Raw genomic sequence first — 72089 nt, 5'->3', positions numbered from 1 at the left:
ACCCCATGCCCGAAATTGCTTCTCCTCTCTCTCTAGGTGCTCATTCTCCCTAGATCTGCGCTTTCCATGCCTTTTCCAACACCCCACGCAAAGTTTATTCGCTAAACCCTCCTTGTTTACTCCATTTTGAACCGATTGAAATTTGATTTCGGTGCTTTTTCTTGGAGTTTCACCTTTTAAGGCTTATTCCCCTCTAATTTCTCTTGGGTTTTGTACCTTTTCTCGGGCTTTGACTTTTTCCTCCACTTTCTCTCTCTTAGGGTTAACTTTTTCTAAGTTTGCCCTTTTTTCTCCATTTTTGACCACTTTCTCATCTTCTTTCCAGATGGCAGACGACATACCTCATGACGGAGCTCCCCCAGAGATCCCACCCCAGTTGTCCCCAGAGATGGAGGCGGAGCCTGAGCCTGAGCCAGTGCTACTACCACCCAGGATTCGACCCTTTAATCCGACGACATATCATCCTCAGACGCATGTGCTACCCCCGAGAGGTATCAGGCACTTCAGAGCATTTGCGCGACGCATACCGGAGGACCTCTTGCTACGGGAGCCAGACTCTCATTTGTCTTATGACACCACCGAGGTATACACTATATTCTCATGTTTTCTTCAGTATACATTGCATTTCTTGCTTTAACCGTGTTCCTTACTTCAACTGTAATGTTTACACTGTATTTATTGCATTTCTTGCCATAATCACACTCTTGCACTGTATTTCTTACACTGCCTTTCCATCTGCCTGTTCTCATATCACTGCATATCATTGTTTTGATCATAGGAGGACTCCTGTGATATCAAGGGATACGGAGCCACGTCTGCGAGGGACTGGTATATAGAGCTTCCTGTCGGTGTCCATTACATCATCGACAAGGTTGGCTTCGACCTATTCTGCATGGGGCTGTCGCGCCATATCGTAAGTCATCCACTTCTGGGTGCGTTAGTGGAGCAGTGGTGGGATGCCACAAACTTCTTCCACTTCTCTGCTACTGAGGAGATGACGATAACTCCCTATGACTTCGCCATGCTCACGGGCGTAGAAGCAGGGGGTCATCGGATCCCTTACAAAATGGACATGGGCGAGTGGGAAGCCGCTTGGCTACACCTGCTAGGAGCACGTCCACCTCTTTTTTGACCGAAGACGGTACGATATAGCTGGTTCGCCGAGCATTTCCGAGGGAGAGAGCCAGAGACCCCAAAAGAGACCGAGCATTACGCCCGAGGCTTCTTGATGTTCCTGTTCGACACCACCTTGTTTGCGAACAGGTGGAACACTGAAGGGTTATATCTCCTGAGTGCTCTGGTGGACTTATCTCAGGTCCGGTTTTATGATTGGGGCGGTGCTAGCCTAGCCACATTGTACGGCTACATGAGCTCGACATCCCGCAGGAGTGGAGACAAAGTTAGAGGCTACTGGCGAGCCTGGAATGCACGCTTTATATTTCTGTTTTACATTTTCTACCCGCCATTTCTGTGCTTTCTGCTTTGCACTTTTTGTACCCTATATACTGCATTGTTTACACCTATATATTGCGCTCTCTGCACTGCACATTCTACATCCTCTGTATCTATATCTGTACTTGTATTTTCTCTATACTGTACTACCCATTCTGCATCTGTACTTTCTATACATTGTACACACATTCTGCTTGCTGCATTTTGTATCTATACTTTCTGTATACTTACTGCTTTCTTTTCCTTGCAGCTATGGGTATATGAATATTTCCCGACCCTTACCCCAGAATCAGAGGTAGAGATGCCTCCTATTGTACCATACTCTCACCGGTATGACGGGAGACTCCTGCGGAGGACTCGGGAGACCTTCGCATTCTTCCGTCGGTACTTCGATACAGTGACTGCCGTAGAGGTAACTCAAAACACACAGTTGTTTTTACTTTGCTTCAGCTCTTATTCATATTGCAACTAAACAATCTGTGCATTTTCTGTTTGCAGATTGCTTGGCAGCCTTGGGCGACGATGCCGGATGGAGTCTGGGACCAATATGCCGAAGCTCGAGGGGGTTTTCCGTTTTCGACTTCTACTCGAGGGCCCAATTTCTGAGCCTGGTTTCTAAGCGAGCGTTTCATCCTCCAAACCTCGCGTTTACCGCAGCCGGTAGTTCCCATACTGCCCCCACCATCCATGAAGGCTACAGAGAGTCTCTCATCCCAGGAGATTATTCAGTTTACCGAGGGCTTGGACGCCGACTACTTCCTTAGGGAGAGAGATTATGCAACATTTATCCAAACACATTTGATGCCTCCCTTGACGGGTGCTTGTGCTTGCGCAGGTAGAGCAGCAAATGCCCCTTCGACAAGTAGGACCCGGGGGACGAGGACCAGGGCCAAAGGGGTTCCTTCAACTATACAGACTACTGGTTGGCCAGAGATCCCGACCACGCTAACATGCTGGAGGTCGACTGGGACGTCGTATCAGATTCTGATTGAGCCAACAGAGGCCAAGCATAGATACGTCCGAGCTTACGATGCACCCCCAGTATGTACCACATTTTTTTCAGTTTTCCCATTCTCTTTCTGATATTTGTTCCTTTCGAATACTAATCATTCTCAATACATTCGTAGGCACCCCCGGGGTACACTGAGGGACTGCTCGAGCTAGTAGCCTCGTTCAAGAGCATGATTCTGATTAGGGAGGCACTACTCAGTCTCCATGGCATTCAGCTATTCTTCCCTTACTTTCTGCCCACATTTCAGCGTGTTCCACACTATTGTGCATTGCATTCTGACTGAAGCATTGATACTCATCTCATGGTATGCATTTTGCCCCTTATCACATCACATTGCTATGCTACACTGACATACTGTACTATACCTACACTATATCTGGCTCGTCGCATTCCATCATTTTCATCATACTGTATCAACTATTCATTATATCTAATACGCCAATACTATATTTTTTCAAGTTCCAGCCTTACGGAGAACACTAGCGACGGCGGTGCCTACACCATCACCACCTCCTCCAGCAGCAAAGGGAAGAGAGAGATAGCCCCCAGCGCATAGCCGAGAGGGACGTCGTGGTCGAGGCCGGAGGAGCCCTTTAGAGCCAGTGTTGAGTAATGACGATGCCGAGACCAATGGCTCTAAAGAGGCAGTGAGTCTACAGTCTGAGTCCTCTGAGAGTGGAGATAACGATGACTCTAGATCTGATAGTAGAGGTGATGCTGAGCCGGGGTCCGAGGCAGAGAGCAGCGACGATTCCGGTTCTGGTTCGGCATCTAAGTCAGACAACGGTGCAGATGGCGACAGCTTTGAGTCCCTGCCCAGGAAAAGGACAAAAAAGGCCTCTCGAACATGAGATAGCTGGCATTGATTTTCTGTATTTTTGCTTAGTTTCCTTTTTGTTAGTAGTGTTAGCACATTGTATAGCATTAGAGAGGTTTTATTTGCTTTAAAAACTTGTACTGCACTTTTGTAAAAAGACAACCATGATCGGAATAAAAACTAGCTTTTCTTTGAAAAAGTGTTATATTTTGCATCATGAGCACCATTTAGCACGGAATGGAGATTGAATTTGATATTGAAAACCGAATACTTGTATTGCCACAATAGTCTTAATCACGTAACGAACCGACCAACAACTGAAATTCTAAACACAAGATACAACTCGATAATCGAAATAGCAACAACTCGATAAACAAAACAAAACAACTCAAACACAACTTAACAGGCTTGCTAAAACTAAAAAGGACTCAAAACAAGACCTTATAATGCATAAAGAATGAGAACAAAACACATGCTTCCAGCATTCTCAGCACACAGGGGGACAGCAGGACAGACAAGATAGTTGCCGGCCACTTGAAGGGCTTGCCGGCCACATGCCGGCCATGGATGAAGTGTGCCGGCCATCAATGCACAAAGCCTCAAGATTGTTAACAACTGGCTTCCACTCACTGCCTTATCCTCTACAAAAGGTTTGGACCTCATAGTTTCTTCATTTCAGTTGCAAATTCTTCACAAATGGAGCCATTTCTTGCCCAAAAACTCTCAAATTAGATTACAACTTTGGATGGCTCAGAAAAGGTGAATTTTAAGGATTTCGACATAAACGCACTATTCCCGCTAAGCCATTCTCCACTTTGTTTTCCATTCCTTCATGCCACGACTAGGTGTTGGAACCCAATTACGTATGTCTTTTGCTTCGGGGGACAAGAGATATGCCCAACGATAAAATAATTTCAAGTGCTAATGGAGTCCTAGGGCGATAAGGAAATCTTGCCTCAGCCTCATTTTGGTCACATCCAAGCTTTCGGACAGATATGTGTGTAGACTGCCCGAACTTCCTCCGCGCACCCCCCTTTCGGAGAGGGCGCAGATTTGGATTCATAGCTACTACAGTTCAGACTCCTGTCACGGTTCTGAATCTAATCTCACAAAGTGCAATGTAAGACTGATAAATCACCAAAGAGTCCAAATCCGGAAAATCATTTTGGAAAACTGATTTTAATCAAAAATTGCCAAATATGGACTGCTTTGCCAGATTACAAAGTCGCCACCTAAATATTTTATTTTGGAGAAATTTAGAAAACCCTGACTCGTACCAAAGGCCACGTGTCCGTCATCACCAAAGTTGCCTCGGCTTGGGAACTTGGGTACGAGAGGGGAAGGTCCTAAAATGAGCACCCCTGCTTGCCCAATCAAAGGATCGGCATCTACTAAACATTATATGTTGTTTTGAAAACACATGTGTTCTTGTTTCGGTTATTAGCTTAACTTATTATGTGATGCGCACAGCATACAAGTATAGACTCAATCGCGAGAATTGGAACGAAACAACTCATGTTTGTTTTCGAAAATGGTTTGAAAGTGCTATTCGCAAGTAGGCTAAAGCGTGGATTTTTCACTCTCAAGTGGGCTTGAAAACATGATTTTGGCACTCCACAAAATGGGCTTAAAACTCACATTTGACGAATTGTTCCAATTCAAGTAATGAAGCCTTCACCCACAGGCATTCATGCAGTTATAGCAATTAAGCAAATAGCCTCATGAAAGCTTGCTATCATGGCAACACTCACACTCATGCAAGGATGCTAAAGCGTAACACTTACAGTGTACTCCGAGCTAAAACAGAAAACTAATTAGAAATCATGCATGATCCTAACTATGTTGAAAATGCCTAATGCAACACATGCAAAAATGCAATTAAATAGGCTCGGCTATCTAAGTTGGCATATGAATGCAACACTTGATAACATGCTTTGAAACACGTATTCAAGTAAGTATTGAAATACAATGCAGTTTGAATGATGCGCTGAGTCCGGTGCATGCAAGACAAATGTATGATGCACGCATGCAAGCATAAGGTACGCTAATCAAAATATGCCCTAAACTAACCATCGTAAGTAGATAAGTAAAAAGGAGAAAAGAGTGGGGGTTGGAAAACATGCACATACACACGCACCCTTATTACAACATTTGCCCTCTTGACGGAGGGTCCGAATGAATTAGCTAAGCTAATCTAGGCTAAGCTAACTAACCAATCTAATTAAGCTAATTAGATTAATTATTACATAACAATATGAATAACTAGTAAACTACTTACTAATTATTACAACACTTAATTAATTAACAACCTAATTAATTAAATTACTAATTTAAGCTAACTAACAAGTAAAGCTAACTACAAATCAAACTGCCTCAGCTCAGTTCCAAGAGGTTAAAGATGCATGCTCAGTTGGCGTTTGCTCGGAAATCCATTACCATGTTGTCAATTGCCTCTGTTTACACTTGCCTTGGTCTCTGAAAATTGTGCCAACCTCCAGATTGCCTTTACTTCAACACAGGGATCTGCTGGTGAGCTGCCAGCCAGAAATGCCAGCCAAAAAAAGTGGTTGCAAGCCACTAAAACTGGCCGGTCAGCAGTTTTACTGGTCGGTCGGCTAGTAAAATTGGTGGTCAGCTAGTTGCTTCTCCAGGCTTCTGGTTTTGTTGCAACAGAGAACAATAGAGGCATAACAATGTATTTGCAAGACAATGTGTGTACTACCACACTCCTTATCATGTCTCAAGCACAAAGGAGCATGGCACTTGGCTCTCAAGCCACCAACCAAGCACCTCAATGCATGGTGGACGAGGACCAAGCTTGCACCATGTTTATGAATGCACAAACAACACACAACAGAGCCTCCACCCTATTATGCTTGATCAAGAGTGTTAGCGACCAAGAAACGCAACACGTTTCATCACTTTGAGTATGAAACGTGCCACATTCCTTGTGTTGGGATTAACATCCGATCCAAACACAATGCAATGCAAACAACATGCTCATCTTTCAATGCTAAAGTGGCATGCACACGACTCCATCATGTAAGCAATGCATGTAAGACATGTTAAGGGCCAAGAGCACTAAAGCTAATGAAGTGTATTACACATGAGGCATGCACTATCAATCTTAAATGGTCAAACCAGCTATGGACAGACCTTATGCATGCCAAAATAGTGGCCAAAATGCTTTAAAATGATAGCATGGAAGCCAAGAAAATGATGTGCATGCATTGGCTCATTAACAAGGCATGAAGCACAACTCTTAAGCACAATTAAAGAGTGATATACATGAGAGCATGATAGAGGTATAAGCACTGAAATTACATGTCAAATGATGACATATCATGCGAACATCGCAAGTATAGCATGCTAGAAGGCTTAAAGCATTAAAGCTAGCGAAGTACACAACACTAGGGCTATGCAATACACTGCAAAAACAACCAAACCAGCCCAAAACAGAGCTATATCATGCCTAAACAATAGCCTAAATATGTTGAAATTAAGGCATAGAACACAAGGAAAGCATGCTCATTTGATGGCCCACAAACAAGGAATGAAGACTCAACTCTCAAACACAATGAAAGAGTGATATATGTGAGAGTGAGACAATGATATATGCTCTGAATTTACATGCCAAATGATGCCATATCATGCAAACATCATAAATAAGGCATGTTAGGGGCTTCAAAACACAAGACTAGCAAGGCCAACTATACTATAGCTATACAAAGCATGAACCACATGGCCAAAACTATTCAAAACAATCCTAAAGCATGCTAAATCAAAGCCAAAACATGCTGGAGTGGAGCATACACATGCTAGAATGAGAGGCATGAAGCATGAAGCATGAAGTATGTTAGGCCAACAAGTAGGATTGCACTACAAGCATAAGATGTAAGAAACCAATGACCAAACTAACCAAAAACAGAGTTATGGCAGGTCCAAAAAGTCATAAAAACATGCTTGGACTAAGCTTCAAAAGGGAGAAACACATGCTCATATATTAGGCCACCAATACTAGCAAACAAGAATACAAGGAGAGGAGATCACCCTCTCCTATTTTTGACCACAAGAATAACTTTTTACCACTAAAATTCCTCTGAGTGTCAGTGGTTAAAAGGCCAAGAAAAGAGTGATTCAAAAGCTTAGAGGGGTGGCTCAAGAGGCTTAACAAGCCAAAAAGCAAAAGAGGTGAACCACCCCCCTAACCACACAAGGCTCAAACCAATATTTTAAAGCCTTAAAAATAGAGTTATTAAGAGGCTAAAACCAACCTTAAAGCAGCATGCAAAGGCGACAAAGCTCTTAATCAAAACAAAGCTTAAAATGGACAAGTGTCTTACCCTTGAAGAACAACAACAAGACAGCAACTTCAGCAACAATTCTGAGCCAAAACCAAGTCTAAGACCTCAAAACAAGCTCCAAGGAACCTCAGCTCCAAAGTGAAGGTGTTTGAGTAGGTGTTTGTGTGCAAAAGTGTGAAGAAACAACACTTCTAAACACAATAGCACAATATATATATATATATATATAGAGAGAGAGAGAGAGAGAGTAAGAATTCTAGAGAGAAAGAGAGAGATTTTAGCTCTGAAAAATCTGAACCCTCAAATAGGGGGAGGAAGCTCCCCTTATATAGGCAATGCAAGCCAAAAGGCTTGCTCAATCCCTCCATACACATATATGGAGAATGAGTTCAGTGAGCCACAGTTGGCTCAAAAGATCTGAAAATATCTAAAAATGAGAAAAATTGGCTGCCAACCAGTTAAGTGGCCAGTCGGCCACTTCAACTAGCTGGCCGACCATTCCAACTAGCTGGCAAAGAGAAAAAGTGGCTGGCAACTGCCAAAAGTGGCCAGCAAGGCCCCACTCTCCTTCAGCCAAGAGGCATCAAGGTTTGGCCTAAAAATAAGGCCAAAACACAGAGGGTTTAGAGGCTTAAAGACAAGGCGCTCAGCCAAGACCTTCGGATACTCGAAACAAGCACAAACATGCGCAATCATCACGTGCACAAACGATGACGTCTAAGTCTTAGGGTCGGTCAAAAATGGGGTGTCTATAGTGTGGGCTTACTCTACACGAGGCGCAATCCTTGGTTCACAATGGAGAGCTGGATATTCCTAGTCTAATTCATCGATTTTCTGCCGTTGGCGACCGCGGTGATCTTTTTTGGCAGGATTTTCAGTAACACGGCCTTTGTTTGTGCATGTTAGCTCATTTCCTTCTTGCCCCCAGTTTCGTAGGGTCTAGAATTTGACTAGTTGAAGTGTCACAAGGTTTGAAAGAAGGCAAGAATTGCATTGGCTTGGTGTCAGCCAATACTTTGACAGGCTTAGACGCCTGGCGAGAGACTAGCAAATTCGCAGGGAGTCCACTACTTCTTCAGGTAATGTTTCCCACCCTTTCTTATATGTACTTCTCACATCACTCAGCACTCATGCTCTGTTTTTTTCTCAAAGCCCTTTTCGCACTTTTTCTCTCAACATACATCTCTCTATTCTTTAATCTCTCTTTTCTTTCATCCCTTCGCAAGTGTGGCTAATGGACAAGCTAAAAGTAGTCGACTTTTGCCCCGCGTACTCAGCTCGAGCATACTTTTTCCATCAACAGCTAGTGGATTTCCCAAATGAGGGATGGTGGTGCCATTGGATGTGCAGCAGGTTTGCTGCTGACATTGCTTGGCATTGTCCCTGGCTTAACCTGACCGAAATGAGCTACAGCATGACTCGACAACCTGGCATTCAATTGATCAGCCTGATACATTGTGTATTCTAATTTTCATTCCAGTTCAAGAGTCAATTTGGACATGATCAGACTTGCCCAGAGGAGGGGGTAGAGTACCCGGTTTCATTCCCTATCCGACGTTCACACTTGGCTAGATACCTCACTGCTCGGAGGACAAGAGAGCTTTTGGCTCCTGTCCCTAGTTTCAACTGCACACTTTCTGGAGAGTGCTTGACTTGGCTTGAAGATGAGGCGCAATCCGGGCCCATTTTAGCATCAGAAGCTTCCACAAGCACAAGCGGGGGACATACGAGCACCTGACTCATCTATGCCCCCAGTTTATTGCTTTGATCTTTACTTTTCAAGTTTTATAAATGTAATAAAAGCAACTTTGATTTGTATCGAGTGTTGGAGAACTTTGTATTGAAATTAAAGTTGTGAGCACTGAAAATTTTCCTTTTGGTCCAAAAATGGTCTAAGTTGTAAATGGTAAAATTTGAGTAAAAATCAACTTTTATCAAAAAATTTCAAAACTATTTTCGATAAGGATCACAACTTGACACGCGCGGAATCTATCCTCGAGATGTACAACCCCGAATCCAAAGATCACAAATTGCCCCTTGACTGAATAGCACTGCTCAACAATGTAACCAGTTCTCAGAGAGGACCACAACCAAATATTCAAATAAAGAACGGACAAAGATGACCTGATCAAACACATGGACAGGACAGTTGAGTTGGAGATGTTTACAGCCGAACTTCATGATAAAGTTGCCTACATATCCCAAAGATGGAAATTAGGCCTCACGTAGTTCGATTCGGATTCACTCGAGTATTAACGCTCTCCTTTTGCGCTCTAACTTTTGTCAAGGCCGCTCTTTAGGGTTTTCAACCTTGCGAGCTCAGTTTTTATTTTTTCTAATTTTTTGTGCTCTAACTTTTGCCTAGGTCGCCCTTCCGGATTTTCGGCCTAGTGAGCCTCTCAGGGATAATATTTCTTCAACTTGTCTATGTTAATCGGTTGGGAAAATTCTAGGCCATCCAGGTCCATGAGAATAACAGTTCCACCCGACCAGATAGTTTTGATGATGTAAGGACCAGTCCAATTGGGTCTAAACTTGTCCCTAGGGTAATAGATGGGAGCTCAGTTGTCTTTCAGTACCAAATCTCCTTCCTTGAGATTTCGGGACTTAACCTTCTTATTAAAAGTCCTGGCAATCCTGCGTTGATGACCCTGAACATGGTACAGTGCTTTCAGCCTTCTCCTATCAAACAACATCAATTCTTCGAACCTGCTCTGCTGCCAGTCTGCCTCTACTATTTGACACTCATCTATAACTCGCAGCAACGGAACTTCTATTTTAATTGACAGAACAGCTTCCATCCCATAAACAAGAGAGTAATGAGTCGCCCCTGTAGATGTGTGAATTGAAGTCCTATATCCCAGAGTGCAAATGGCAATTTGTCTGGCCAGTCCCTGTAGGTCTCAACCATCTTTTGCATAATATGCTTGATGCTCTTGTTGGCGGCCTCAACAGTTCCGTTAGTTTGCGGCCAGTATATAGATGACTTAAGGAAAGTCACATTGTATTTCTCCAACAAGTCGATCACTTCTTTCTTAAAGTTGGAGCCATTATCTGACATGATCTTGTTTGGGACTCCATAACAGCAAATTATGTTATTTTGGGTGAGCTTAGCCACATGCATTGCCTTCAAGACTGCGTATGACTGAGCTTCCACCCATTTCATGAAATAATCAATTGTCACCAGAATATATTCATGCCTATTTGACCCTTTCGGTGTGACTACGCCGATGACATCGATTCCCTAAACTGAGAAAGGCCATGGTGAAGTCATGTTGTACAGCTTCGACGGCGGGATATTCACGCGATTAGCATGAATTTGGCATTTGTGGCATCGCCGAACAAAACTGATACAATCCTCCTCCTTAGTAGACCAATAGTAACCTTGCCTGTGAATCTTCCGGGCTAACATTACCCCGTTCATGTGCGCTCTACACTCTCCCCCATGGATGGCCTCCATTAGGTGCTTTGATTCTTCTACATCGACACACAACTTGTGCATTCCCAAATGACCCCTCTTGTATAGTTTACCTCCGCAGATTATAAATTGAACGACCATCCACCATATTGCCCTCTTATCTTTGGCATTTGCCCCTGGTGGATAAATCTCCTTTTCCAAGGAGTTCCAGATGTCATAGTACCAAGGGTTTTGATCTTGAACTTCATCTATTGTAGTGATAGTCTCATAGGCCAGTGTATATCTTTGCTCAATAATGATCGGACGCATTTGAACTCCAAGCGAGATATATATCATGGAAGATAGAGTTGATAAGGCATCAGCGGACCTGTTGTTTTCTCTTAGTAGATGCATGAAGGTCAGCTTCTCAAACCTAGGGATCAGAACATCTAGGGTTTGGTGATAAATCTTCATATTTTCTTCTTTAACCTTCCAATCTCCTTTTGCTTGAGACACAACTAGGTTTGAGTCCCCAATGACGTCCAACCTTTTTGCCCCTAGTTCCAGGGCGGCTTCCAAACCAGCGATACACGCCTCGTATTTTGCTTCATTATTAGATACCTTGAATCGGAGTTTAAAGGCTAAGGGTATGTAAGAATTGTTGGGTGCTATCAGCAACACCCCTATCCCATAACCGTACTGATTAGACGCTCTGTCAAAGTACATTGTCCAAATCTCTTCCTCGACTTGCAGGATAGCTTCATCTGGGAACAGGTATTCTACCACTTCATCCCCTCCCACTAGGTGATCTGCAAGGAACTCTGCTACCGCTCTCCCTTTGACAGACTTGCGAGTAACATACTTCAAATCAAATTCGGAGAGGAAAAGCAACCAACGGGTTAGCCTACCTGTAAGTGCTAGTTTCTCGAAGAGATATTTGATGTGATCTAATCTAGAAACTAGAATTATGGAGTGAGCTAACAAGTAGTGCCTTAACTTCCTGGTAGCCCACACCAAGGCTAGGCAAGCTTTCTCCAGTGGCGTGTAACAGGTCTCATAGTCCAGCATTTTCTTGCTTAGGTAATAGATGGCTTTCTCCACCCTATTCTCAAATTTCTAAGCAAGCATGCATCCCATTGTTGTGTCTGTGACTGACAGATACAAAATCAACTGCTTCTCCAGCTTTAGCGGCGACAACACAGGTGGATTCTAAAGGTACTACTTGATCTGCTCGAAAGCAAATTGACATCGATCATCCTATCGGAATTTCTTCCCTTTCTTTAGGAAACCAAATAGTAGTTCATAAGTCAAGGTTGAAATAAGTCGCCTTATGAATTGCACTTTACCTAGAAAGCCTCGCACCTCCTTTTCAGTCCTTGGTGGTGGCATTTCTAGGATGGCCTTGATTTTGAAAGGATCTACCTCGATGCCCTTATGTGTGATCAAGAAACCCAACATTTTCCCTACTGTTATGCCAAAAGTACACTTCTATGGATTCAACCTCAGTCTGTATTCTCTGATCCATTGAAAGAATTTCTTCAAGGTGGTGTAGTGGCCCTCTCTTTCCTTAGACTTGACAATCATGTCGTCCACGTACACCTCGACCTCTTTATGGATCATATCATACAGAATTATGGTTGTAGCCCGTTAATAGGTAGCCTTGACATTCTTCAGCCCAAACGACATCACTCGATAGCAGTAGGTTCCCCACGGCGTAGTGAAAGTAGTTTTCTCTCTATCTTCAGGTGCCATCAGAATCTGGTTATATCCAAAAAAATCCATCCATGAAGGAGAGTAACGCATGGCCTGCGGTAAAGTCCACTAATTCATCAATGTGTAGCAATGGAAAGTTGTCCTTCGGGCTGGCTTTGTTCAGATCCCTGAAATCCACACACACTCGAATTCTGCCATCTTTCTTTGTTGGCCAACCAAGTTGGGTACTCAGATACTAGCAAGAACCCTGCGTCTATCTGCTTGGTGACCTCTTCCTCAATCTTCAAAGCCCAATCTAGGCATATTCTCTGCAATTTCTGCTAGATGGGCCGGGCCTCAGGGTCAAGAGGGATCCGATGTTGTACAATTTCAAGATTGATTCCAGGCATGTCTTCATAGGACCACGTGAAAACATCTTTCAAATCTTTTAATAAAGCTACTAAGCGCTTGCACTCCTCCGAAGACAACGTGGACCCGATCTGGACCAGACGTGGATCCTTTTCAGTATCCACATTAAAAGCAATGATTTCATCAGCAAGGGGTTTTTCAAACCTTTCCTCCTCCTGATTAATCAAAACCAAAGGAATTCTTTTCTTATCGTTTTCATCAAAATTTTGAAAACCATGATCAATGCAATAAACAAGAGGCATAGCGAAATTCTCATAATCTATAGTGGCATTCTCATTCAAAAGGTCAAGCTAATCCAGTTCCTCGATTACAACCGACTCAAAGAAAAAAGAAAATGATGACCTGGACAAAACCTTAGCATCCGAGTTATCAATCCCAGGAATACCGAACCAATACTCAGAAGAACCAGAATCTGATTCTGACTCCACAGACTCTGTGGAATCATATTCTGGTTCACTACCCGACTCAGAACTGCTAGACAGGTAGCCCTCCTCTAACTGCCAAATGAGGGATGGTGCGTCAGATGCATCCAAGATGTTGCTAGAAGGGTTCACCGCTGTAGACACCCCATTTTTGACCGTCCTTAAGACTTGGACATTATCATTTGAACACCCGATGATTTCGCATCCTCGTGTTCGTTCTGAGCGCCTGAAGTTCTTGGCGGAGCACCTTGCCTTCGGGCCTCTCAACTTGTCTGTTTTGTGTTTGGTTGTGGACCAAGAGCTTGTTGCTTCGAATCTAGAAGAGAGGGTGGCTTGTTAGCCATCCCCAATGTCCATCGGCCATGGCTTGTGCTTGTCGGCCATCAGTGGTGGCCGGTCGGCCACTGATAATGGCTGACGGCCATATTTCTCCTTTTTCATATATTTATTTGCCAGTTGTGCCAGCTGTTGATCACTGATGCTCATCTCCATACACATGTATGGAGGGATGAATGCAAGCTTTTAGCTTTATTTTTTATATAAGGGGAGGTCTCTCCCCCATTTTGAGGGGTTACACAATTTGGAGCAAATTTTTCCATCTTGGAGCTGAGGTTCTTTGAGGCTTGGTTTGAGCTCTTAAGGCTAGTTTTAGCTCAGAGTTGTGGTTGTTTAGTGCTGTGCTTCAAAGGTATAAGGCCTACCTCATTTAAGCTTTGTTTTAGTTGCTTGCTTGGCTATCTTTTAGCACTGTTTTGACCTGGTTTTTCAACCATAAAAAGCTCTGTTTTTAAGGTTTCAAAATGGTGGTTTGAGTCTTAGTGAGTTAGGGGGTTGTCTCCTCTTTTTACTCTTTGGCTTGTGAAGCCTTTTATGCCATTTCTTACCACCTTTAAATCAAACTTTTTGGGTCTTTAAACCACTGAAATTCAGATTTATTTCAGTGGTAAAAAGTATGTTTTGAAGTCCAAAAATGGAGAGGTTAGCCTCCCCTCCTTGTGTCTCTCTTGCACGCCTAGTTAGCTTCACATGATAGCTTGATTTTGTAGCTTGTGTTAGCTTAGTTCAAGTATGTTTTAGGCTCTATTTTTGCATGTCTCAACTCTGTTTTGGGTTGGTTGGAGCATTTGTTGCTTGCTTTTTATACTTGTAGTGCAATTGTGTTTACTAGTCTAGCATGCCTAATGGTTTAGCCTATTTTTGTAGCTTGTGTTAGCTTAATTCCAGCATGTTTTAGCTACCTTTTTGGCCTACTTTAACTCTGTTTTGGGCTGGTTAAGTCCTTCGAGGCTTGTGTTGCATGGCTATAGTGTAATGGTCTTCATTAGCTCATTGTTTTGAGGCTTTAAGCATGAAGTGTTTGAGTTGTTTGCATGTTATAGCATCATTTTGCATGGGATTTCAATGCATATAACTCTATCACACTCTTACTTATTTCACTCTTTCATTGCTTTTGAGAGTTGTGTTTTGAGTCTTGTTTGCAAGCTAACATGTGAGCATGTTTTTCTACTCTTTTATGCTTCAATCTCAACATGTTTTAGCCACTATTTTGGCATGTTTTAGCTCTATTTTGAGCTGGTTTGGTCAGTTGAGCTTGGTATTGCATGCCTCTAGTGTAGTGCTCTTCACTAGTTTACTGCTTTTGGCTCTTAAACATGTCTTGTATGTGTTGCTTGCATGATTTAGTGTCTTTTTGCATGCCATTTTAGCACTGAAAAGTCTGCAACCTCCCTCTATTCTTCACTTTTTACTTTGTTTTGAAAGTGGCCTTAAGCCCCTTGTTGGCTTGAGTGTGAAATTGAGGCTCTCATGCCTAATGGTTTTAATCCTCTCTTAAGGGCTTCTACTAACCAACAGCATGAGGCCTCTTTCATGCTCAAGGTACTTATGGCTTAAGCCCTCTTTCCAATTAGAGGACTCTCATTTTAGACTTAATCGGTTAAAGGATTAATCGATAATGTAAAATGTGTAAATAAAATGAACTAAGTAAAACTTGAGCAAGATAAGCATGTTGTGTTGCATTGCATGTGTTTGGATCGGACGTTAATCCAAACACAAGAAAAATGAGACGTTTCATACTCAAAGTGATGAAACGTGCCACTTTTCTTGGTCACCGACACCCTTGATAATGCATGATAGGGTGGTGGTCCTTCGAGTCTTATTTGTGCATTCGTTAAGCTTATACAAGCTTGGTTTTCTAGCCATCATGCATTGAAAATGCTTGGTTGATGGCTTGAGAGCCAAGAGCTACACTCCTTTGAGCTTGAGAAATGATAAGGAGTGCAGCAGTACACACATTCCTTGAAAATGCTTTGTTTTGCCTCTGTTGCTCTCTGTTGCAGCAAAAGCAGAAGTCCAAAAAATGGGGTGGCCGACCGGCCAGTTAGGGTGGCTGACAGCAACTTTTTGTGGCCGACCGGCCACCAGTGAAATTTTTGTGCAAGTTTGTTCATGTGTTAGAGCAGTGGCAATCTAGAAGTTGGTGCAATTTTCCAAGATCAAATGAGTGCAAACAGAGGCATCTGATGGCAAGGTAAGAGCATTTTCAGGAGGAAGCAACCGAGCATGCATGTGTCCCTCGTCCCTCGGGGCCGTTTAAATTGCTTTATTAGTTAGTTAGCTCAGCTAATCATTCAATTCGTTTTGTAATATTTTAATTAGCTTAGCATAGCTAGTTATTTAATTGTAATAATTAATTAGTTAGAATAGTTAATTAGTGTCGTTTTGTAATAATTAGCTTAGCTTAGTGTAGCCTAGCTTATTCATTCGGACCTTCCTTCGAGAGGGCACAATGTTGTAAAAAAGTGTGTGTGCATGTGTGCATGTCTTCTAACCCCACTTCTTTCTCCCTTTTATTTATCCGCTTTTGATGGTTAGATTAGAGACATGTTTCGATTAGCATACCTTATGCTTGCGTGTTTGCATCCATTTATTTGTCTTGCATGCATCGAGGCTCGGCGCATCATTCAAACTGCATCGTATTTCAATACTTCCTTGAATACGTGTATCAAATTGTTGCATTCATATGCCATTTTAGATAGTCGAGTCTATTAATTTCATATTGCATGTGTTGCATTAGGCATCTTAGCATAGTTAGGATCATGCATATTTCTAACTAGCTTTTGTTTTAGCTTGGAGTACTCTGTAAGTTTTACGCTTGAGCATACTTGCATGAGTGTGAGTGTTGCCATGATAGCATGCTTGCCGTGAGGCTATGTGCTTACTTGTTAAACTGCATGAATATCCGTCGATGAAGGCTTTGTTGCTTGAATTGGAACAATTCAACGAATGTGTGTTTTAAGTCCACTTTGCGAAGTAGCAAATCATGTTTTTAAGCCCATCATGTTTGATGGCAAATCCGCGTTTTAGCCCACTTAAGGGTGGCAATTTCAAACCATTTTCGAAAACAAACATGAGTTGATTTGTTCCAAGTCTTGCGACTTAGTCTATATTTGATTATGTGTGCATCACATAGTAAAGTTAGCTAAATAACTAGAATAAGAACACATGTGTTTATCAAACAACATATCATGTTTAGTAGAGGCCGATCCTTTGATCGGGCGAGCGGGGGTGCTCATTTCAGGACCTTCCCCTCTCGTACCCAAGTTCCCGAGCCAAGGTAGCTTTGGTGATGACGGACACGTGGCCTTTGGCACGAGTCAGGGTTTCTTAAATTTTTCAAAAATAAAATATTTAGATGGCGACTCTGTAATTCAGCAAAGCAGTCCAGTTTTGGCATTATTTGATTCAAAAATCTAATTTTTCAAAATAATTTGCTGGATTAGACTCTTTGGTGTTTATTAGCCTCACATTGTACTTTGTGAGATTAGATTCAAAACTGTGACAGGAGGCCGAACTGTAAGACCAATTCGAGCTCTTCGAAAAGGGAGCGCGAAGAAAGTCAAGTCCACAGCCCCCAATTGGTCTCCGATCATGGAAAAGGTCAAGTTATCCCCCAAGCTCTCTGAGTTGATCGAAAGATCCGAAAGGAGACATGCCAGTGCTGCTCCTATCTCAAGCTCATTGCAGTTGGAATCACTTTTTGTGCTCTTTGCAGCTTCAGCAGGTGGTCCAGCTGTCTCCTTCGTATCAGTGTCTTACAACTGCAAGTCAAAGAAAATTTCAAAGCTAGGAACCCGTTGCCTCTTAGAGTTGAACCAGGGTTCAAGGAAACCACAGAATGGGAAGTCTTTTCCCTCTCGAACAAAATAACCATTCAGGGTTCCCCGAATTGGTCAGTGCACAAGCCCGTAGCGCTTCCTGGTCTACTTAGCTCTGGCTTTGCTGGCCATCTCTTTTCATTTCCTCACCCAATCCTCTTTGGTGGGCGTATAGCCAAGACCAAAGGCATACGGGTTATGTGGCACATCGGCCAATGCAGTGACGCCTTTCTGGCCACTCATTCCCAATCTCATTCCTGGCATGTGTTGGAGCTTGTTCATGAAGTATACAGATTAGGCACCGACATACAAGCCCTCATCAACAGCCAAGATATTCTGCACTACCCGGGCCTCAGCCAAGGTAAACCCCGAAAGGAAAACATCCTCTTCGCCATGCACAATCTCCAGCACAGGTGTAGTGACCTCTGGCAGAGGATGTATGGATGAATTCCCGAAGATTATGGCCACCCATTTCCCATGGGGCTACTTCAGCATTTGGTGGAGGGTAGAAGAGACAACTTTCACTTGGTGCAGCCAGGGTTGCCCAAGTAATAAGTTAAAAGTGGCAGGAACATCCAGAACATGGAACTCGGTGTCCTGCTAAGCTGGGCTGACTTGTACTCTAATCTGCACTATCCCCATCACTTCTCTGCTTATATTGTCCTATGCCCGAATCACCTGGGCTATAGGCATAAAATCGGCCAGTGTCAGACCGATAGCATCAATCGTTCGAGAAGGATAGACATTGATTGCTGACCCAATGTCGACCAATACCACTGGTATCCACTTCTCTCGGCACTCCACTAATATGTATAGAGGTTTGTTATGTACAGAGCCTTCTACTAGCAGTTCCTTATCTAAAAAGGTCAAAGTCGGCGGGAAGAGTAATCCCGCCAGTTGTTCCGGGATGGTATCGATGGACAACTTAGCTTTATCCATCGTTGACAATACAGCCTATCTGTGCGCTCGCAAAGCCATAAGCAGACCCCAAATAGATATATTAGCTTGAATCTTCTTTAATGTTTCAGTACAGCCTCTTCATCTAACTATTTTTCCTTCTGTTTCTCAACTTCTTTATCCTTCCCGGATGCCTTGGGTTGGTCCAGATGCGGTGGTTTGAAATATCAGCCACTTCTTGTCATATGGTCAACTTCTTCCACATACCAAGTGTTGTCAGGAAGATCTTCGCCCCAATCCTCATTGGTATGGGCCAAGTGTAGGTCATTGTCATCCCACCAGACTCCTTCGGCAGCCAACAAGCACTCGTCCGGCTCCATTCAGATTACCTTCTTATTACATATCTCCTCCGCAGGATGCTGAGCTTTTCCAGCCTTCTGGTTGTTTTCATCCATTTCTTACTCAAACCGCTTTAGTGCGGCTTCTTATTCAGTATGCACAGTACTAATAATGCCCAGTTCCTTAGCCAATTGTTCTTCACAGGTGTTTTTTAGTAGTTTACCCTTTCCATCAGCCATTCTGACCATTGCAACGATTCTTGCTTTCTGTTCTTCCAGCTTCAATTCAGTTCCCTCATCTCTATTGGGTTCATCACTTAGCCACTTAAAATTGTCTGTTGACCCGTTTAGATCAAACCGGTCAATATGTACGTCCCCTTGATCTTGCTCATCAAAGAATTGCAAATTGTCTATGTCCTTCTCCAGGTCGGTTAGATCATCTAATCCCTAACTTGGCCTATCTTCTCAAACTACGCTGACCTCCATCCCAATCGGTAACACCACTTCTGGCTTAGCTTGATTGATTGGCACAATATAGTAGCTCGGGTTATACATCCCCTCAGATAAATCCTTAGAGTCCTCAGGTAACGAACTGACATTCTCCAACAAGGCGGACCTCCCTTTATCTTTCACTGTCACCACCACTGGTTCGAGTTGGAATGAAAACGTGTTCATCATGCACAAGTCCGTGCTCTCAAGGACGAATAGCACCGGCTTAGGTAGGTGGGAAGGGATGATGTATATACTGAGGTCATAAGGGACTACCAGTGTGTGGATGAGGTTTATATGCGGGGGTGGAGGGACTTGGTTATGTAGTGGGAGTGGATTTGTAGTGACGTTGGGTTTTTGGGGAGGCACTATCACCTTATTGTCAATGAGATCTTGAATCTCATGACGCAGCCTATAGCATTGATCGGTGTCATGACCATGCTGCTGGTGAAAAGCACAGTATTTGGCCGGGTTGTGTTTCAGGGGGAGAGGATCAGGTAGAGGGCGTTGTTCTAACGGCTTAAGGTGTCCCTTTTTGATTAGGACCCCTAAGGCTTTGGACAAAAGCATATAGAGTGGGTAAAAGACCCTTTGAGATCGGGTCTGGCTGGTTAAGGTTTGTGGAGCTCTGTTGGAGGTGTTGGCAAAAGGGTTGGCAGTTTTGGGTGTGGTGGTGACCATACTCACATCCGAAGGTCGTGCAGAGGTGCTACCACCCGTAGTTACGTTGGAGCTGCGTGTAAAGGGCCTCTTGGGCTGTTTCTTTTCACTGTCTATCAGCCCCTGCTTCATCGCATCCTCAATTTGAACCCCTATCTCATGGAGCTCAGCAAATGTAAGCAAAGGCAGGACTATCATCTTCTGTAATAATCTCTCTTGCAAGTTACAGACCACCATTCTGATTTGGTCTTTTTTAGACGGCCAGATAGTCATCATAGAGGCCTTAGCCCTCCATCGGGTCACAAAGTCCGAGAAGCCCTCCTTCGGCTTCTGACGGGTCGCTTCAAGATCACGGGTAGTGACCTCGGTCTGGGTATTGTAAGAGTACTGCGCGTTGAAGGCCTTGGCCATTTCCTCCCAACTTTTTTTCACAGAGTCCTCGACTTTGGCATACCAAATGGCCGCTATACTCGACAGGGTCTGGCCAAAAAGCAATAGCTTCTAAAGTCTAGTGAGACCCATTAGTCCTAAGATATCAGAGAATAAACGCAAATGGACCATGGGATCCCCAGAGCCGTCGAATCGATCTATATGCGGCATCTTAAATCTGTCTAGCATAGTCACTACAACGTCTGTGTAACCATCCTCAATGTCAGGGATTGAATTCACGCCCTGTGCCCTTTTGAAAAGCTTTTCTAGCTTGTTGACCTTTAATGCAGTGGGGTCAACCTCGAATTCAAACGGTGCCTCCGTTTGGTAAATTGATGCCTTGGAGGTTTGAGGTGGGATCGAATCTATCGGAATGCCCATATTCTCTTGGACATTGATTGTGACCCCGGGTGCTGGAATTCCAACTGGGGGTGCATGGGATGCACAGGCCACTGCCGGTTGTGGTTGCTGTTGTTGTAGCCTATCTATCACTTTTGCTTAGCGGGCTGCGACCTCAGCTTGGCAGGTAGCATCTAGCTACATAGTCTCAATGGTCTGCTGGAGTTGACGAAGCATATCTTCTATGCTGACTGTGGGATGTTAAGCTATCAAAACTGGCGAATACTCTCTTTCTGGAGTAGAAGTAGAAGACTGGGCATGACTGGGCGCAGGTGAAATAAAAGGTGACTATTGGATTGGTGAATTCTGCCTGATCCTCCTCCATCTGGTAACCAGTGGGAGTGAAACAAACACTGGCTGTCCCCTGACAAGATCTTCGGATCTGCAAATCCTTTTCACACGAGTCCAGAGTGCTTGGAGGGTAACAAAATCGTCTAAAGCAATGGTGAAAAACTACCTTGCAAAAAAAAATAAAGCAAAGAAAGCAAAAATCAGAAACCGCACAGCACCTCAGCTCAGATACTAACAACACACAGTTGTAATCATAAGCTGGAGAACTGTACTCAACACTGATTTCTGCCCCAAAATTGATCCCCGAACTTGCAACTGATACATACATTCCTGTAGAGTTTCACTCTAAAAGCACATAACAGTTACGTGAGAGCCAAAACATCCCTATGATGGGGTAGGGTCACCCTGTCCTAGTTTCGTTAGGAACTAGGGTTCGCTATTCAAGCAAAGTGTTTCACACAATCCTGAATTCGGGTAAGTAACTTGTCCTAGTTTAGAACAATCTCTATGGCTTTTAATATGCAACTAGGCTGGTCAAAAAGGGTACCTCAGCAAGACTACCTAATATACCTCTCACACCTGACACTGACACCGAGAAGTGAAAGAAGGATCAAACGGTACAGCAGTAGTCCATATCCAAGGGTTGTGTTCCCATCGTGGTAGAACTCGCAATCGGTCAGCCTTTTGGCAAACTTTTCCAAGCAAGCCTCCGGCAAACCATTCAGGAATAGCACATGGCAAACACTGTGACTTAGGTGCACCAATGTAAATGCAAATACAAATAAACACATAAGTGTAGATAAAAAAAACATATCATGAGTTCGAGTCAAGTTTTCTAAGTCCCCAGCAAAGTTGCCTGAAACTATGGCTTGGCTTTTTCGCACCTCCTTTCAGAAACTCGAAAAGAAGCCCTACAGTTCGGACTCCCGTAGTTCTGACTCTAATCTCACAAGTGTAATGTGAAATTGATAAACACGAAAGAGTCCAAATCTGGCAAATCGTTTTAGAAAAAATGATTTTGAATCAAAAATGCCAAAATTAGATTGTTTTGCCAGATACAGAGTCCACACCTAAATATTTTATTTTGAGAAAATTTAGGAAACCCATGACTCGTACCGAAGGCCAGGTGTCTGTCATCACCAAAGTTGCCTCAATACGGGAACTTGGGTACAAGAGGGGAAGGTCATGAATTGAGCACCCCCGCTAGCCCGATCAAAGATCGTCCTCTACTAATCATGATATGATTTTTTTTATAAACATTATGTGCTCTTGTTCCAGTTATTAAACTAGCATTACTACGTGATGCACACAAGCAAGTATAAACTAGTTTGCTCAATTTGGAACAATTCAACTCATGTTTGTTTGCAAAAATGGTTTAAATTTGCCACCTCAAGTGGGCTTAAAGTTTGCAGATTTTTCACCAAACATAGTGGGCTTAAGACGGTTTTGCTACTCAACAAAGTGGGCATAAAACATACATTCATTGAATCGTTCCAATTCAAACAACAAGCCTTCATCCACAGGCATTTCAAACAGTTTATCAAATAATCATTTAGCCTCATGACAAGCATGCTAGACATGGCAACATTTATATTCATGCGAGTATGCTAAAGCATAAAAACTCACCTAGTACTCCAAGCCAAGAAAATATGAGTTAGAAAAATATATATGATCCCTAACTATACAAGATGCCTAATGTAACACATGCAATATGCAATTAATTGGCTCGGCTACTAATATGGCATATGAAGCAATTTAAACAACATGCGATTAAACACGTATTCAAATAAGATATTGAAATTATAATGCAGTTTGAATGATGCGCCGAGCCTCAGTGCATGTAATACAAGATGAATGTGTGCAAGCATAAGTTATGCTAATTGAAACATGATGTTCCTAAACTAACCATCAAAAGCGGTTAAATAAAAAAAGAGAAAGACGTAGGGTTGCGAGACATACACACACGCACGCACACTTATTACAACATTACGCCCTCGCGAAGAAGGGTCCGAATGAATAAAGCTAGCTAACTAGCTAAACTAAGCTAATTAAGCTAATTATTACAAAACTTGAATTAATTAACTAACTATTCTAAGCTAATTAAGTAAAACAATTAAATAATTAACTATCTAAGTTAATTAAATATTACAAAACAAACTAATTAGCTAAATACTTAACTAATTAATTACAAAGCAACTAAGCTAATTAATTACAATATGAATTAATTAACTACTCAAATTAAATAATTACAACATTAATTATTTAGCTACAACTAACTAACTAATCAATTTAAACAAATAGTCCCGGGAGGCGAGGGATGCCCAATGCATGCTCAGTTTCCACCCGAAGAACGCCCGCTGTTTTGCTTCCAATTGCCTCTGTTACACACCCTATGCACTGGTTTTCCTTCTCCAGATCAACTCTGCTTTGCTTGACAAGTTTTCTGCCAAATTTTCATTGGTGGCCGGCAGGCCAAAAGTGGTGGCCGACCGGCCACCAGCAAGGGGTGCTGTCCAACAGTGGTGGCCTGCCGGCCAGTGGCAATGGCCGGCCATCCACTGGTGATGCTCCTATTCTTACTGCAACAGAGAGCAAATAGGGCAAAGAAGAGGCATTCTCACAGGTTGTTTGTACTATGTATCACCCCTTATCATCAACACAAGCTCAAAGGAGAGATACATTTAGCCCTTAAACCATTAATCAAGCAATTTCCATGTATGATGGCTAAGGGACCAAATTGTACAAGTTTAATGAGTGTAAAACAAGACTTAAGTGCCATCACCCTATCATGCATGATCAAGGGTAATGGAGACCTAGGAAAGTGGCACATTTCATCACTTTTTAGTATGAAATGTCCCATTTTCCTTGTGTTCAAATTAACGTCAGATTTTAACACATGCAATGCAACACAAAAAATGCTTATCTTGCCACTTTTACTCGCCAATTTTGTTTACACATTTTACTTACCAAATCATCCTTTAATCGATTTATCCTTTGGTGAATGTCCCCCTAAGATGAAACACGCGTCAACCAAGGGATAATGTAAGGCAAGAGAGAGATCATGTCGTTGATAATGAACCCTCAAAGAGGATTAAACCATTAAGCATAACCTCAATCTCAAGCTTAAAGGATCCCAAACTTGAAATGACCATCAAAAGCAAATGAAATAGTGAAGCAAAAAGGGAGGTTGCAGAGTTTATAGTGCTGAAATGGAGTGAAAAACAACACCAAAAGGTGCTATCAACTCAAACAAGAGATGTCTAAGACCCTAAAACACCAACTTGTGAGGACTATTACACTATAACCATGCAAAAGAAGACTCAATCGACCCAAACAGCCCAAAACAGAGCTAAAGCAGGCTATTTCAGAGGCAAAAACATGCTGGACTTGAGCTAAGTTAAGCTATAAAAGTATGCTAATATATGAAGCTAACTAGGCATGCAAATAAGACACAAGGAAAGAAGGATAACCCCTCCAAATTTGGACTTTAAAATGAGTTTTTTGCCACTGAAAAACCTTTGAAATTCAGTGGTTTAAAGGGCCAAAAAAATTGATTTGAAAGTGATGAACAAATACACAAAAACTTTACACACAAAGAAATAAGAAGAGTGAACCACCCCCTAACTAATAATGGCCTCAAACCACCACCTTTAGGCCACAAAAATAGAGTTTTTACAGTTCAAAATCAAGCCAAAAATAGTTGAAAGAGATGGAAAAAACAAGCATGCAAAACAAGTGTAAAAGGGGAGTGCTATACCTCTTGAAGCAAGCAACAATTCTAGGCACAAAGTCAACTCAAAAACACCTTCTAAAGCTCCAAGAAGGCTTATAAGGACCTCAGCTTAAAGGTGGTCAAGTTTGATTAAGGGTTGATAGGCAAACTTGAAGTGTATCTACACTTGTATGCCCAAAAGTTCAAGAGAGAGAGAGAGAAATGTAGAGAGAAAGAGAGAGAATTTTGTTCCAAAATTTCTAACCCTCTTCAATGGGGGAGAAGGTCCCGTATTTATAGAAAAACAAGCTTTTGGCTGAGTTATATCAGTCCATACACGTGTATGGTGATCAAGCTGATTGTGCCAACAGTTGGAACAACTGTTAAGAAAATATCTGCAAAAAAAGTCATCAATGGACGGTAGGCCACTTGGGTGGTCGGCAACCTCAATTGGTGGCCGGTAGCCACGAAGGGTTGCAAGCTAGAGGATGTTAGTCCAAAACAGGGCACAGAATGGATGGGGGTTTGAAGGCTCAAAGACAGGGCATTCCGCCGAGGACTTCGGGCACCAAAATGAGCACAAACAATCACAATCATCGTGTGCACCAATGATGACATCCAAGTCTTGAAGACGGTCAAAAATGGGGCATTAACAGTTGTCTGTGGAAAACTTTTCGGTTGACAGCTATGTTCATTATCGCCGGAAATGGTTTCCTTATCACCCATCTTCAGTGTCGGAGTGAATGGTTATGACACGATCCATGGCTTCACAGCACACCACTAGAAATCCTCAAGCCGAGCCATCCCACCCAAACAACCCACCTCAGTACTTCACTGAGCCTACCAATAGCATTAACCGCTTGGCTAAACAAAACCATGCCTTAATCCACGCCTTATTTCAACAAAAGCTAGTAGCTCCTCTATCCCCACCACCACAAGAAATTCCTCAAAACCAAGATCAAGTCTAAGACAACCATCCTCAGCAACAAGAAAGACCACTCCTATCACCACTTGCCCAGCGAGAACCCCTACCAAATCCGAATGGCCTACCTATCCCTCCTCAAGGTTTGTAACTCAACCAAAATGACCTTCAACCCTTCCAAAACCACCATCGACAACAACAAAACACTGTCACCAATGAAGGAAAAGCTAGCAATGTCCAACCTCCTCATGCCAGATGAGAAAATATCCCAAATAGGACGAGGAATTGCCAGCTGTCAAACTCCAACTACAAGGGATAGTGGAGAACATGCAAAATAAGACCTCCTTGGTTGTTGATAATCTTGCCCAAACTACTAACTCTCCCTTTGCTGCTTCCATCAGAGATAAGCCTTTACCCTCAAAGTGTAAAATTCCCTTCATAGATACATTTGATGGCACAACCGACCCAATTGACCATCTCGAAACCTAATAAACACTCATGATCTTCCATGTCTTCCCCAATAAGATCATGTGTCACGTTTTTCCTGTTACACTCAAGGGGTCAGCACGACTATGGTTTAGTTAGCTTAAGCCTGATTCAATCACCTCTTTTGACTAGTTGAGCGAACACTTTTTGGGCCACTTCATTGGTGTTGAACACCAACGGTGCCCAGCAACTCTGTTACTAAACATCAGACAAACTGAGGGTGAGTCCTTGTGTAGCTATGTAACTCGTTTCAATACTAAGGCCCTGCAAATTGAAAAGAATGATGACAAGGTCATCTTAGCAGCATTTATGGTTGGTCTATGCTCCTCAGACTTCTTATTCTCTCTCTCTAAAAATCCTCTGAGCTCCATGATAGCCCTCTTAGCCAAAGCTCAAAAATACATTAATGTTGAAGACTTTATGGAAGTTTGTCAAGACTCCATGCCCAAACCCTCACTAACCGAAGATAAAAAAAAAGAGCCTGAACTAGAACATAACCAATATCCTGATCGATCCACCTACTGCTTCGACCGACCCCCATGCTCTGACCGATTGGCTCCAGCTCACTCAACCAGTCAGTTCGAGCAATACACTCCCTTAAGCAAGTCTTACACCAGATCCAGCATGATTATAACTTGAAATGGCCCAGACCCTTAAAAAGCTCTTCTGACAAGCGAGATCAATCCAAATATAAACCTTCTTCATGCCAAGCACCTTAGGAGATATTTTCAGTAGAGGTCCAATTTTATTTTGTCCAGTTCCATTTCATTTTTGTTTCATGTGCTATCCTCACTTTCAATTCTTTAGTTTGCTACTTATGTTAAGTGCTAATTTTAACCTAATTATTGTTAAAACATTATGTATAAGCTAAACTTAAGCAGATCTCATCATCAATAAAAAGAGACTACTATAATCTGATCGTTATTTTGTATCCACAAGCCATGACAAAAACAAACACCAGCTGACCATTCAAGGCCTCAACCAGACTAAGTCAAACCTTGCGGTAAGAGCCAAACACCAGCCGACCATCCAAGGCCTCAGCCAGACTGAATCAAACCTTGCGATAAGAGCCAAACACCAGCCAACTGTCTAAGGCCTCAGCTAGACTAAGTCAAACCTTACGGTAAAAGCTAATCCATCAGCTGACCGTCCAAGGCACCCATCCGGGGTATACGAACTTGCGATCTTGAAGACTAAAAAGTAACAGATAAACACTCCTCCAAGATGAGTACAAGAACAAACAAAGGGGGTCAACATCATAAAGTGGAACCAAGCACTAATACACATCAATCTATTATTTGCCCTATAGCATTTCGAAGGCAATGCCTTTCGTGTAGAAGACCGTCATGAAAAAGACCACTATGTAAAAGACCATGCAGAAGACCGCTAAGTAGAAAACCATACGGAAGACCGCCATGTGGAAGACCACCATGCAAAAGACTGCCAAGTAGAAGACCATGTGGAAGACCGTCATGCAAAAGACCACCATGTAGAAGACCATGCGGAAAACGACCAAGTGAAAGACCATGTGGAAGACCGCCATATAGAAGACCACCATGTGAAAGACCGCCATGTTAAAGACCGCCATGCTAAAGACCACCATATGAAAGATCACCATGTGAAAGTCCATGCGGAAGACAGCCAAGTGGAAGACTATGTGAAAGATTGCCATGTGGAAGACCACCATGTGAAGGACCACCATGCGGAAGACCACTATGTAGAAGACCACCATGTAGAAGACCATGAAAAAGACCGCTAAGTGGAAGACCACCAAGTGGAATATCGCCCCCCATGTGGAAAACCACCATCTGATCAAAAACTTGAATCCCATTAACATCAAACGGAGACTAAGCAAATTCTAACTGGGCATATGCTATCATACTTGACCTTTTCTTTTCTAAATTCCATCAACTTGAGCTATACCAGCGACAGCTCAAATATGCAAAACTTTAGCAAAATACACGTTAATCTGCTCTTAGTTGGAGTCACCTCTGTCGGGTCAACTGAATCCATCTTGAAAAAATCATGAGAAATTGATACTCTTCAGTTTTTCTTCATCATCATCGTTAGCATGAATCTCTAGGAAAACTATAGCGCACCATTAACAGCCCTTTAAGACTACATGAACTAGTGAATGATGAGTAGAGATTGAAAACACAGAGAGAGAGAGAGAGAGAGAGAGAGAGAGAAACCAGGATGATCACTCATGACTCACTCGCTCCTCCATTCCTTTCCAAAAATGGCCTCCGTCAACAACATCACACTCCACAGCTCCCTTTCTCTCTCCACACCCAAAACCAAACCCAGAAAAATCGTAGGCTTTTGGGTTTATAGATATAGCGAGAGAAAGTGAAACAATTTTACTTCTCTCTCTCTAAATAAGTCACTGTGGTTCAAAAGATTATCGTAGTGGGTCTCTTGAAATCTGAGAAAAAGAAGAGTTTTTATGGACTACTTGACAAAACATCAATCAAGCATGCCATTCAACAAATAAATTGGTGGGGCCATGTCAATTCAGTAATTCCAAACAGTGGAGATAAGTATTGAATTTTGGAAAAAGACATAAAAACCAACCAAGCAAAGCAGTCAACAATCAAAATGCTAGCAAGTCCCTTGGTGATCATAATACAACAAATATCAAAAAGAAAATTCACGTGAATTATTTTTAAACAACCAAACAAAAGTCTTGCATAAGCTCCACCCAAAAATTAATTACTACCTCGAGTGGAACTAAATTGTTAGAATAATAAAGCCCAACAAATCAACAACCTTATTTTACTAAGCACACGTAACGTGCATTATTTTGACCGAGCACTATCACATTAAATCAAGCAATAGATCAAGTGGTGTATCAAATCAGGATCAAGCATTACAAGCACAATCGAGCATGACAAACAGGGCATTTTTGATTCCCTTCGTTGGACTAAAGTTACACTCGGGAATACGGGACTACTGATGGGCATAACCCAAATAGGTGGTCCAATGGGCCGTCCAAATAATTCCTAACCCAACTTAGGCTTAGGGACCAGACAAAAAGAAGAGACAAGCCATCCCATTTTCTTCCGTAATTTTTGTGACATGACGACGCTGCCATGGCCGGCTACAGATAGCCATAGACTTATGGCTAGTAGGACAGTGTGAAAAGACAAAGATAGAAAGCAATCATGAGTGGGGCACGGTAATCCAAGAGGCCAACAAAGGTATGAAAGATATCAATACATACATACTCTCTCTAATTACTTCTTGACTCTTTTTTCCAATCTAACTTAACCATCGGAGGGTCCTTAGGAAGAAACCCTACACCCCTGGGTCCTTCCTACCGGACTTGGTGCATGTGCTGCTAGGAAGACAAAGTTCAGCCCACCTGTGGAGCATTCGGATCCTGTCCGACCCATCTCTTGTCTGACCAAACTGCATCATCAAAATAAATCAAAGTTTCAATATTAAGATAACAAGAATGAACCCATCTGAGATCCCTGCCGAAGATTACGATGTAGGCGTTGGTGGTGGTCACCGAAGAGAGAGAGAGAGAGATGGGAGTGTATGACAGAGAATAGAAATAATTTTGAGAGAGGAAAGGGAAGAGCTACTACGCGTGGATCATTTTTTTGTTACGGTGTGGCCAACTCATTTAGGAGGTTCAGGGGAGCTCATTTTGTATGGATGACTCATTGTTGTTTCATTTTTCATTTTATTTTTTAAGCTTTCACTTGGGATATGGGTTGACTTTTTGGCTTTTTGGCCATTTTAGTTTGGGGCTAAAAAGCCTTGTTTGGGATGGGCTTTTTGGCTTTTTGAACTTTTGTGAGAGAAAAAATGAAATAATTATGATTTGGATATGACATTTTGTCTTTCTATTTTGTCTTTTTGTGACCAAAATAGCCTGTTAGACTTATTTATTTTGATGATTTATTTAATTATGTTTTAATTTATTTGAACAAGAAAAATAGAATCCAAAATTTATTTTGATGATTTATTTAATTATATTTTTATTTATTTGAAAAAGAAAAATATAATCCAAAATTTATTTTGATGATTTATTTAATTATGTTTTAATTTATTTGAAAGAGAAAAATAAAATCAAAATTTATTTTGTCCCATTATTTCTCACCTAAACTTTTATCCTAAATATTGTTTAAATGTATTTAATATTTGCTTACATCATGAGTTCATTTCGACCCAAAAATAATGCCCAAACCAAAGGTTCAAATAGCCCAAAGCAAAGGTTCAAACAGCCCAGCACAGTAGCAGGCCAAAATGTTCATTATATTCAAATTAGTAATGATGGAGTAGAATATATTCAAATTAGTAATGATGGAGTGAAAGATATTCAAATGAATACAACGGCTATAAACGGCTATAAGTTTCATTATATATACCAAAACCTCTAATGTAAACAAGTTACAAAAAAATCAGAAAATATTCTTTGATCTATAATCACTCACATCTATTCTTTGAAAAATTCTCTGAGAAGTGTTTTTCAATTTTTGTTTACATCGTCTTTCAAAAATTATACACTGAGACATATAACTTTAAGCCCATCTTTCCTGTATGAGGTTTACAAAAAAATCAGAGCTTCATTTTTATATCTATCTTTGAGAGATAATTCTTGTAACTTTCTATGAAAGTAAAAACACCTTCTTTTCAACCTTGTAAGAGTGTAGTACACTCAGTGTTCTTGACTTAGAAAGTCTGTGTAAAATCTGTGGAGAATTGCTCCATTTGTGAAAAGGTTGCTAGCACCCTGTGAAGCTAGAGTATAGTGGAAAATCTCAAGTGAAGCTTGAGGAGTGGACGTAGGCCGAGTTGAAGCCAAACCACTATAAATTTGTTTGCCTCTCTCTCCCTTATCTCTTTATTTTATTTAAATTGCCATAGCTATATTTCACATTTTCACTATGCTAAAATCATTAACTGACATAGTTGTTAGAACACTTGTTTTAATTATTTTTATTTCATTAACTATATTTATCTATTGTGCTAGTTATAATTTTTATTAGGGTATTATTATTTTTATTTGTAAAAACCTAATTCACCTCCCCCTCTTAGGTTGTCTTTTGGGTAACAATTGGTATCAGAGCCTACACTCTTGTTTTAGATTTAACCATCTGGGAATTTCGAGCCATGGCAACCTTAGCTGAAGGACAAGCCACAAATAGGTCACCATTGTTTGATGGAAACAACTATAGTCATTGGAAGGATAAGATGACCCTATACCTACAAGTCATTGATTATGCCATGTGGATTATTATCGCCAATGGTCCAAAAATTCCTACCAAATTAGTAGACAATATTAGTGTACCTAAAACTGAAGATGAATGTGATAAGAGGGATCATAAATTATTGCAAGCCAATGCTAAAACCAAACTCACCCTTGTTTGTGGATTAGACTCTAAGGAGTATAATAGAATTTCAAGTTGTGATTCGGCAAAAGAAATTTGGGACAAACTTGAGGTAACGTATGAAGGTACAAACTAAGTGAAGGAATCTCGTATTGATATGCTTGTTTATAGTTATGAATTGTTTAAAATGAATTCTGATGAATCTATGTCAAGTATGTTTACTAGATTTATTGAAATTGTAAACTCTTTGAAATCTCTTGGCAAAACTTATACTAACAGTGAGTTGGTGAGAAAAATTCTTAGGTGCTTACCAAAGAATTAGAAAACAAAGGTCACAGCCATTATAGAAGCCAAAAATCTCTCCACACTTGGATTGGATGAGCTTATGGGTTCCCTTATGACTCATGAGATCACCATGAAAGGACATGAGGATGCTGAAAATAAAAGAAAAGTGGAATTGCATTCAAAGCCTCATCAAATGAAAAAGAAATGAAAACTCTAGTGAGGATGAAAGCTATGCCATGTTTAGTAGAACTCTCAAAAAGCACTTCAAGAAAAACAATTATAGAGCAAGAAGACCTTTCAAGAAAGAGTACAACAAAGATAACAAGAAAGAGCCTATTATTTGCTATGAGTGCGAAAATCCTGGACATATGAAGATGGATTGTCCAAAATTGAAGAATCACGGAAAAGACTACAAAAGAAACAAAAAGGCCATGGTAGCAACTTAGGGAGAAAGTGAAGATGAAAGTTCTAACGATGAAATTGAAAATGAAGTAGCCAAATTATGTCTCATGGCTCTTGAAAATGAAGACTCTACTCAAGATGAGGTAACTACTCTTTATGAAGAACTTGAAAGTGCATTCCATAAACTACAAGATGAATTTAGAAAAGTTTGTGCCAAAAATAATGTGTTGAAGAAATCTGTTGCATCTTTATCTATTAATGTTGAAGAATTAAAGAAAAAAAAATTGTTTTGAAAAATAATTTTGATACTATCTCTAATGACAAAACTACTTTAAAAAACAATATTGAAGATTTAACAAAAACACTTAAAAATTTTGTAAAAGGTAGAAATAATCTCAGCATGCTTCTTGGAAATCAAAGATGTGTTTTCGATAAAGCAGGCATTGAATATGTCCCTATTAAAAAAACAAAAGAATCTCAATACAATTTTTGAAAAGGCACCTCTCATGACTCACCCTCATATTACTTGTTATTATTATAGAAAAAAAAGGTCATTATATATCTTCTTGTCCATTCAAAAATAATATAAACACGGGAATTAAAAAGATTTGGATTGTTAAAGGATCTAACAAAACTAACCAAGAATGATCCAAGAAACTATGGGTACCAAAAACCAACACTTAATTGTCATCTTGTAAGTTTGCTTTAAGTCCAAAGCTAAAAAAAGGAAGTGGTACCTTGATAGTGGATGTTCTAGACACATGACCGGAGATAAATCCTTCTTTACTACATTGTCATCCAAAGATGGAGGCTTTGTTCCTTTTGGAGACAACAAGAAAGAAAAAATCATCAGTATTGGTAGTATCGATATTTCTCATAACCCTTCTATTGAAAATGTTTTACTTGTTGATGGACTTAAGTATAATCTATTTAGTATTAGTCAATTATGTAATAAAGGTAATCGAGTTATTTTTGATAAATCACATTGCACAATTGAAAGCACAAATGATCATAAAGCTTTATTCGTTGGTAATCGTTACGATAATGTTTATGTTTTTTATCTCAATAATCTATATGCTAGTGATGTTAAATGTCTATATGTTAATAATGAAAATAGTTGGTTATGGCATAGAAGACTTGGTCATGCTCATATAGATTTAATTGTTAAACTTTTGAGAAAGGATTTGGTCATTGGACTTTCAAAAATTAAATTTGAAAAAAATTATCTTTGTAGTGCTTGTCAACAAGGAAAACAAACTAAAACATCGTTTAAATCAAAATATCACATTTCCACAACTAGACCTTTACAACTACTGCATATGGATTTATTTGGTCCCTCAAGGACATCTAGTCTAGGTGGTAAACATTATTGTCTTGTTATTGTTGATGATTATTCAAGATTTACATAGATTATGTTTTTAGCACACAAAGATGAAACATTTTCTTCTTTCACAAAACTCTATCGTAGAATTCAAAATGAAAAAGGCTTTCTTATTACAAATATTCGAACCGACCATGGTAGAGAACTTGAAAATGAGAAATTTGAATTGTTTTGTGATGAGCATGGTATTGGACATAATTTTTCAGCACCTAGAACCCCTCAACAAAATGGTGTAGTAGAAAGGAAGAATAGAACTTTAGAAGAGATAAGTAGAACAATACTTTGCGAAAATAATCTTCCTAAATATTTTTGGGCCGAAGCCGTTCACACCGCATGCTATATTTTAAATCGTACATTAATTAGACATATTCTCAAAAAGACTTCTTATGAACTTTGGTATGATAGAAAGCCCAACATTAGTCACTTGCATGTTTTTGGTTGTAAATTTTTTGTGCATAATAATCGTAAGGATAACTTAGGTAAATTTGATTCAAAATCTGATGAAGTAATTTTTCTTGGCTATTCCTTAACTAGCAAAGCTTATCGTGTTTTTAATAAAAGCACTCTTGTTGTGGAAGAATCTATACATGTGGCATTTGATGAAACTAATATCTCTGCTCAAAAGCAAATTGTTAGTGATAATATAGATTTGGAACCAAATGTGAAGTATTCAAGTATCTACAAAGAAGAGAACCAACCATGTAAGTTGAATAAAAGATTGAACAACCTATTCTCCCATCTCAAGAAAAAGGAGGAAACAATGATAATTTGCCAAGAGAATGAAGTTTGTTCATAATCACCCTAAGGATTTAATCCTAGGTGACCCTACAAAAGGTATTAAAACTCACTCTTCACTTAGAAACATTTGTAGTAACTTGGCTTTTCTCTCACAGATTGAGCCTAAAAACTTTCAATAAGTCGAATTCGATAAACATTGGATGATAGCTATGCATGAAGAGCTTAACCAATTTCAGAGAAACAAAGTATGAGAACTTGTGCCAAAACCTAAAGATCATACCATTATCGGTACCAAATGGATCTTTTGAAACAAGCTTGATGAATCCGGCACAATTATAAGAAACAAGGCTAGACTTGTTGCACAATGATACAATCAAGAAGAAGGTATTAATTTCGATGAAACCTTTGCTCCGGTTGCTAGATTAAAAGTCATTCGCATGTTACTTGCATTTGCATATTTTAGAGATTTCAAACTTTATCAAATGGATGTAAAAAGTGTCTTTCTTAATGGTTTTATAAATGAGGAAGTTTATGTTAAACAACCCCCAGGTTTTGAAGATCATGATTTTCCAAATCATGTTTTTAAACTATCAAAAGTTTTATATGGTTTGAAACAAGCACCTCGTGCATGGTATGAACGATTAAGTAAATTTTTGATTGAAAATAATTGTTCTAGAGGAACGATTGACACAACACTTTTTGTTAAAACTAAAAATGATGATTTACTTATTGTGCAAATATATGTGGATGACATTATATTTGGTGCTACTAATGAAACTTTGTGTAAGAAATTTGCTAAGTGTATGCAAGGTGAGTTTGAGATGAGCATGATGGGGGGAGCTAAATTATTTCCTTGGGCTTCAAATCAAACAATGTAAGGAAAGAATTTTTATCAACCAAGCTAAGTACACAAAAGAACTACTCAAAAAGTTTGGTATGTATGACTCAAAAATAGCTGGAACACCTATGAGCACATCCATTAAGCTAGACAAAGATGAAAAATGTAAGTCCATTGATCAAACAAAATATCGAGGTATGATCGGCTCACTTCTTTATTTAACTGCAAGTAGACCCGATATTATGTTTAGTTTTTGTATGTGTGCTAGATATCAATCAAATCCTAAGGAATCACATCTCAGTGCTGTTAAAAGAATTTTTAGATATCTTGTTAGCACTTAAAATTTGGGACTGTTTTATCCTAGAGGTGTTGCATTTGATTTAATTAGTTACTCAGATACCGACTTTACCAGATGCGAACTTGATAGAAAAAGCACCAGTGGCACTTGTCACTTTCTTGGTAACTCATTAGTATCTTGGTTTAGCAAAAAGCAAAATTCTGTTGCTTTATCAACGGCCGAAGCTGAATATATAGCTTCCGGAAGTTGTTGTGCCCAAATACTTTGGATGAAACAACAATTGGAGCACTTTGATTTGCATTATGATCATATCCCTATTAAATGTGATAATACTAGTGCCATCAATTTAAGCAAAAGTCCGGTTTAACACTCACGAACAAAACATATTGAAATTCGACATCATTTTTTAAGAGATCATGTTCAAAAAGGGGATATTTTACTTGAATTTGTAAACACCGACAGGCAATTGGCGAATATTTTCACAAAGCCCCTAAGTGAGGTTCGTTTCAATTTTATTCGTGGCGAGCTTGGAATGTCGATTTCTACTTTAAAAGTTTTGTTATGACTGTGAAACTTGATTTTTTGTTAAAATGATATATGTGTATTGCTACATTGATATGGAAACATTTATATCAATTACATGCTCTCAAGTCCTTCATACATTTATTATCCTTAACAGTTTGATATTCTCAACTGCGTAATTTTTTTTGGGTTCTGCATCTTGAGGTAAAATTAACTTTGCATACATTGATTTTCTTTAAAACCCTCATGGTATTTTTTTTTCATTACCCTTCCAGCAACACCGACGTCTCATTCAGTATAATTTCTGCTGGTATTATTTTATTTTAATTTATTTTTTTATTGCATTTAGGCTTAATATCTTTTACTTTTTTATTTATTTTTTTTTTTTACTAATAGGTTTCATTTCCTTTATTATTATTTTTCTTCTTTTCTTATTTTTTATTTTTTTTTTGTTGTTTTGCCCTGAGACTTAATTTTGAATTTTTTTTTTCTGCAGTTTACTTTCATCTTCAAGTGATTACATTAAACATAATAACAAATACAAATCAAAATATACATATTTACATTAAAAAAAAATTTCCCTTCATTTTTCCGGCCATTAGCCGACCTCGCTTACTCGTCTCTTCCACCGCTCTCTTCTTCTTTTTATCACCTTGGGCGACGCTTGACGTCCCTGCCCCCGTGCTTTCGTCAAGAGCAAGCACTCCCCGCCGACTATCAAAAGCCAAGAACGACGTTGCTCCAAATTGGGCCATGGAGGTGGTTCTCCATTTAAGCTCTTTATTTTCGACCTTCAGTGCGCAAATCTCTGCTCGTGCATCCTTGTACATGCGCTGGAGTAGAGAGAGTTGGACGTTAACCTGGTGGAGCTCACTCGTTCTGTTCTGCAGTCGATGCACCAATTTTATGACTGCAGTCACCGTCTCCATACAGGACGTCAGTGTGAAATGATTGGCTTCAATATTTGATTACACTGCCATTATTTGCTCAATCGACATCATAGGAAGGTTGGGAAGCGTAGGTGCCGGGGCACTCAACCTAGCAGCACTTAAGGGGTCATTCAGGTAGAGAAAGAGAGTGAGGGGACAAGAGAGATGTAATCGAAAGGAGGGTCGTTTTTGGCAGACTTTCTGCTCTGCTCAGTCTCTCTACTCTATCTCTCTCAAGACGACATAGAAAGAGATGCAAGCGAATAAGGAAGAAGAACGAAAAGCGAGTGATTAAGAAGAAGAAGACGGAAGAGAAGACGACAAGCGGGAGAGATAGCCGAGGCAGTTGATTGACCCATCTCACTTTTGTCAGTCGGCTGACGCAAAAGCAAAGCCGCGTGTCTGACGCGATTTTCGACAGAAAAGAGAGGCGGGCGAATCATATATATATATATATATATATCTGTTTTGATTATCTGTTTTTGATACCATTTATCCCTATCATTTTCCTCCTCCTCCTGTCGATTCTGAGCCATGATTTCCTTTTTGATAATGTCACAGGGGGAGAAACTTATGATGTTATATATTATGATGTTATGTATTATGGTATTATTTTCAAACTAATCTGATGTTATGTTTTTATAATTTGATATCTTAATTTTATATCATGTGGTTGATTAAAGCTTATTTATTACACATGTGCTAACCTATGTATTTAGAAATGAATTCAGAGAGTATGACTTGAGGGGGAGCCTTTCTTACTTCCAAATCAAATCAAAATATCATTGTCTGCTATCATCAAAAAGGGGGAGATTGTTAAACTTATTTATTTTGATGATTTATTTAATTATGTTTTAATTTATTTGAACGAGAAAAATATAATCTAAAATTTATTTTGATGATTTATTTAATTATGTTTTAATAGAATCTAAAATTTATTTTGATAATTTATTTAATTATGTTTTAATTTATTTGAAAGAGAAAAATAGAATCAAAATTTATTTTATCCCTTTATTTCTCACCTAAACTTTTATCCTAAATATTGTTTGAATGTATTTAATATTTACTTAAATCAGGAGTTCATTTCAACCAAAAAATAATTCCTAAACCAATGGTTCAAACAGCCCAAAGCAAAGGTTCAAACAGCCCAGCACAGCAGCAGGCCAAAAGATTCAAGTGAAAGATATTCAAATTAGTAATGATGGAGTAGAAGATATTCAAATGAATACAACGGCTATAAACGGTTATAAGTTTCATTATATATACCAAAGCCTCTAATGTAAACAAGTTACAAAAAAATCAGAAAATATTCTTTGATCTATAATCACTCACATCTATTCTCTGAAAAATTCTTTGAGAAGTGTTCTTCAATTTTTGTTTACATCCTCTTTCATAAATTATACACTGAGACGTATAGCTTTAAACCCATCTTTCCTGTGTGAGGTTTATAGAAAAATCAGAGCTTCATTTTTATATTTATCTTTGACAGATAATTCTTGTAACTTTCTGTGAAAACACAAAACACCGTCTTTTCAACCTTGTAAGAGTGTAGTACACTCAGTATTCTTGACTTAGAAAGTCTGTGTAAAATCTGTGGAGGATTGCTCCATCTGTGAAAAGGTTGCTAGCACCCTGTGAAGTTAGAGTATAGTGAAAAATCTCAAGGAAAGCTTGAGGAGTGGACGTAGGCCGAGTTGAAGCCGAACCACTATAAATTTGTTTGTCTCTCTCTCCCTTATCTCTTTATTTTATTTAAATTGAGCTATATTTCACATGTTAACTATGCTAAAATTATTAACTAACATAGTTGTTAGAACACTTATTTTAATTATTTTTATTTCATTAACTATATTTATCTATTGTGCTAGTCATAATTTTTATTAGGGTATTATTATTTTTATTTGTAAAAACCTAATTCACCCCCCTCCCCTCTTAGGTTGTCTTGTGGGTAACATACCCCCAAAACAACATGCCAAAAAAACACTGAAAACTTGTTGGCAAAATTAAGGAGGGATCCTTTACATATTGGTATAAGATTTAAGGAAAATCGTTGTTAGGTTTTATTCTTGGCAACCCCGTTTGACAAAACTCCTTTCAGTTGTATTTATTTTTGCACCTTTTATTTCAGTGAGGCTGTAAGTTTATTAGATGCGAATCCAACCCGAATCGTGCCTTTGTCAATTTCCATGGATCAAAACCGAGGTTGTAATAGGATCAAGTTTTCCAGATTTTCCAATTTTGGTCGTTCCGCTCGAGCGGGGAAAGTGACGCTCGAGCGGGGATTGCAAGCTCACAGTATCTCTGCTTCGCCTGAAAAAGTACTGGATGGTGTGATTCAACGCTCGAGCGTGGAAACTTCCGCTCGAGCGTGAAGCCTATATGAATCACACAATTTTGAAGCCTCCGCTTGAGCGGGAATTACCACGCTCGAGCGGACCGCACGAACATAGATTCTTTGATTTCTATAAGGAATTGGTTTTCTTCCAAAACTAGGATTACTTTTGGATTTCTATAAGTAGTTGGTTTTTCTCCCAAAACTTGGACAACTTCTCCAGATCTTCTTTATGGATTCTAAGGTTTATATCTGGGAATTTTTTTTTGTTAGTTTTCTTTGATGTTTTCATTGAGTATTCAACTCATGGTTTAAGAAGCATACATCAAAGGTTTGTTTGTTTATTCTACACAAAAGAGAAAGTTGTTCTTCGGTGGATTCTGAAGAATTCAAGCCTGAAGCTTTGATGGATTTCGGAGTGGCTCATCGTCAAGACAATTCCGAGGTGAAGACGGAGTTGGAAGAGGCACATAGAGGTTGGTTCAATTCGGACGTAGATTCGCTGGGTAATTGAGAGTATACTTGTGTAATTCCTTTATATCTTCTTAGTGGATTGTTTTGTGACTGTTGCCTGTGGTTTTTTATCACAATTGGAGGTGTCCAATTGTGATTTTTTCACGTAAAATCGTTGTGTCGATTTGTCTTGATTGTTTGATTGGGATTGTTATATATTGCTTAAAATTGATACATAATCACAAATCAACATCTAGGAGATTTCTAGATTTTTCAATTGGTATCAGAGCGGGTTGCTCGTTTGTTTTTTTTCTTTTAAACTTTTGAACGAGATCTTGTTTGATTTATGATAATGGATTCAATTTGTGAGGGAAATTTTATGGTTCGACCACCCCTACTTGACGGATCCAATTATTCTTTTTGGAAAGCTCGGATGAGATCATTTTTGAAATCTATATATGAAAAAGTTTGGCAATCTGTCATGAATAGGAGGACCGAACCAACAATTACCGTTGATAGAGTAACTTTTCCCAAACCAATTAAAAAGTGGGACACAATTGATTACCAAAGTAGTAGCTGGAATAGTAAAGCTATCAATTCTCTCTTTTGCGCTGTCACACCTGAAGAGTTTAGTCGAATTTGCAATTGTGAAGTCGCAAAAGAGGCTTGGGATATCTTACAAACTATTCATGAGGGCACTCCTTCTGTTAAACGCTCAAAACTTCAAAGGCTTACGTCTAGTTTCGAAAACCTTTCAATGAAAGATAGTAAGACCTTTGATGAATTTTATGCGAAGTTGAGTGACATTGTAAATTCCAACTTCAATTTAGGTGAAAAAAATACCAGAATCCAAAGTTGTGGGAAAAATTTTGAGATCCTTACCCGATCGGTTCCAACCAAAAGTTACGGCTATTGAGGAGGCTCAAGATGTTGACAACCTCAAGCTGGATCAGTTGGTTGGAAATCTCCAAACTTATGAGGCACATAGGAATTTCAAAAAGAAACAAAAAGATATTACTTTTAGTAGTGCTCATAGAGTTGGAGAGGATTCTAATGAGGATTATGAGATAGATTCCAAGATTACAGATGCTTTTATAAAACAATTTAAAAAATCTTTTCTGAAAAAGAATCCTAAACTTTTGGAATTTACTCATACTCATAAATCTAAAGGCAAAGATAAACTCAAAATTAATCCTATAGTCAAGAAAGAGAAAGAAAAGATACAAGGAAACTCTGAAAGAATCCAATGCTATGAATGCCAAGGATTTAGCCACTTTGCTTCAGAATGCCCCACTCGTTTGAAGAAGAAGAAAGCCCTGGCCATCACTTGGGATGATGAATTAGAATCTGATGAAGATGAAAGTGACAACGATGATCAAGGCGAAAAAGGACATAAACAATTCCTTGCTTTCATGGCGGCTTCCAAAACTAAAGGACGAACAGAGTCTCCAAAGAGCCCAGTTGAGAATGCCACTGATGATGAATCCTCGGGAAGTGATGATGAAGAGCTTGAGCAAGCTTATGAAAAGTTGTATAACGAATCTCTTAAGTTATCCAAATTAAATGACAAACTCACTATGAAACTCAAAGCATGTGAAAGTGAGAATGTCAAACTAAAAGAGGAGATTTCCGAGGCTAGGATTGATGCCATCAAGATAGCTAATGATCGACAAGCTCTTTGTACAAAACTCTTGACTTGTGAGACAGAGAGGAATGAGCTACAGGAAATCTATGCAACATATGAAGAAAAAATTAAAACTCTCGAGATGTTTCAAGTTGCTTTGGAAGAACTAATGATCAAGAAAGGGGAAGAACTTAAGTGTGCTATGGCTACCATTGGTCTTTGAAACAGGGGATCAAAGACTTTGGACAATATCATTGGGTCTCAACAAATTTGTTCTGACAAGAGTGGCATTGGGTTTAGTGATAAGAAAGAGCAAAAACAGAGTGCTTCCGCATCTCATGATACAAGAACTCAAGGAAAGGGGGAACAAAAAAATTCAGCATAAGGATGGACTTCTCAAACTTCCTAGAGTTGGTAAGGTAAAAGAAAAGAAGGTACACCCTGTACACCCTATTTTTATTTGTCATCATTGTGGTATGCATGGTCATATTCGCCCTTATTCTTATAAGTTGCATGGGAGAGTGTATTTGCCTAGACCTAAAAATTGGAAGTTGGAAGCCAAGTCGAGACGGGTTCCCATTGTAGGGGAAAGGAACCACAACGTCAAGACACCACCCAAGAACTACAATTCTCACAACTTTGTTCGTATTAAAGCAGTTTGGGTGAGAAAACTTGACCTGTGTTAATTTGTTTTGTCATTTTAGGTTTTGGGTTTCTGTGTGTTTTTTTTTTTTGTCATTACATGTGTGCTTGTTTATTTTTTTGTCTTGCTTTATTTTTGAAAATAAAAAATAAAAAATCCCAAAAAGATTTTCTTAGTATGGTTTTGCAAGTTTGAAATTTTTGAGTGGTCCTTGGTGCATATTGGAATTGATGAGAATATTCATTACATGTTAATATATGTGTGCTTTCTGTGGTCATTACTCATTTTGGAGTACGTGTTTTTTGATTAGTATGTCTCATTCTGTACACACTCTTGGATTAGCAAATTTTGGAGTCTTCCGCCTTAGTGATTTTTTTTCTATGGACTTCTGTCATTGATCTTTTGCATTTCTAGAGGAATTGACCTATATTAGCATATCATGGGTGATGTTGAGTCTCTTAACCATCTACCATCTTTTTGGATCTCCACGGCTTTCCCTTCTATTCTTTGTAGTCCAGCTATGAGGAAAAGGCTACCTCAGAGTCACCAACCAGGCCATCCTTATTATATTCATGCTTCTTTGGTTCGGTTTCCATACTCTTGAGCGTGTCAGCCGCCAATGAGTGTGCAAAAGAAAAAGAAAAAGAAAGAGAAGAAGAAAAAAATTATGCAAAAAAAAGAAAAAATGTGCAAAAGATAGAAAAGAAAAAGATGTAAAAATTAAATAAATAAATAAAGGATTTATTGATTGAGGGGGAGCCTCCGCCTTTACTCACCAAATATCCCTTGATTCCTAGTGGTTTGACTTTCCTGTGTTGTGCTTAAATTCTCTTGCCAGAGGTCCAACTTTCAAATCACTACTAGGATTGAATCTAGTGTTTGTCGAACTCCAAGAGTCACACACACACTTTTATCATGGAATCTATGTTTTTCACATAATGCATCACTTTCTTCCATGAGGAATCTTCTACAGACTGTGCACATTGTGTTTACTAGTAATTGTGCTTCTTGGATAGTCTTGTGTGTTTTAAGGTACTAATCTGAAATTTCTTGCTTGCTCCACCATATTATTTTTGTCGTTTTCTTCTTGTTCACTGTTTTTAGTGTTTGTGGTTGCTTTTAGTGAGGGGGAGTTTGGTTCATCTTAATTTAGGTTGGTAAGGGAGTTTGTTTTTTCATTGCAAGAGTTGTTTAGCATGAACACTTTGAAATGTTTGGTAAGGGAGATTGACTATATGTTTTGCATGTTGCTATGCACTGTTTGCTTATTATTTCCTTCTTGCATACTCCTGATATTTACATCGTCATATCATTGCTTGGTTGGTTTATGATCTTGCATTTGTTGTTTGAGAGTTGTTTTTCATGAGTCTTAGTTTTCATCTATTCATGTTTTTCATCTCATGTTTTAAGATAATCGTGTCATATGTCTATTGTTTTTTCATATACTCTTGTGGAACTAATAGTTGTTTTGGAGATTGTGGCACTAATAACTGTTTTGCAGATCAAGACCTTGATAAAGAAGTTGGGTTTTGTTGGCTGTAATGGGTTAGGGTGTTTAGGATTTTATTTGTTAGGTGTGTTTTGTCACGACATTGCCAAAGGGAGAGATTGTTAGGTTTTATTCTTGGCAACCCCGTTTGACAAAACTCCTTTCAGTTGTATTTGTTTTCGCACCTTTTTATTTCAGTGAGGCTATGAGTTTATTAGATGCGAATCCAACCTGAATCGTGCCTTTGTCAATTTCCATGGATCAAAACCGAGGTTGTAATAGGAACAAGTTTTCCAGATTTTTCAATTTTGGTCGTCCCGCTCGAGCGGGGAAAGTGACGTTCGAGCGGGGATTGCAAGCTCACAGCATCTCTGTTTCGCCTAAAAAAGTACTAGATGGTGTGATTCGACGCTCGAGCGGAACGCTCGAGCGTGAAGCCTATATGAATCACACAATTTTGAAGCCACCGCTCGAGCGGGAATTACCACGCTCGAGCGGACCGCGCGAACACAAATTTTTGGATTTCTATAAGGAATTGGTTTTCTTCCAAAACTAGGATTACTTTTGGATTTCTATAAGTAGTTGGTTTTTCTCCCAAAACTTGGACAACTTCTTCAGATCTTCTTTATGGATTCTAAGGTTTATATCTGGGAATTTTTTTTTGCTAGTTTTCTTTAATGTTTTCATTGAGTATTCAACTCATGGTTTAAGAAGCATACGTCAAAGGTTTGTTTGTTTATTCTACACAAAAGAGAAAGTTGTTCTTCGGTGGATTCTGAAGAATTCGAGCCTGAAACTTTGGTGGATTCCGGAGTGGCTCATCGTCAAGACAATTCCGAGGTGAAGACGGGGTTGGAAGAGGCACATAGAGGTTGGTTCAATTTGGGCGTGAATTCGCTAGGTAATTGAGAGTATACATGTGTAATTCCTTTATATCTTCTTAGTGGATTGTTTTGTGGCTGTTGCCCGTGGTTTTTTATCACAATTGGAGGTGTCCAATTGTGATTTTTCCACGTAAAATCGTTGTGTCGATTTGTCTTGATTGTTTGATTAGGATTGTTGTATATTGCTTAAAATTGATACATAATCACAAATCAACATTTAGGGTATTTCTAGATTTTTCAATCATAATTTGTTTGGTGGTTAAAATTCCTAAGATTTGAAATTCCATAAAAATAAGGACAAATTTCAACATAAATGCAAGAATATGCTTTTAACAATTGGTACCACGAAATTCCAAGGCCCTCTTTCTTTACTGTATACGAGTTGTATAGAATGTGTTTCAAAACTTTAAAAGTTATTACGTTGTATTTTAGATTGTGTTTCAAAACTTTAAAATTCAAGAACTTTTGATCTGAATCTCCATAATTTGTAAAATTTATATATTTGAAATCATCTTGTCTAGATCTATCAAACAATTAAGTTCTTACTCAACAAAGAAAAAACAAAATTGTTAGAAAAAAAAAAAATTTAAAAAAGAAGATGACATCAATTCATGATAAATACGAAATTTTGAAAAGAAAAATTGAATAAATTTTCACTAAATTTTTTGACTAAAAGTCAAAGAAATTTCATTGACTTCTCAATTATCCAATTTCTAAAATTTCTCTGAGAAAAAATAAACAATTTTAAAATTTTTTCTGAGCAATTTTGTCAGTGAAATTTTATTTATTTATTTATTTATTTAGAATTTCATATTTATCATGAATCTTATTTGATAGGTCTTAATGAGAAGATTCTAAAAATATTAATTTTATCAAAAACGAATATGTAAATAAAAAGTTATTGAATCTTAAAATTTTTAAAACATTCCAAAAATAACATGACAAACTATTAGTGGTATAGTACTTTTGGTCTGAAAATGATGTTGGAAGTCTCAGAGGACTTGAGCTAAAGAAATTATTTTCTTGGAGCATCTCCATTAGTATATGCTATTATAGCCTTGCCAAAATTACAATTTGGTATGCTATAATAGCAAATTTCCAAATTATAACTTTTGTGCTCCAATGGTGCAAAGTTATTTTGATAAATTTCAATCAACTTTCTCTCTAAATTTATAGGTAATTTAGATATAGAGTTTTGAGTATTTTTTTTATTGCTTATTTTTTGTCTTTTATGACCTTTTTAAAACTTTGTCTAAAAAAAATTATTTATCTACATTCTACCCAACTAGATAAATATAAAAAAATTTAAAAAATCAAAAAATTGAAAAAAGAGCCGTTGCCTTTTACTCTTTTTCCACCGTTGGATAACCTATTCCAACGGTTGAGATTCACCATTTGGAGTCTTCATTTTTATTATGCTTTATCTCTTTCTCTTTATCTTCATTCTCAGAACTAGTTCTCTCTCTCTCTCTCTCTCTCTCTCTCAAACACATCAATTTTAATCCCTCTTTTCTCCAAACTAGTCATTTCCCTCTCTTCATCCCTCATCACTGACCCCATTTCTTTCGCTCACACTCATTGAACCCTCTATTTCTCCCAGATCACAGATCAACCACCACCAGATCACCAATCTCCAACCCTTGAAGCCCTAACCCTTTCCTCTAACCCTCAAAGTCTTAACTACCAGTCAATTGTGTCTCTCTCTTCGATTTTGAAACCCTAACCCCAAACCCTTGAAATCACTCCTTTAAATCGGTTTTTTGATGAAGAAGATGAAGTCAAGAACAAAGAAAATGAAGACGAAGAAGATGAAGATGATTGCTGATTTTGTCTAAAATATGAACTACAACTTGAAACCTAGGTATTTATTCCCTCTAATTTTGTGGTTTTTGTGTAAGATGTATGCTATGATTGCTTGAGATTTATTGAAATTGCATGTTCTGTTTCTCTGAACTGCTTGATTGCTTCTGTTAATTTCGCCAGATTGTTGATTGATTTGTTAATTTCTGTTGAAATTTTTGTTCAAAATTGGTGAAACAATTTTTATTTTTTTTAAAAAAAATTAAACAATTTATGTTTTAAATTTTTTTTTTTTTTTTTTTGAATTTGGAGAAAAAAAAAATTGGCCTTGTTTTAGGATGGATGAGAAGGGAATGAAGGAAACGATTGACTTTTGATTGAGTTGGCACGTTTGATATTTGCCAAATTTAATAGCTGTCATTTTCAACCATTAGAGCACCCGTTTTTGCACACAATTGCTATATTTTAGTTTTGACAGCTCCAATAGCAAACTATTGGAGATACTCTTAGGTCATGTTTGATTCACAATATTAATAGTGAAGTATTAATAGTCCTAGTAAATTAGTGTGGTATTCATTATAATATCCATTGGATTAATAATCCCACCCCTACCCTATTACTAATAATCCTACAAATTTGTTGGATTAATTATCCATTGGATTAATAATCCTAAACAAAAATGTTAAAACAAATATAGGATAATTGGGCCCACGGATTAATAATCCTAATCCCACACTCTAATCCGCCCAATCAAACATGCCCTTACGTCCTTAAACTACTAAAAACTTAGGGTAAATTATGCTAACAGTCTCTATAGTTTGGGATTTGTGATATTTTGATTTTTGACTTTTTAATTGTGGCACGTTTGACTTTGAATTTTAAATCTTATTCTAAATAAGGACAATTGAAGATACCATCGTTTAATTTCAAGGGCAAAATCATCAATTTAATAAAATATAAACTAATTTGACAAAAATAAATCTCAAAAAAATATTTTTATCCACCAATGATAAAATTATGTAAAATTGATAAAAAAATTAATAAAATTACATGATTTTTTAAAAATTAATTTTACACGATCATCATCCAAACACATAATAAAAATTAATTTGGTAAAATAAATAAATAAATATCTAAAAGATTTATCAATTTTGCATAATTTTATTTTTAGTGGGTAGAAATAATTTTAAAAAATTCACAAATATTTGTTTGACATTTATTTTTGTCAAATTAGTTTATATTTTATCAAATTGACGATTTTTACCTTGAAATAATATCTTCAATTGTCCTTATTTGGAATAAGATTCAAAATTCATGGTCAAATGTGTTACAATTGAAAAGTCAGGGATTAAAGTGACACAAGTCCCAAACTATAGGGACTATTAGTGTAATTCACCCAAAACTTTTGATGAGGGAATTAAAAATAAAATTCCCAAACTTGTTTGGATCCAAAATAGTTATTTTGTTTGGAGTTTTCAAAAACAGGTTTATTTTTGTAGTTTTAGTGATTTTTAAAATATTTTAATTTTTTTTTATTTTTTTAAATCCACTTCATCTTGATATACTTAAAAAATATATAATTTGTACAAAAATATTTTAAAAAATTCATTGTATACAACAAAATATAAAAATGTACTGAATTTTTATAATTTCTTTGTATTTTTTGAATTTTTTTTTTAAATTATAAATATTTTACTTTTTAAGTGTATTTAGATTAGGTGTATCCAAAAAATAAAAATAAAAATAAAAATTGCATAAAATATTTTAAAAAATTCACTAAAAAATATGAAAAGTAAAAAATTCAATTTTCAAAAAAATAGGGATAACCAAACAAAAATTTTAATTTTTTTCTTAAATCTAAAAGCCATTCACTTTTAAGAAACATTAAAAAGTTCACTTAAATTTTTAAAAATTATTTTCACATAATAATAAAAATTAGATGCATTTTTAAATTTATTATTTTTGTTTCAAAAATATCAAGAAAAAAATGGATAAATGACATCGGCCACTTCTAAAATTTAGAAAAAATACAACAAATTTTATTGTATTAGTATAATTATACTAACTTTCTTTTTAGTGACGTTAGAATATAATTATTATAAATAATGTGAAAAAATAAAAATATACAAACTAAAATATATATTTTAATGGCAATATCAATTTTTTCATCTTTATAACTAATAAATTAATATAATTTATATTGAACTTATAAACTTATTGTACTTTATTTAAATTTTATGAAAAATGAGTGTAATTTACCCAAAGAGAAAAAAAATGGTACCAAACAATTCCAATTATTTTAAAAAGGCCGAATCACGTAAGGTCCTCCCTCCCCCTCCCCCGTGCGCGCGCGATTGTTAGGGGTATATAAGGGGTGGATATGAGGGAAGATCGAATATAATATGATGTGGGTTTCACATATTTTCTTGTCTCCTTATATCTTGTGTTTGGTTGTTCTGGATATAGGGAATCCGGATAATATATCTCTTAAAGAGGATATGCAATACCAATCCCCTAATGGTATTGTATATCGGATATAGGAAATCTTTCCTCCAAAGGTCAAAAATAATTACTCTCCTCTTATCCCATCCTATACCATATCTTAACCAAATATAATATAAGTGACCTCATAGTATGCATAATCCATCTTATATCTTACAACATATTATATCATATTTTTATGCTTAAATATTATGTGGTGTTTTAAAAAATTGATAAAAAATTAACTTTTGACTTTTTAATAACTTCTTTTTACTAAAAAATTAACTTTTTCATGACATTTTTATGATTTTTTTATATAAATAAATTTAAAAAAATTAAAAAATTGCTCTGTTTGGTAAGCATCTGAAAATATAGTTCTACCCATTGATTTGAGTGTGTTGTTTATTTGGAGCTTTCAAATCATAATTCTATATCCATTTCTCAAAACTCAATTCAAAACATAATCATTTCTTTTCAAAACTCATAACCAAGCACATAATTCAAAACTCTTTTCAAAACTCAATTCAAATCAATATTTTAATTTTGTTAAGATTTTAAATATTTTGATGCATCAATAAATTTCAAATTAACAACTTATACACTGTTTAGTCCTAAAAGTTTTCTTATAGACTGAAAGGTCCCATTATAGGGAAATTGACCATAGAGGGTATATACATCAAACATTATCATCATCAAAACAACATCATCGTTATCAAAACAACATCAAACATCATCATCAAAACAACATCTAACACCACAACATCATCATCAAGGGTATATACATCAAACATTATCATCATCAAAACAACATCATCGTTATCAAAACAACATCAAACATCATCATCAAAACAACATCTAACACCACAACATCATCATCAAACAACATCAAACATCATCATCAAAACATCATCATCATCAACATCAAACGTCATCACATCATCAACAACACAACATCATACATCACAACAACATCATTGGATATAATATTAATACACTAATTAATAGATATAATACCACTCTTCAACCATTGGATTGAATCTATCAAAATGTCCACACACAATCAATTCTCATTAAACCTAATTCACACCCTCAATCCATCTCATTTCATTCATCGTCTTTTGCTCTTCGCCTCCCTGATCAGCGTCACTAACCTTGCTGCCACCGTGCCGCCGCCGCTCTTCGCTCGTCGCCGGTGCTGCTCTTCGCTTGTGGTACGTAGCTCTCTCCCTCTTTTTGTTCTTTCTCTTTGCTCTATCTCCATTCCTTAATGCTCCACAGATTTCTTTTTCTGTTTGCTCTATTCCTTAGGATTAGAAACAACGCCGAAAACTTTGTAGTTGTCGAGAACACTGATCCAGTACCACACCGATCAACATCGTCAACATCAGCGCCGATCCACACCGATCCAGTACCACCGCCGTGAGATCGTGACCTCTCTGCCTTCGGCGTTCACAATTGTCTGCAACGTTTGTTGGAAAAGGCCGATCTTAATATTGATGATGATGTTGGCGATGATGTTAATGTTCGCTGGATCTTAATGTTTTTGTTGCGATGTTAATGTTGATGATGATGTTTGATAATGTTGATGTTGGCGATGATATTTGATGTTCGCTGGATCTTAATGTTTGATGAATAATGATTATCAATGTTTGATGAATAATGTTGATAAATGGGTCTTAACATTCAAATGGGTATATATGTTGGTGATGTTCGATCCTTGTTTGATGACTAATGTTGGTGCTGATGATAATTATTAAATAAACAACATTGCCAAAATAAAATGGGACTAAATGGTGCATAAGAAAACTTTTAGGACTAAATGGTTCAACTTTTCAGAAAATATGATTTATGGGTAAATTTTCCAATATTTAAATATGTTACAATTTTTTTAATTTTTTAATTTTTTTGAATATTTTTAAATATTTTAATTTCAAAATATTGTGATTTTAATTTTTTAAATTTTAAAATATTTTATAAAAATAAATTCAAACTCTATTTTATAAAAATATTTTTAAATATTTTAATTTTTTTGTTATATATTTGGTGACGATTTGAGTCTAGAGTTGTAAAAGTAGTATGGAGTTTCAAGTTATGTGTTTGGTTATGAGTTTTAAAAATAATTTCTTAATTGAGTTTTGTTTTATGTGTTTGGTTACGATTTAAGTGTAGAGTTGTTTTTAAATTTAAAATATTAACATTTTAAATTATTTAAATTTTTTGAATATTTAAATTATTTAAATTTTTACGATTTAAATTGAATATTTATTTTAATTTTTTACTTATTAAACTTTTTAAATTATTTAAATATTTATGATTTAAATTTTTTGAAAATTTATTTTGAAAAAAAATTATTTCCTTTGTAGTAGTATTTTCAATTAAAAAATTAATTAATGTTATTTTTTGTTAATAATAATTTTTTTTTAATTGAATTTTAAAAAGAGTTTGGTTATGAGTATTGATCAGAATTTTTAATAGTGTGAAAGTAGTGTGTTTTGTTATGAGTTATAATAATTTGAATTAAGTTTTGAAAACTCTTTCTAAAATCCATAACCAAACAAATTTTCTTACTTCACATGTCAAATCAAACTTTCAAAACTCAATTTCACACTCAATTCAACACTCTATTTAAAAATCATAACCAAATAAATTTTTTACACTCAAATCATAATTTTATAACTTACAAACTTAAAATACTTTAAATTCATATTTACAAAACTCTACCAAACGTAAATTGACTTTTTTAATATGTTTCCAAATTACCCCTATATATCCCCCTCACACCCTAATAACCAATCCGGACCATCAAGGGAGCTGAAACCTCAAAATTATGGTACTACATAACAAACCTACGCAATTATATAGCTATGAGTCACCAAACCAATAGGCTGCTATGCGAACCTACACTCTTTATTTTCTCTTTGGGGGTTAAACAAGGGTTTAGATTTCCATAGAAAAAGGGTTCAACGCCTACCTCTCAAAGCAACACAGAGAGAGAGAGAGAGAGAGAGAGATAGATGAGGCTGCTAACCCACAACATGCTATCATCCAACATCAAGGGGGTCACCAATGGCTTCCCTCTCCGAATCGAAGTCCAGAAAGTGATCGAAAAGCCTGTGGATTTCAACCCCGACTTTCTTCGAAACATGTTCCCCAAGATCGACTGGAACGCTCTCGTCGAAGCCTCTCGGACCATGGGCTACCCTGACCTTCCCGACTCCGCCGACGCCGCCATGCTCGACTCCGACGACTTCCTCCAGCGCTTCCACCACTCCCTCCTCGAGCTCCACCTCGAAGAGGGCGCCCTCCTCTGCCCCGAGACCGGCCGTCGATTCCCCGTCACAAAGGGCATCCCCAACATGCTTCTTCACGAAGACGAGGTCTGATTCCTGTTTTTGGCCGATTGATTATCGAATCAGGGTCTTATAATATGTTTTGATCTAGTTACAATGCGAATTAGTTTTTTTTTTTTATGTGGATTGTGGTTTTTGAAGGGAGATTTGAATGTGAATGGGCTGGTTGTTGCGTGAATTTGGATTTGATTTTGTGTCTGATTGTGATTGCCAATTGGGGAATTGAGTGAATGAGTCCCACACTACCCATGAGAATTTCAAATTTCTACTCAATCACTTGACTGCGATTAGTGAGTATTTTTAGTAATAAAGTTCTCATTTTTGTTGTATTTTTTTTTTTTTTTTTTTTGTCTGTTTTATTTCCTCCAAACACAATTTGAAGGACTTAATATGAGTGAGGATTAGAAGAATCAATGTTAAAATTGGCAATGCTTTGTCAAATATCATGTTTTGGGTGGGAAGTGCAGAGATATACTTGCCGTACCATTTCATTGTAATTAACTTGCAAGTGGAGAGGTTGACGTCTCTGGTGCAAGAGCTCCGGAAAAATTAAGTGGAATTGCTCTTTTTGTTCTCTCTCTTCTACCTTTGCATTTTTTTCCTCATCTTCAGTAGCCCATCACTAACCCTATCCATACCACTTCTTTTTCTAAGTCTGTTTCCAACCCTTAGTAGTTTTACTCAACATGAGGTCTGAGTTTGAGTAAAAAAAACTTCATTTGATATGAAGCACTTAAATGGAAAATTTCAAATTTAAGTGCAAATTGTCAACTTTTGAGTGGTTGTAGCTAGGAATTGGAGTGAATAATAATTTGAAATTTTTGGATAAAAGCACCTGTGTCAAGCTCTGATTGCATAGAAATTTGAGTAAAAAGAGATGTATCTCCCTTGATTTGAGTCAAAATTGGAGTAAAACTAAAGTTGGTATAGATTTGGTATAGATTTGAATAAATGAGTGGGTGGGATTTTAACTTCTTACTCAAATTTAAGTTTTGAGTCAAGATTTAAGTAAGGTTGAAAATGTCATAACTCATTGGAATCAGTGTGGTTGCCATTGTGTAGCCTTTTAGGTTCACTTTAGAAATTATTTTGATAATTTAAATCATTTATTTTTTAAATTACATCGAATACAATATATTTATAAAAAAATTAATTGACATGAAAAAATGAATAATAAGTTCGATTTTAAGAATAAAATGATGTTTTTGAAAAAGTATACTTTTTGACTTTTTAGTTTATATGAGTTGGGTTTGGGTTGGGTTTTATGTGTTAGAGAAATGATGTGATTTAAATAAGATGATGTAACTTAAATAGGATAGTGACTTTTTGACTTTCTGTATTATTTAATTTATGTCAAACCAACTCTTAATACATATGTGATTTGATGAAAGAACTATTATTAATATCCGATCAATTTGATTTTTTTATAGGAATGTTGTACTGATATGTCCTAAAAAGTAATCAATTTGAATTATCAAAATAGGATCTAAAATGAGCTCAAAAAACCACACAACAGTTACTGTTGTGCATCTCAAGTCCTAACTCACTACTAATTGTTATTACACCTAACAACTTGATACTCTCAGTGTAAAGCTCATCTGCAGCTCCCTTTTCACTTCAACTCTCAGTCATTCATTTTAGCAATTAAACTAATATATAATGAACGGTTCGGATCATCGATGTCGGTACCGTGGTAAGCTCATGGAGGCCCAACAACACCTTCCGGTTGGTTTTTCCAATTGAAGAGAAGCCTCTCCCAATTTGTTAAGCCCATTTGCTACTACATCGCTCTGCAAATGCAAGATACAAACATAAATGGTGTCATCCTCTAGTCCAGTAGTATACAATTGTTACTCTGCATGACTTTCACAACATTACCTTGGCAGGCATGGCTTGAATCTACAACGAGAAATTTGGGATGCAAATCTTTTACGCATGAGAAGCCCTCGTCCTTGGCATAATCAATCACACTACTAGAGTTCATAAGAAGGCACTAACACAATCCAATTCCTCAAAAAAAATTATTGAAAAAATAAAACAAACAAAAGTTGGCAACTGCTTATCCAAAAAGATATAAATTTAACCCTAAAATCATTACTCAAACTTGATGCTACCACATTTATGGTACACATCATGCCCTCTCGATCCCAATTCTATGCATATTCAACTTCTCTTGCGTGGGGTCTCAGAAGGGGATAAAGGCACACCAAAAACCCAGTCAAGAACATTCAAGTACTTGGATCGAAACACATCCCTCTCAATTGCATAGCAGTGCATGATAATTGCAGTTGAAATGCTGAAAACCACTACATCTGCTCTCTTCAGTCTCCTTGACTCTGGCAAATATCCTATATCAGACATGCATGTGACGAAGCTCTCAATAGCTCGTGCGAGGCAGTAGAGTGAAATTTCAATACGCCTGCTTTTCTTCTCAATAGCCAAGGCCAGCCCTGTTGGGAACTGCCAGTAATAAAAGCATTTATTCAAAACAAGAGCACGTATTTTTCTAGCCCATCTAGGGAAAATTTAGAAAGAATCAGCATTACCGTCCCAATTGCCACCATAGGAACATTACATCTCTTAAGCAGCCTGAAGAGGAAGCATGTCCACATCCTAATGAACAACAGTAACATCAGAAAACATAGTTAAGAGAGGTTCTATATGACATATTCATATTCACAACAGCATCTGAACTAGAAAAGACTATAAGAAAGGGTACAAATACATCATTCATTGACATCTTTCACATCAGAATGGTTGTTGGTTGCAAAGTACATAAATTATATTATTGTGGCACAAAAGGCTAAATCAGTAAGCTTAGCAATTGTCTGTCAGAACCCTTGTCAAGAACAAACAGCCCATGAAAAAATTAGCTACATTGCGCTGTATCTGTATACGCTGTATCCGTATATGAATTTGGTTAGTTATGTTGGATGATAAGGGAAAAGCAAATTCTTCCAATAACATCCAATATTGAAGAGGTTCAATGTAAGAAATCAGCTACTCACTAATCCTGATGGTTCAGTGCCTACAATTACACTAGTCAAACCAGATCCAGGTATGAAAATGGTCATCAAGTTGACACGTTGTAACCTAATTCAGAACATAAGCTTTCCTCAAGACATAATGTTCATTTCAATATTATCTTATTTTCAAACAAAAATGCAGCTCACATCTTCTAGTGCACAAAAAATTATCAGATACAGATCCGATGGGATTACATTACCATACAAGACAAGATCAACTGCAATTCTAATGCATGCAAGTTCCGAACACATCCACTCAAGCAAACTCACTAGGTCATAGGAGAATGATTGTGACCGACAGTATTTTCATATGCATCAAAAGTAATGCTTACCAGGCAGACGAGCAATAGACGGACAGAAACAAGCTTGATCTTGCCGTACCAAATAGACCTTTCCCCAAAATCGAGCCAGGCCTGTGTAATGTCGAATAAAATATGAAAAATGCAAATGTTCAAAAGTATTATTTTATTTATCTAACAAAAAATGATACACATCTCAATAAAAGGTGCACCACAACATTGCTGTCACAATCCAGTACAAATAAGCGATCATGAATAAAGGTTTCAAAGAATGTATTCTCAGTAACAAAGGTTGAGATTGGGAAACTGGTTTGCACGAGATCAGCTAGTTAGTTCATGGATTAATGCAAAGACAACTGTAGAATGACACAAGAAACAACTGAAATGTAATACAAAAATGTTTTCCCGACACTCAAATGTAGAGGTTGTTAACCCAAAAAGCAACACATCATTAGTTCCCCAATCTACTTCGACAAGTAAAAAAACAATAACAAAAAGTTAAAAGCAACTTGCTTATGTGACTATCTAGGTGTGCTTCATTACCAAGGAAGGGCTTAAAGGCAATACAATGTTCAGTGTAACACAATGATAACACTATGACGTAGTAACTCAGACTCACTGCCTGAACACAACACCAAATCATATTTCTAGCTGAACTTGATGCCAACTCACATCAGTCCTATACTTATACTTAACTTCCTACCATGTTTCCAGAAAGCAAAAGAATTGACAATTATTCGGAGAACACAACAAAGCACTTTACCTTTTCAAGAGGCCTTTCCGGTGAACTATTAGTGCAGGGATCAAATAAACTGGAAAATAAACTGGTAATGCTCTTTTGTAGGCTTGGATAAGAAATGATACAAAATGTGCACCACATGATTGATTTCCATGTATAAGCTGCACGTATTTTGAAATGTAAGTATAGTTCTTGAAAACATAATGAACAATAACATTGATTACATAATATTGACATGAGCAAAAAACAGTTTATGGTAATCTAAGATTCTCTAAAGATATACCATGGATGGTACTGTACAATAATCAGAAACCACAGGTAAATTTTTAACAATTATACTAGATATAAAGATAATAACTTAAAAGGAACCTATCAGATGACTGGCTACATGTTATTCCTGAAAAAAGCCTAAGACATTGATACTGGATCATCAAATACAGATATTAACACATCCATGCACCTCGCAGGATAGTGCTTGCTTTCAGAGATTAACACATCTTCCTACATCTAAAAATGTAGAAACTTAATCAGCAATCTGAGAGCTCTACTGCTACAGAATGTTTTAGGCCTGTGCTTAACAGCATCTGAAAAGGCATTGATGAAGTGTTCTGCCAGCGAGACAACAAGCCAGGTAAAAATTCCAAAAGAACGTAGTCCCAAATGGAAAAACTGCTAAATTTATTGCATGCACATATATATGAATGACGTGATTCTAATAGAATTCATCTACAGATTGGGAGATGGAGGAGCAAGCAGTCAATGTAATAGTTGGGGCAAACTTTATTAACACCATGCCAGCACTAAACCACTGCTATAAAGGCTCCGGCAAAAACTTTATCCAGGAGGTATTAATAGGGATGGAACTAGGAGAAGACTATAGGAGGCCATGGCCTCCCCTGTTTCTGTAAAAAATTATGTTTGTCATAGCACTTCTAAATATATATATATATATATATATATTATTGCATAAATAAACTGGCCTCTTAGTATAAAAAATATATAACTCATTCTTCTCTTGTCTTGCATTCTCTTTTTATTTTCTACCAAAATTCATCATCCTATTAGAGATTATGTCTATGATATTTAAATTTTTTTTATGTGTATATATAATTTATATATCGTATTGCACATATATGTGTGTTTATCTATATGGTAAAAAAAATATTATTAGTCTTTTGACCCCCACGGTGATGAAATCTTGTTTCCGTCCTCTTATTAGGTATCCTAACTTACTTGCCCAGAAAATATAACAAAAAATGAATCAACACTTTGTAAGTTTCAAAGGCTTTTTGATGTTAACGTTAGAATTGCTTGGTCCTGTTAATCATAATACTATTATTGCAATCAACATCCACTTTTTGTTTAGTTTCTACATCAATTAAAATTTATGTTGACTTTAACTTAAATAAATGGAAGCATAAGTACCAATTGGAATCACGAATATCCCTACATGATAGATGGTATATTACAAACTTTAATTACCAGTTAAAAGGGGTACCTTGAGCCTGTATCAATTGGAAAGCCTTCTGAAATCTACTTTTGACATATATATACATGAGAGTTAGCATTCATTCTCACCTTTATCCTCAAAAGGTTGCAATCTTATTTCATGAAGAAACACCAAACCCATAGCATGCTCCAACAACTCTAATAAAGCACTTTAAATAGCTATGAAACTTATTGAACAATGTATGTTTTAGTCCTTTATGATGTAAAGAGTATTAGGAACCACTTGCACGTAAACTCTTCAGACAACCAGCAATTATGTGCTAAGTAACCATACAGGGTCATCTTACATTAAATGGATATTAAGTTCAACTTCCTGTGTTGATAAAACATTATGCATGTTGCAGTGTTAAGTTTCTTGCGTTGATAGCAGATAATGCATCTATTGCATAAATGGCGCAAAAGGAAGACCAACAGAAGTTCCTATTAATGTACATGAAACTATGAATGGTTAAGGATGAATAGAACCAAAGTGTCATAACATCAGGAATGCATACCGAGCAGGGGATTTTCATTTGTGGATCCAGTTTAATGTTGACACCTATGGTCTTGTAGTACTTCTCTATGACCCCCAAATTAGAAAAAGGCATGCCACATGCCATCTCTCTCACTCCTTGCAAGACAATGGGATCCTTTCCCCCATGTTTATTGAGAAAAGACTTGTATGATGAAGGCAAGCTCTCCTGCTTCAATAAATAAGCAGACCTGAAAATAGAATCCTTTTATGTAAAAAAAACATTGTGAGAAATGAATAAGCACAATTTCTCAGAGGAGATAGTGATCAGACCATAATTTGAAGCTAGGTCTTTTGGACATCATCAAGTAAAAAATTCTGGCCATACTACATTCTTCATGTGGGAGATTGAAGAATTAACCAAAGCACCCCCACCACATGGAAAAATAAATCTACTTGTCAACACTCTTAATTAGAGACATAAATTCTTTTTGAACAGCAATTCACAAGTTCACTGCAAGCAACAAAATGGGAAATCACATAATCAAACGACACACACACAGCATATGTATATTCAGACCAACCAAAATATTCATTTCTGGCTCTTAGAAATATCAGTCCAACGTATTGGAAAGTATGAGATGCACAGAATATCTATTTAGAATTAATATTATAAATTACATATTATATTTCCCTGCTCTTGGCAGAAAGCATTCATATAGGGTGATGCTCCAACTATGAATCATTGATTAGTGTACCTCTGAGAAGCATGGAGACATCGTCATTGATCTTGTAACATAATTGCATGTTCATAGCAATAAAACCTCAAATTAGTGGGAGACAAACCACATTACTTGAGACAACTTTCTTCTTTCTTGTCTATTGAATAGTCTTGTCATACATTAAAAGGAAAAGGGCCGTACTATAAGTTAATCTACCATAAAAGTTGGATCAAGTTTTAGAAAACTAAACCATCACAGGCTAAGCATATGCCCGCTCTTGCACCTAAATTCATCTCCAGATAATTTCCCACTATGCTAAGCTTTTTCAATCAACTAGCAGAAGGTGCTTCTTTTTCTTTTCTTTTCTTTTCTCTTCTTTATTTTTTGGTGGTCGTATGTGAAGTGGGTAAAAATTAATCAAGTCTTGGTGCTAGGCCCAATGCGATGCTCACTCTGAGGTTGAGCTAGGTTGGACCTTGGCCCTATGGCCAACACTTGCTCTGAAGCAAGACAATCATAAGAGCTCGGCCCAACGTACGAATGTCACTCCAAAGTGGGCCGAGCAACATAAAGTGGGTAAAAATTAATCAAGTCTTGGTGCTAGGCCCAATGCGATGCTCACTCTGAGGTTGAGCTAGGTTGGACCTTGGCCCTATGGCCAACACGTGCTCGGAAGCAAGACAATCATAGGAGCTCGGCCCAACGTACGAATGTCACTCCAAAGTGGGCCGAGCAACATGGTGGACCTCCTGGACGGGCAGCCAACCACTCCGAAGTAGGTTGAGTAACATGTTGAACCTCCTGGATGGACAGACAACCACTCCGAAGTGGGCTGAGCAACATGTTGGACCTCCCGGTTGGACAACCATTCTAGAGTAGGCCAACTCAAAGAAAGCCAATTCACTGAAGATCTTTCTTGGGCCCACAACAGACAAACAACTCTGCTCCTCTCCCTCTGTATGAACAGAACGTGGAGACATGGAGGTGCAGAGGGACAAGGTGCATATATGACAGACCTGCATCTGAATGACAGGCGGAGTGGTCGTCCTCCTCCAATGAGAGATGTCCGCTAATGAGACAAACAAAACAGATCTGCACCCGAGTGTCAGGCGGAGTGGTCGTCCTCCTCCAATGGGAGACGACCACGAATAAGACACATTGGACAGATGGCGGAGAGAGAAGGACTTGAACGACAAACAACCTTCTCCTATAAAAGGTGAACACTATTCACTCTCGAGGGATCCGAAAATCCACACACTCAACACATACACTTTTAGTATTCTTTCTTCTCTCTTCTTCCTCTCCCTGAGTCCCTGACTTTACCATCAGAGGGATTTCTGACCAAACTCCGGTCGGGCAGCCTCACCGTTTGTTATTCTATGCAGATCTTTAATTCCCAAAGCACACTATTTATCTACGAAGTTCAACCCTTCTTAATAGTGCAGAAATCACCCCCGCACAATTGGCGCCACTGTGGGAAAACCACTGATTGCTTTGTGACGAACTCCAACGATGAGAATCAAAGATACACCCCATTTTGGACTAGCAGAGAGGACTCTAATGACAGAGAGAACCAAAGATAACGGTCCAGCATTCCCTAGAAGGCATGAAGACCTTGCAGACCTTAACGAATAGACCACCGATGTAGTAGAGCAACGTCATGTCATCATCGGCGAGTCACCCCAACATAGCTCCCTTAATAGAGACAACCGCGACCAAAGGAAGAGAGTACCACACTGTTCTATGACAAGCTCTAGTGAGGGGAACGAAAGAGACACCTTTGTTGCCACTGTGGAGAAGGACTCAGTTGACAGAGAAGACAAAGCATAACAAATTAACGCTTTGAAGAGTGCCGGAAAACCAGATCTGCACTAATGGATATAGAGAGACCAGATCTGCACCGACAGATGAAGTCCAGACACGGCGTACACCACTGTACTATTGTTTAGTCGTTCTAATGCCTCATTCTAAAGGACTCCCATGAAAGAGATGATGATCGATAAAGGACTATATTTTATGAAAGTATTGGAGGACCAGATCTGCATCGAAGAACAAAGTCCAAATACGATGGAACACCACCGCATCATTGCTATTGACTCGTCTCATCATCTAGACGGAAGGACTCCAATATTAGAGAAGACGAATGATAAAGAACCAATAATCCTAACAGTGTCAGAATACTAGATTTGTATCGATGAATGAAGTCTAGATGTGGCAAAGCGCCACCGAATCCCTACTATTCAGTTGTCCCACCGACTAGACGGAAGAACTCCAATGATGGAGAAGACGAATGACAAAGGATAGATGCTCCTGAGTCTTCTGAAAGATGAGATCTGTATTGACGAACAAAGTTTAGATGTGGTAAAGCTCTACCATATCCTCGCAATTGAGTTGTTCCACCTATTGGATGGAAAGACTCCATTGATGGAGAAAACAACAAACAAGGGTATGGTACAACCAAAACATAAGTTTGGGTTAATCCTAGCCGACTACATTGATGTGGGCCTAACAAAGGTCTAGGCTGATCCCAGCCAACCACCTTAGTGTGGGCCTAACAAAGGTCTGGGCTGATCCCAGTCGACCACCTTGACGTGGGCCTAACAAAGGTCTAGATCGATCCCAGCCGACCACCTTAGTGTGGGCCTAACAAAGGTCTGGGCTGATCCCAGTCGACCACCTTGACGTGGGCCTAACAAAGGTCTGGGCTGATCCCAGTCGACCACCTTGACATGGGCCTAACAAAGGTCTGGACCGATCCCAGCCGACCACCTTAGTGTGGGCCTAACAAAGGTCTAGGTTGATCCTAGTTGACCACTTCGATGTGGGCCGAACAAAGGCCACTCCGATATAGACTGAACAAGAGCTAGGTTAAACCGAGCCCTCTACAATGAAGTCTGAACAGAAGCTAGGTCAAAGCTAGCTCTCCACTCCAAAGTGGGATAAACAGAAGCGTAACCGAGTCAAGTAACGGCCGAACAATGATGATCGATTGGGGGCAAGACAACTAATTCAATTAAGCCCAAACGGGAAATCTTGTAAGGTTTCCCTATTATTGCTCGGCTGGAAGAGCAACTCAATTTTTCAAAGGCATAAGGCGAAGTCTAGCCGAACAACGAACAATGTAGGGCTACATCCTTGTTGCTCGGCTGGGGGCAAACAACATAAACATGAAGAAATTGAAAGTTCGAGTTACAAGTCCAACACTTGGCAAATTTCGAAGATACTTTATTAACTAAAAGTTTCATTACAAAAGGACCTCAGCCTAACGAAGGTGATACGAAGTGGAAGAGTTACAAAGAGGGATGAACAACAAAGGTTGGTTGGTCACTCAACGTCCACTTCGAAGTGGGCCGAGCAACAAAAGTTAGTCGGACGTCCAATGCTTGGACAGAACAACAGAGGTTGGTTGGATACCCAATGCCCACTTTGAAGCGCGCCAAGCAATGAAGGTTGGTTGGACTCTGAACGTCCACTTCGAAGTAGGCCGAGCAGCAAAAGTTGGTCAAACGCCCAACGCTTAGGCCAAGCAATAGAAGTTGATTGGACGCCCAACGCCCATTCTGAAGTGGGCCGAGCAACGGAAGTTGGTCGGACGCCCAATGCTCACTTTGAAGTAGACAGAGCAACAAAAGTTGGTCGGACGCCCAATGCCTAGGCTGAGCAATAGAAGTTGGAATGAAGTAGACCGAGCAACAAAAGTTGGTCGGACACCCAATGCCTGGGCCGAGCAATAAAAGTTGGTCAGACGCCCAACGCTTTGACCGAGCAACAGCGGTTGGTTGGATGCCCAACGCCTACTCTTAAGCGCGCCGAGCAATGGATGTTAATTGGACGCCCAACACCCATTCCGAAGTGGGCCAAGCAACAAAAGTTGGCCGGACACCTAATGCTCACTTTGAAGTGGACCGAGCAACAAAAGTTGGTTGGACGCCCAATGCCTGGGCCGAGCAATAGAAGTTAGTTGGACGCTCGATGCTTGGGCCAAGCAACAAAAGTTGATCGGACGCCCAACGCCTGGGCTAAGCAGCAGAAGTTGGTCAGATGCCCAACGCTTAGGCCGAGCAACAAAAGTTGGTCAGACACCCAATGACTGGGCCGAGCAGCAGAAGTTGGTCAGACACCCAATGCCTAGGCCGAGCAACAAAGGTTGGTTGGACGCCCAACACCCACTTTGAAGCACGCCGAGCAACGGAGGTTGATTGGATACCCAATACCCATTCCGATGTAGGCTGAGCAATGAAAGTTGGTCGGACGCTCAATGCTCACTCCGAAGTGGACCAAGCAACAGTGGCTGATTGGACGCCTAACATCCACTCCAAAATGGACAGAGCAAAGGAAGCGGGTCAAAACTAACTAAGCAAAACCAAGTTTCATAGCTCGAGTAAACAACCAAAAGATTGACAACAAACAAAGTTGGAAGTGCAACATTCTATCAAATAAATACACTACAAACAACAAGCAAAGGTCAAAGGAGTGCAGTGCCCGACGAGAGTCAATATTATCGAAGTCAATACCAAGACTATAACAACTATGTGCTAGACAACTCTTAAGATAAGAGGTGCTAAGGTTGACAGTAGCTTGGTGGTAGAGAAACCGAATTAAAAAATGCAAACTCGCAACGCCAAAGCTGCTAGGGCCGACCAAGCAACTCGGTGTTGAAAAACAAAAATGATGCAAACAAGCTGCTACGGCCGACTAACTAAGTGACGGATAATTCTTAAGCTGAAGGTAAAATGCCCGACCAATATATGAAGAAACGAGCTGAACAAATAGACGTGCTAATCATGTCCAAACAAGAAAATGGTGCATGATCCGCATGACCGAGCAATGTTAGCAAGCTATGCTTCGAGACCGAACAGAGTGGAGAGGCAGGACTTGGCCGACCAAGCATTGAGACCAACACCAATTTATCTCCTACAAGTAGGACCGAGCAAAAAGATAACGAATATGTCTTTCAAATTAGAACAAAGCTGTGATAAAGCACACTTGGCCTGCTTTGAAGCGTCGCTGTGTTGCTCGGCCCAATCGACGAATACTGCAAAAAAATATATATATATATATACTATTCTGTATATATATTTTTTCAAGTCCAGAAACGACGCTCAGCCGACTGAAAAAGCACCAAGCTAGACAATTCCGAGGCTAGTGAAGATACACATTTAGTTTGGGGGCATAACCGAGCTACGAAATATTGGGCAGACGCAAACGTTGGGCCGAACAATAATTTTGAATCCAACTCACGAAGGTCAAATTAAGTTGTGATCAACCAAACTTCAAAGTTTGTGACAGAATTGGCTTCCGCTTCGCCAAATGTAAGCGCAAGCCAGGGGGCAAATGAAGTGGGTAAAAATTAATCAAGTCTTGGTGCTAGGCCCAATGCGATACTCACTCTAAGGTTGAGCTAAGTTGGACCTTGGCCCTATGGCCAACACTTGCTCCGAAGCAAGACAATCATACGAGCTCAGCCTAACGTACGAATGTCACTCCAAAGTGAGCCGAGCAACATGAAGTGGGTAAAAATTAATCAAGTCTTGGTGCTAGGCCCAATGCGATGCTCACTCTGAGGTTGAGCTAGGTTGGACCTTGGCCCTATGGCCAACACTTGCTCCGAAGCAAGACAATCATAGGGGCTCGGCCCAACGTACGAGTGTCACTCCAAAGTGGGCCGAGCAACATGGTGGACGTCCTGAACGGGCAGCCAACCACTCCGAAGTAGGTTGAGTAACATGTTGAACCTCCTAGATGGACAGACAACCACTCCGAAGTGAGCTGAGCAACATGTTGGACCTCCCGGTTGGACAACCATTCTAGAGTAGGCCAACTCAAAGAAAGCCAATTCACTGAAGATCTTTCTTGGGCCCACAACAGACAAACAACTCTACTCCTCTCCCTCTGTATAAACAGAACGTGGAGACATAGAGGTGCAGAGGGACAAGGTGCATATATGACAGACCTACATCTGAATGACAGGCGGAGTGGTCGTCCTCCTCCAATGAGAGATGTCCGCTAATGAGACAAACAAAACAGATCTGCACCCGAGTGTCAGGCGGAGTGGTCATCCTCCTCCAATGGGAGACGACCACGAATAAGACACATTGGACAGATGGCGGACAGAGAAGGACTTGAACGACAAACTACCTTCTCCTATAAAAGGTAAACACTATTCACTCTCGAGGGATCCGAAAATCCACACACTCAACACATATACACTTTTAGTATTCTCTCTTCTCTCTTCTTCCTCTCCCTGAGTCCCTGACTTTACCATCGGAGGGATTTCCGACCAAACCCCGGTCGAGCAGCCTCACCGTTTGTTATTCTGTGCAGATCTTTAATTCCCAAAGCACGCTGTTTATCCACGAAGTTCAACCCTTCTTCATAGTGCAGAAATCACCCCCGCACAGTATGCATCAAATTTCTCCCTCTCAAACTTTTACATGTGACCAATATAATTTGCGATTTTTGTAACAGTACACTAATCAAAGTTTGTTATCATTTGGTTGCTGCTCGATGTGTGTGTTAGAGTTTGTGTGAGGTACAAATATGGATGCACCTGATTGGTACCTGTCACCGTCACCTTTTAGTAGGTGCACAAGTTTCTAAAGCCAATGTGAATCTCAAGTTTTTACCACAACCCTCAACACACTTCAAGTAGATAAGCCACAAACACATTAGAAGTATTAAGAGAGAATCAAAGCAAATTAATTCAAGAGATTGTTGATTTTTAGTGCATGTTTCTAGTGTAAACAATATTTTTATAGGTACAATCATCCTATGTCTGTCAAGTGAAAGTGATATATCTTGAAGTCTTCATAAATGCATTACTTCTGTTGGTGAAAAAAACTAACTTGCATGAATTAACATAAATAAATAAAACACACAGAAAAAGTCGAAATCTTTAGCAACAAAAAGCAAACCATTCTAAAATTTGGGGAAAAAGAAATGTGAACATACAAAATTTGTGAAGAGGAGAGACACATGAGGAAAATATCTCCATGAGCCCAAGTAAGAGGTTTGCAAATGCGCCCGAGTCGCTTGCTTTTTATTCCACAGCGCGATGCCAATACAGCAGCGCGCATAAGTATGTAAATTGCCAAACTCGTATGTTGCGTATCCAATCCGGTTAGAAGAAGAGAATTCCCTGCAACAGCACCAGCAAACAAAGCCCTCCATCTCGCAGTCCTGAAGTGGAACAGCACTTTCACCAATCAAAAATCAAATCACATACTCCTACTACCCAAAAAAAATAAAAAATAAATTAAAATTAAATTGTGAGTCATGCCTGCGATGTCCTCCCAGAGTAGCTATAATTTCATCCACTGAAACAAATGTACCAGCAAAGGTACCTAAAAACAGACCGTATCTGATAGTTTCTTTAATTGCTAAAATCACATCCTCACTGCTCGAAGCCATTACCGCGTTCCTGAACCAAAGAAATTATTTTGAAACTTATACATCGATACATGTATAATTAGATCTGAAGAAGATATTATTAGAATTCGGAATTCAAAAATTGTTTACTTTGAGGAGGTGGATAATCGTCTGCGTCTGAAGCGAGTGAGGACGGCAAAGAGAGAGAGGCCGCCTTTGATACCAGCTCCAATGGTGAAACCTTTAACCGAGGCAGTGAAGATCCTCCATAGCTTATCGTAGTCCTCCAGGGGAACGGAATCGAAGCTGAGCAAAGACGAGGAAGACGACGACGAAGGAAGATGAGATCGTCTACAATGCGGACACCTCCGATCGTTCAATTTGTCAAAACCATCGCCGAGATCATCTTTATTCTCGATGGAAGAGCAACTGCATGTGCCGCCGCCGGGCGGCGACATGGTGGTGGGACGTTAGGGTTTGGGGGAGTGGAGAATGAGAGAATCTTGGTCGCAGAAAAACTTGGTGGAAGTTTTTGAAAGCGAAGAGAGAAAGCCAGAGAGAGAGAGGGATTAACAGGAAGGAGAGAGTGTGGGAATGAGGCGTTACATGATTGGCAGTTTAGGGGTGTGCATATTTGCGGTCTTTTTTTTACGACACCGTTCTAACCATGTTTTTTTGGCCCCATATGATGCGTTTCCAATTTTGTTATGCTCCGACGAGCATTAAAATTGAGAGTAATTTATTGCTATTTAAAATAATTATACTAATATATTTTACTCAAAATAATAATAATAATAATAAATATAAATGTGTTCGGTGAAAATAGTAATAATAATAAGAAGAGCAAATTATAAAATAAAAAAAAAAATTAGAGTTTCGTGTATTTTTCAATTTAAATTCTATAGTTTCAATTGTAACAATTAAAACTTAGATATTATTTTTGTGTCACAATTTAGCTTCTCTGTCCATCTCTGTCTCATTTTACTAATAGAAATTTAGGCAAAATTTTTAGATTCAAACTCACATATTCAAGTTCTTGTATCTCTCGTTGTAACTTCGTTTCGCCTCATTTTTGCATTATTGGATTCACCTCATGAGTTAATTTTCATTTCACCCCCTCATATGCCTTATTCCACCTCTTTTTGCGTGCCGTTGGAACTCCAAAAGTTGGCCAAAAATAAAAATAAAAATTTCCTCTTTTTTTTTTTTCAAGTTCAAACTCACATGTTCAAACGCTTGTATCTCTCTTGTCATAACTCCGTTTCACCTAATTTTCATGTCATTGGATTCAACTCATGGTCTAATTTTCATTCTAACCCCCATACAATTTGTTCCACCTCTTTTTGCATGCCGTCAAAGCTCCAAAAATTGGTCAAATTAAGATTTCTCTCCCTCTCTTTTTTTTCAGATTCAAATCTACATGTTCAAGGTCTTGTATCTCCTTCATCGTAACTCCATTTCACCTCATTTTTGTGTTGTTGGATTCACCTCATGGCCTAATTTTCATTCCACCCCTCATACGTCTTATTCCACCTTATTTTGCATGCTATCGGAGTTTTGAAAGTTGGCCTAAAATAAGATTTTTCTCTTTTTTTTTTCTTCCTTCCTCTATCTTCTATCTTCGTGGGTTTAAATCTGAAGAGAGAGAGAGAGAGAGATTTTTTTTTTTGGCAACTTTCGGAGCTCCAACGATATGCAAAACATGGTAGAACAAGGCGTATGAGGGGTGAAATGAAAATTAGGCCATGAGTTGAATCCAACAAGAAAATGAGGTAAAACGGAGTTATGACGAAGGAAATATAAGGTCTTAAACATGTGTGTTTGAATATAGAAAAAAAAATATCATATTTTTGGCTAATTTCGAAGTTTCGACGGCATACAAAAATATGTGGAATAAGGCGTATGAGTGGTGGAATGAAAATTAGGCTATGAAGTGAATCCAACGACACAAAAATGAGGTGAAACGGAGTTACGACTAGTAAAGGTGCTCAACGGATATTCTGATCCGTCAAAACTGACTAAATCGAACTGAATCGATCCACCGCATTTTGGACGGATGCGTGATGATGAACAGACGGTTGTAAATTGATTTTTTTCAATCCGCCTAGTTTTGGACAGATGGCGGATTTGAGGTTCATTTGGCTGCAATCGAATTGCCAAACTGCGAGCACCCCTGATAATTTGTAAGACTTTGTATTTTCAATTTATTTAAATATTCTATTTGTATTTTCAATTGAAAAAGAGTTTAGATATTCTGTTGCGTTTTCAATTTAAAAATCCTTTTATTAAATGGCAAATGCTGATATTTGATATTTTTGAGTGAAAAATATAAGGCTTAATTTTGTCATTTTAAAAAAAAATCAAATTAAATAGTTTTTGAATAAAAACAAAGTAATGAAATAGTTTCGATAATGTATGGTTTTCTTATATGTATTTATTATTGGTATTTGACAATTTACTTGATGGTTATGTTGAGTTAAATTGTAATCCAAAAGAAATGTTTGACAAATTGTATTATATTCAAAATATATAAAAGTTTAAATCGCCAAGCCAATTCACATCCATCTGCCAATTCGCTCAATCCATATCCGTCAATCTGACAAACGGATGCAGATTATTTTTTTCAATCCGCCAATCCGGCGGACGCATGGCGGATTAAAGGTTCCTTGACCACAACTGAACCGCGAGCACCCCTAATGACTGGGGAGATGCAAGGTTTTAAACATGTGAATTTTAAATTTGGAAGAGAGAGAGAGAGAGAGAGAGAGAGAGAGAGAGAGAGAGAGAAATCTTATTTTTTTGCCAAATTTTAGAGCTTCGACGGCATGCAAAAAGAGGTGGAATAAGGCGTATGGGGAGTGAAATGAAAACTAGGTTATGAGGTGAATCCAACGACACGAAAATGAGGTGAAACAGAATTACGACGAGAGAGATACAATGGCTTGAACATGTAAGTTTGAATTTGAAAAAAAAATTATTTTTTGCCAACTTTCAGAGCTTCAATAGCATGCAAAAAAATGTGAAATAAGGCATATGAGGGGTAGAATAAAAATTAGGCTATAAGATGAATCCAACGACACAAAAATAAGGCGAACGACACAAAAATAAGGCGAAACAAAGTTACAGTGAGGAAGATACAAGAGCTTGAATATGTGGGTTTGAATCTGAAAATTTTAGATTTCCGTTAGCTAAATGAGACGAAGATGGACGGAGAGGCTACATTGGGGGTGTTTGGTGGAGCTTTTTTAAGCCAACTTATGGCTTCTGGCTTTTAAAAAGTTATTTTGGACTGTTTGGTTAAACTTATTTCAAACAGCTTCTGATTCTAACAACTTATTTTAAGTCAAAAAAGCTGATTCTGAGAAGCTGCTCACCCCTTGCTTCTGATTATCAGCTTCTGCTGTGGACATGTTAATTCACGGTTATACTCTTTGATTTTTTTATTTTTTATTCTTTTAAAAATAGAAAAAGACCCAAATGGACTATAAAATATTATTATTATTTTTTATGAAAAATGTAGACAAATAGTGAATAATAAAAAATAAAAATTAATTGAAAAAACTACTTCACAGCTTATTTAACAAACACTACTCAGCAACTTAAATCTATAATCCAACAGTTATACCAAACAGATTAACAGCTTCTGATTAAAGTCATAATCTATAATCTGTTAAGCTATAATTTATAATCTGTTTTAACAGCTACACCAAACAGCACCATTGTGATACGAAAGTAACATTAGGGTTTTAATTATTATAATTGAAACTCTGAGATTTAAATTAAAAAACACGCGAAATCTTTTTTATTATTATTTATAATTTGCTCTAATAAGAGTCTTTAATCAGGGTTCTTAGGACAATATATATATACATATATATAGATAACACAAGATGTTTTTTATTAAATTCATTACATTTTTATTAAAATTAATTTTTAATATTTTTACATATTTTTAAGAATTTTTTTCCGTACTTCCCAACATGAGATGTTTGGTAGAGATTATTTCAAGTTAAAAACTAATAAGAAAGTAGAAGTTAAAAACACCCCTCATTCAGCTGTTGAAAAATTAATTTTTTTTCAACTTATTTAAATTATTTCTACCTAATAAATTATAAGTAAAAGTTATATCAAATAGTCTGCCACAAACTTCCACTTTAGAGTAAGTTATAAGCTGCTTCATAATCTCTACCGAACACCACATTAAACAATTGTATAGAAAGGCGCTTGTTAGCATTTGCCCAATAATAATAATAAATATTTAAGCCAACTTTATTTCTTATTTGGGATATTCTAAATAAGTGTACTTTTTGACTTTTTATGAAATATAGGTTGAATTTAAAATGATGTGATAGAAAGGGGATGTGACTTAAATAGGATAGGAATTTTTTGACTTTTTGACTTTTTTAAGAGATGTCAAACCTAGCCTTATTCTCTAATCATTAATTAATCATCTTTTTAATACATCATTGAGTTTAGAAAGTAAACTTATATGTCAACTGTGAGATTTGATGAAAAGTTAAAGGCTCCCTTAATTTGATGAAAAAAATATAACTCCCTTCATTTAATATTAATTTGATAAAATGGTTAAAACATCTTTTTTACCAAATTTCCATCAAATTTATGAATCTGGACTGGAGATGGTCTAAATTGAGACACTATAAAAAGTGCAAGTGTTGGGCAATTGTCACGCGGTCACACCAAGCGTGGGAATTAGCCCTACATCAACAAAGAGAATGAAATCTACTATGATAAATGAGATTATAGACTTGGAATAGTGTGTTATTACAATTAAATTATATATCATCAAAATTTGGATATCATCAATTTATATAAATATTGCGTTTCAATTTTAAATTTAGAGAGAATTTTGCGCATGAAAAAGAAGAGGGAAGACAAACATATATTTCATTTATATTTTACAATTTTTTTATTTTCCATTTACAAATTTTAAATCTTTTTGCAAAATCTAAATTTCAAATACAGTTGGAAGGTAGAACACATTAAACCATTGAATTAATAACATCGGAAATGAAATCCAACTTTCCAACTGGATTTCAAGATTATTTGTCCAAATTTTCATATCATTTTAAAATTATAACTCCACTCATTTTATAAATTACATACACTCAAAACCTCTAAAATTATGTCATATCATTCGTTAATATACTAATTGATATATCAATTAGTACATATAGTATTATTCTATCACATATCATCTTTTTGCTTGATTAATTTCCAATATGGATTAAACTTTCAAGCTTATTGAGCAAAGGGAAAATCATCAATTTTAATTTTTTAATTTTCACTGGGTCATCTGACAGAAATTCCATAATTTATAAAGCGTTATATTGATCTTCACTAGAATGAAAAATCAACCCGCTTTATTTTAATATAAAATCATTGACCAATAATAAACTCTCAGGAGGGAGAGAAAGAAAAGTGTTGAACTAATAAGCCGACAGAATTCAACAGAGCAAATATATTGACATTTACAGTCGTTAGTATATACTATATTATATTTAAGACTGAAATTTGAATTTACAAATTCAAGATTGAAACGCAATCCAACTTTAACATATTTTTTTTATGGTGAATTCGGGAAGAATATTATCATAAAAATGTTACTTTTCTTCAACAGAAGATACAAAGGATAGCAGATAAGGTTTGGCGAAAAGTCCTGGAATATGTTCCATTCCTGTCTCTCTCACTCTCTACTCTTTTTTTTGTTTTCCCTTCATTTTTTCTCCTCTTCACACACTACAAAATGCACACGTAACTTCAAATTTATGCAGAAGAGTATTGCTACTAGTCCAACACTTGAAACAGACTCCTGTGGAAAATATTGATGAATCATTCATTGGTTTTATATTCACATCTTA

General features: G+C 38.0%; 2 protein-coding genes and 1 long non-coding RNA gene across 3 annotated transcripts; 2 read left to right on the top strand and 1 right to left on the bottom strand.

Moving 5' to 3' along the window:
* Positions 1-45907: 45907 nt before the first annotated feature.
* LOC145822961 (uncharacterized) lies at positions 45908-50462 on the top strand. The gene is made up of 3 exons (XR_014364899.1): positions 45908-46326; positions 49888-49957; positions 50055-50462. It is a non-coding gene; the product is annotated as an uncharacterized LOC145822961 (long non-coding RNA).
* A 1298-nt stretch (positions 50463-51760) lies between these two features.
* Positions 51761-52273, top strand: LOC114287466 (multifunctional methyltransferase subunit TRM112 homolog A). The gene is made up of 2 exons (XM_082918658.1): positions 51761-52123; positions 52238-52273. The coding sequence occupies exons 1-2, from the start codon at positions 51761-51763 to the stop codon at positions 52271-52273; spliced, it is 399 nt and encodes a 132-aa protein (XP_082774784.1).
* A 1750-nt stretch (positions 52274-54023) lies between these two features.
* LOC114287457 (uncharacterized) lies at positions 54024-66985 on the bottom strand. The gene is made up of 8 exons (XM_028230834.2): positions 66361-66985; positions 66122-66262; positions 65794-66021; positions 58164-58371; positions 56185-56321; positions 55455-55535; positions 54643-54709; positions 54024-54556 (listed from the first exon to the last, which is right to left on the bottom strand). The coding sequence occupies exons 1-8, from the start codon at positions 66666-66668 to the stop codon at positions 54260-54262; spliced, it is 1467 nt and encodes a 488-aa protein (XP_028086635.2). The 5' UTR covers positions 66669-66985; the 3' UTR covers positions 54024-54259.
* Between the last annotated feature and the right edge of the window lie 5104 nt (positions 66986-72089).

Source organism: Camellia sinensis, chromosome 3 (genome assembly GCF_055761805.1).
Source record: "Camellia sinensis isolate YWXY chromosome 3, ASM5576180v1, whole genome shotgun sequence".
Classification (NCBI taxonomy): domain Eukaryota; kingdom Viridiplantae; phylum Streptophyta; class Magnoliopsida; order Ericales; family Theaceae; genus Camellia; species Camellia sinensis.
The sequence above is the reverse complement of the archived record's forward strand: the minus strand, read 5'-3'. Positions and strand labels throughout refer to the sequence as shown.

Coding starts and splice junctions, on each gene's coding strand:
- LOC114287466 (XM_082918658.1), top strand. CDS start 51,761: ATGAGGCTGCTAACCCACAACATGCTATCATCCAACATCAAGGGGGTC. Junction 52,124..52,237: donor TGCTTCTTCACGAAGACGAG/GTCTGATTCCTG, acceptor TGGTTTTTGAAG/GGAGATTTGAATGTGAATGG.
- LOC114287457 (XM_028230834.2), bottom strand. CDS start 66,668: ATGTCGCCGCCCGGCGGCGGCACATGCAGTTGCTCTTCCATCGAGAAT. Junction 58,372..65,793: donor CTCTCCTCTTCACAAATTTT/GTATGTTCACAT, acceptor TTCTATTTTCAG/GTCTGCTTATTTATTGAAGC. Junction 56,322..58,163: donor AAATGAAAATCCCCTGCTCG/GTATGCATTCCT, acceptor AAATACGTGCAG/CTTATACATGGAAATCAATC.